This window comes from Hyperoodon ampullatus (genome assembly GCF_949752795.1).
Source record: "Hyperoodon ampullatus genome assembly, chromosome: 3".
Classification (NCBI taxonomy): domain Eukaryota; kingdom Metazoa; phylum Chordata; class Mammalia; order Artiodactyla; family Ziphiidae; genus Hyperoodon; species Hyperoodon ampullatus.
Genome location: NC_136916.1, coordinates 129,034,803 through 129,106,891, shown reverse-complemented (window position 1 = coordinate 129,106,891; position 72,089 = coordinate 129,034,803).

Genomic DNA, 72,089 nt, shown 5'->3' with positions numbered 1-72,089 from the left:
ACTCTAAAGATTGGAGAGATTGATGTCAGAGCATCCCAGCTGACCTTGAGATTTAGAGAAATGACCTGTAGTTCAAAATCTGGGATAATGGATAAGGAAACAGAATACAGGCCTACTAATCACCAAATCATTGAATGAAATGAAATTAAAAAATGTTTCCTACAATGTTAAATCCTTTTTTTATTAAAAAAAAAAACAGTTGTTTAACTGTGGTTCTGAAATTGGGCATGTAGAAGTGGGAAAATCCCATTAGTTTTCTAGTGTTAAAGAAGGATATTAGTGACAAAATCTCCTAATGTCAGGAGGGAACTATACTAGAGGTTACCGTAACCTCATTCTTTTCTGGAAAGTCTGAAACAAGGGTGACACTGGCTGTCTGTTTTATTCACCCATCTGTCAGATAATAATCACTTGTGTGATTTCAGGATTTCTCCAACTCCTTCAGAATATGTTGACATATTAACTTGCTTGGTCTTCTAATTTTCACATTGATTCTTTTTGCTGAAATATTCAGTGCTAGCACACACCTCCCATTCATGCTATTTAATGCACATTTAAAGGACATTTTGACCAAAGAGTCAGAAGGATCAGAAGCCTCTCATGGGAAGAAATGAACACTCGTTAACTATCTATAACTATTAAATGCCAGACAGTTGAGTGAGCACTTTCCATCCTAAGCATTATCCCATTTAATTTCCACCACAAAACTGTAAGGGAGATATTAGACCCTTTTTTTTTTTGGATGAAGAAACTGAGGCTTACCCTGTGGAAGTGATTTACCCAAGGACATGCAGCAGTAAGTAAGAACACCAGGGTTTAAATCCAGGCAGATCTGAGATCCAGCTTCTTTTTTCCACCATGCTGTCTTTCAAGGTTTTGAAATCCATGAAAACTGTCTTTTCTGACCACAGGGCTTCTCACTGCAGTGGCTTCTCTTGTTGCGGAGCACGGGCTCTAGGTGTGCGGGTTTTAGTAGTTGTGGCGCATGGGCTTAGTTGCTCCGCGGCATGTGGGATCTTCCCGGACCAGGGCTCGAACCCATGTCCCCTGCTTTGGCAGGCAGATTCTTTTTTTTTTTTTTTTTTTTAATTAGTTTCTGCTTTATAACAAAGTGAATCAGTCATACATATACATCTGTTCCCACATCCCCTCCCTCATGCATCTCCCTCCCTCCCACCCTCCCCATCCCACCCCTCCAGGCGGTCACAAAGCACCAAGCTGATCTCCCTGTGCTCTGCGGCTGCTTCCCACTATCTATCTACCTTACGTTTGGTAGTGTATATATGTCCATGCCTCTCTTTCCCTTTGTCACAGCTTACCCTTCCCCTTCCCCATATCCTCAAGTCCATTCTCAAGTAGGTCTGTGTCTTTATTCCCGTTTTACCCCTAGGTTCTTCATGACATTTTTTTTTTTTTAAATTCCATATATATATGTTAGCATACGGTATTTGTCTTTCTCTTTCTGACTTACTTCACTCTGTATGACAGACTCTAGGTCTATCCACCTCATTACAAATAGCTCAGTTTCGTTTCTTTTTATGGCTGAGTAATATTCCATTGTATATATGTGCCACATCTTCTTTATCCATTCATCCGATGATGGACACTTAGGTTGTTTCCAGCTCCGGGCTATTGTGAATAGAGCTGCAATGAACATTTTGGTACATGTCTCTTTTTGAATTATGGTTTTCTCAGGGTATATGCCTAGTAGTGGGATTGCTGGGTCATATGGTAGTTCTATTTTTAGTTTTTTAAGGAACCTCCATACTGTTCTCCATAGTGGCTGTACCAATTCACATTCCCACCAGCAGTGCAAGAGTGTTCCCTTTTCTCCACACCCTCTCCAGCATTTATTGTTTCTAGATTTCTTGATGATGGCCATTCTGACTGGTGTGAGATGATATCTCATTGTAGTTTTGATTTGCATTTCTCTAATGATGAATGATGTTGAGCATTCTTTCATGTGTTTGTTGGCAGTCTGTATATCTTCTTTGGAGAAATGCCTATTTAAGTCTTCTGGCAGGCAGATTCTTAACCACTGCGCCACCAGGGAAGCCCATGATTCAGTTTTATGCCATCTCTCTTTCTCCATCATCTGCGTCTCACTGGCCTGCCCGTGGACATTTTTATCCCCAGTGGTTCTGAAGGTAGGAAAATAGGGAATAATGATGATTACCACAGGCCAGGGGTAGACTTACACGTGTGCAGTTGTGTAGCCTGGAAGTTCCTTAGCAACAGAAGGATGTTTTAGGAAAATCTCCTCACCCCAGTGCCAATTCTTTTACACTTGGGGATTCCTTGAAAAGGAAACATCTTTTGATGACAATCACCTCATAATATTTAGTTGTTTCCCCCACTGTGGGGATTATGTTTGCTTGGCTTTAGCTGCAGACAGACCTTCTGTGTATAGTTATAACTATGCGTGTGTCAGTGCTGATTTTATGGTGGGTCATTGACAGATAGAAGCAGGATAACAGAGAATAGAGAATGGGGATGAGGTTACTGCCTTGACTCTCATCTTCCTGTTGTAACCAGATTGTCAGAGTTGTCAAGCATACTGTCTCAACTTCCTGATCCCGTAGCCCCACCAGTCCATGGGAGCTGCTCTTACAATGTTGTCTGACTTGTAAGTCCAGTGGACAGTTCTTACCTCTTGTCTTCCTTTACTTTTTTACATGCTTTTCACATACTCACCACTCACTCCTTCCCAGAGAAAACTCTTTTCTTGGCTTTCCTGTGCTGCCATTGTTCTGTATTTTTGTCCTCTGACTTCCCTGGACACATTGCAGCCACCTTGGGATTCTTTTGAACTATTCAGTCTTTTCATGATGAAGATTCTCAGGACCAAGCTGTCTGTTCTTTGCACTGGACATTTGGACCCTAGGTGATTTCATTTGTTTCTGTGGCTTTAGATCTTTTTGCCACTGATCCCTAAAGTTAACATTTTAGCCCCGACCTCTCTCCAGGTCCAGGTCTAAATGATATTTCCTTTTAGATGTATGATAAACACTTCAACATGAATATGTTCAAAATGGAACTCATGTTCTTCCACCTCAAACTCGCTCTTCCATGATATCTCCAGCTCATCACATGGCTCTACCATTTACCTGGTTGCTCATGTCAGAACCCTAGCTGGCATCCTTCTCCCTCACTACTCACATCCAACTTAGTCATTGGCATCATATCCTACTGAGTCTACATCCTAGATATTTCTGGCATCTCTCTCCACCATCCTATTTTGAGCCACCGCCATCTTTTCCCTTAGCTGCTGCTGAAGCCCCCTACTTGATCTCCAAAAAATCACTCTCTGTAACCTTCTTAATATGCAATCTGATCATGTCACACCTCTCTCTAACATTATCTCCAAGCTTCCATGTGCTCTTATGATAAAAGCCTACATTCTTGATGGGCTTGATTTCTCCTACCTCTTTGACCTCATTTTTTTGCTACGCTCCCCCTTATGCACTATGCCCTCAACTCATGGGCTTTCGTTCGGTTCCTTGTCCTCATCTGGTCCTCAAGCGCTGCCTGGACCACTTTTCTCCCGTTTCCACCTTTCTCTCAGCCTCCAAGCTTGATCAACTTCTATTTATCCTTCTAATCTCAGATTAGACATCGATTTCTTCACTCCTTTCTAGCTGATAGGCTCACACTATTCTATACACTTGCAACACTTTATGCATTTCTCTTATCACACTCTATCATAAACATTTGCTTAATATCTGTGTTCCTGCTAAGATGATAAACTCCAACCTCTATCTGAGCAGAGATGTGTTAATTCTTAACCCCTTGCACAGTATTCAGCACAGAGTAGGCACTTATTATATAGTAACTGAATGAATGAAGGAATGATCTTGGGGGGCCTACAGAGCTATAGTGTCTAGTAAAGTAACCACTAGCCACATGTGGCTATTGAGCAGTTGAAATGTGGCTAGCTTGAATTGAGATGTGCTATAAGTGTAATATACACATTAGATTCCAAAGACTTAGTAAGAAAAAAATGTAGAATACCTCATTAATACATTTTTCTATTTACTGCATGTTTACATGATAATATGTTGGGCATATTGGGTTAAATAAAATGTAGTATTAGAATTAATCTCATCTTTTTTTTTTACCCTTTTAAATGGGCTTCTAGAAAATTTAAATTACATGTGTGGCTTGTGTTATATTTCTGTCTGACAGTGCTGTTACAGAATATCACTTGGAACTGAAATTGAACATCAACGCTTTTAAGCTCCCTTGTATTAAAATGTTAAAACCTCCATTTTAAAACTTTTTGCATTGATCATACTGCAACCTCATTCTTTCCCTTTCCAGTGTGCTTGGTTACCAGGCTTGTGGGGTCATCAATCTCCCTGTCTTGCACCTCCCTGCTCAGTTGCTGATTTCTCTGTGGTCACAAGGGTGCTTGAGAAAGGTCTGTAATTGGCAGTCCCCTTAACAGTGACTGTGGGGAAAATTTGCCCTTGGTGCAGTGATAGTGCCCACTTGTCTAGGGATCTCTGTACTCTTAAGTCTAAAGACTACGTAACTGGTATGTGAGGAAGAAATAAAAGGTGGTGTTTGTCCTTGAAACATTTCTTTCTCTGAGTCTGACTAAAGCCATGTAGGAATGGTTTTGGCATCTGATATAATAAACAACATATCTTTCAACTTGCTTATCTATCGAAGTAAAAGACTTGCTAATTTAGTTTTCTTTGGTAGTAATTTCCAGTTATAGGTACTCATATGTTTCACTTTAACATAACACATTACAGGATAGCAAATATTCTCTTGTGTACATTTTGGTATGGTGTTTAGTAGACAGTGACAACTAGCATAGATTGGAAATCTCTTTCATATAAAGTCCAATTTTATGACTGGCCTTGGATATTAAATTAAATTTAGACATTAAATCATGAAGCCATTAAATCGCTAAATCTTTACATCACATTGATTCCATCTTTGCTGTAAAAATGAGAGAGTTTTTGTTTCCTGAATCTTTCTGTTGCAGCTGGTGCAGGTAGAGTGAAGAATGTCCTAGTGTTGCAGTAGTTGAGGTGGAGAATGCTGCCCAAGTAAAGCCTCAGAGAAGAGGAGAATCCCAGAAGAGATTGTACTTCCAGTTCCCAAAACCCTGGACCCACCATCTTGGTGACCTCACAGGTAAGACTGGTCCACTCTCCTGATGGGGGTCTCAATTTAGAAGAAAAATTACCTGCAGTAGTTGGTGGAGAATCAGTGTCTGGTTTGTTTCTTGATTTTATTTATTCTGAAAGAAAATGGCTCTGATCCGAAATTTCAAAAGATGTCTTTATTGCAACTGAAGCAAACATGATCAGTTTGACTGAGCTCAAGATGAGCAATATATAATTCATAACATCTGAGGCATTTTTTTTTCCTGCAACTTCCTGAGGGTAGAAGACAGTTGCTATTTAAAGATACATTTTTCATTAGCATTCAGACCTTTACCAGAACATGAGTATCAGCATAATAGTTCTGTCATATATCATCTTTCTGTTGTATATCATTGACACATTGAACCGATGTCAAAAGACTTTTCTTAGCGTTAAATACTTCTGTACTGTTTTTTTTTGTTTTTTTTTTAAACTTATACCTACAGTTTATTTGTTGAAAGCTGTTTTTCTAAGTGTAAGTTGTAGCATACTTAGACAAGATTCAGCCTGCCTAAGACTTTGCTCATTAAGGATCCTCCTTAACTGGGTTTGCCAGGCCTTGAGAAACAATAGTGAGAGCAAGGCCCATCCACTCTATGACTCTGTGGATCATCATATCTGGTGGAAGTGCTCTTTAAATCAGGTAATAAAATATTTGTAGAGACTTGCTGTATTAATGTGATCTACAAACAGTCTACTATACACATTTATATATGACAAAATATAAGGTTAAATAGTGTTTTTGAAACAAATTTCCAACTCCTTCTTCACAGAGGTGATAGTCCAAAACCATGGAGTTAAAAATATAATTCCTATTATGTTGTTCAAATCCTTTCCTTTGTGCCCCAATGCTTGTGTCCTGGAGTATGTGCCCTGGCTGTCCACTTCTTGTCACTGTGTCCTCGGCTTTTCTTAAACACTTATGAGGGAGTTCCCTGGCAGTTCATTGGTGAGGACTCTGCGCTTCTACTGCAGGGGGCACGGATTCAATCCCTGGTCAGGGAACTAAGATCCCACAGGCCGCAAGGCTGGAAGGAAAACAAAACAAAACAAAACAAAAACAAAGACACTCATGAATCACTTATTAATCAATTGATTCCTGTAGAAGATTTTACTTCCCTCAAATAGGCTACAGAAAAAACTAACTGCTTTATTTGTTTCAGCACATTGCGACTATTCTCTCTTAGGTCTTTGTTCTCTTTGTGGAAAATAAGAATTTTCTGTGTTGAGGGACTGAGAAAGAAAATTAAAAATCTTCATTGGTAAGAAGAGTCATTTCCTTCCTTGAGTCTGGGCCAGAAATAGATTTGCCCCACTTTGCATACCACTCTGGTAAGTTTTCTAAAGCCCCAGAAAGCCTTCTCCAAACAGCAGCACCTCAAAATCATTGCTTAATTATTTCATGACCCATATTATGTGGGCTTTAAAAATGAACTTTTTGGGGCTTCCATGGTGGTGCAGTGGTTAAGAATGTGCCTGCCAATGCAGGGAACATGGGTTCTAGCCCTGATCTGGAAAGATCCCACATGCCGTGGATCAACTAAGCCCATGCGCCACAACTACTGAGCCTGCGCTTTAGAGCCTGTGAGCCACAACTACTGAGCCCATGGGCCACAACTACTGAAACCCACACACCTAGAGCCCATGATCCACAACAAGAGAAGCCATCACAATGAGAAGCCCCTGCACTGCAATGAAGAGTAGCCCCTGCTTGCTGCAACTAGAGAAAGCCTGCATGTGGCAATGAAGCTGCAACACAGCCAAAAATAAATAAATAAAAAGAAAATGAACTTTTTTTTTCCTGTGAAAACCCAGCATTTTTTTCTGTGTAGTGTATTGACATTTGGTTTATGCCGGTTATTTAAACTTAAAAAAAAAAAGACTCTTTAGAAGTCAAATAGCCTTTATTTATCCATAATTTTTTGGGGGTGAGAGTGCCTCAGGAAACTTCCAGAAGGCTTGATGGAAGTATAGCAATGGTGGAGATGGTCAAGGAGCACATACATTCACAGCACATATAAGAATGTAAAATGGTACAGCCATTATGGAAAACAATATGGAAGTTTCTCAAAAAATTAAAAATACTCCTGACATGTGATCCAGCAATTCCACTCCTGGGTATGTATCCACAGGAAATGAAATCAGTACCTCAAAGAGGTATCTGCACTCTCATGTTCATTGCAGCATTATTCACAATAGCCATGATATGGAAACACCCTAAATGTCCACTGATGGATGAATGGATAAAGAAAAGGTGGTATATACATACAGTGACATAGTATTCAGTCATAAAAAGAAGGAAATCCTGACATTTGCAACAATAGCAATAAGCCTAGAAGTCACTATGCTAGGAGAAATAAGCCAGACACAGAAAGACAAATACTGTATTATCTCATTTCCATGTGGAATCTAAAATAGTTGAGCTCATAGAAGCAGAAAGTAGAATGGTGATTGCCAGGGGTTGGGGTGTGGAGGAAATTTGGAGATGGTGGTCAAAGGCTACAAACTTCCACTTATAAGATGAACAAGTTCTGGGGATCTAATGTATAGCATGGCAATGATAGTTAACAATACAATATTCTATACTTGAAATCTTCTAAGAGAGTATGTCTCAAGTGTTCTCACCACACACAAAAAATGGCAACTATGTGAAGTGATGGATGTGCTAATTAATTTGGCTGTGATAATCATTTCACAATCTACATGTATAGCTAATCATCCCACTGTGTACCTTAAATATACACAATTTTTATTTGTTAATCATACCTCAGTAAAGCTGGGAAGAAACCAGCAGTGACTATGGTGCAGTTTCAGCTGTTTCAAAGTTAGCAGCAGCAGGTGCTGGTAGCAATCGGCATGATGTGTGCAGACAGTGATGTGGGATAAATGATACTTTCTGAGGCCCATGGCATGTGGTGATACCCTTAGGGCACTGCAAAAGGATGTAAAGGTAAGGTTGAGTGGCTTTCTTTGTCTCCTTGAATTTGTTGAAGCCATAAGATAGCCTGTCTGAAATGTCTTGTAGACTGAAAAGTATGAGGGACTGAGGCAAATGGGAAAATTCAGAGGAGTTTGATGGACCTAAATTTAGATGGTAATAAGTAATTACTTTGGACAGGGTTCTTGTATGAGACCAGGTGACAAAGGACACATTGGGAAGTTTGATGGAGAGCTTGGATGGAGAGTCTATTGAGCGATCCTGGAAAATGTTCCACAGTGTTAGTTCTGTTAGTTGAGAAATGGATTTTCTAAATATTCATTGTTTAGGAAGAGATGGTACCAATGGGAAGGATAGAAAGTGGTGAAAGTAAATAAGACATTTTGAGATGGAACTGAGGACAATACCATGGAGGGTCATGACCATTTTCTATAGAATGGTTCTGGAAAGTGTAGAGTTTAGATTCCAGGATGATGGGTCCATTGAATTGACCTCATATAGAGGCTGGTTCTTAGGTACTTGAGTGTTTTTATTTTGTTGTTTGTTTTGAGGTATTCTAATGACCTTCCCTTTTCTTATAATACTTACATGCTCCTTCTTATATGCAATTCAATATTAAGTAATATCAATTATTAGTATATTGGTTATTTCCATTCGTATGTTGAGAATTACTCCTGTGTACATTGTGGGAGAGGGAGTGGTTAGGGTTCATGTAGAAAATATTAGAACTTTCATTTAAATTTATTATATGTATATTATATATGTGAGAAAGAAATTAATATTTAATATGCAGATTGGCATTGGCTCCTTTCCTTAGCATATATGTCACATGTCAGGTGTCACAAACAGATGTGATAAGAGACTCGGGGGCTCCACAGGTCAGTGCTCTAACCCTTGTGTTCATTTGCTCCTGGTTAAGTAGATCTATGGGGTATCATCTAGATGTAAATAAAAACCCTCACAAAATGGGCAAGTGGTTTAAAAAGAGTCTAACCAAAGAATTTTGGCTCAAGATAAACTAGAAATGCCAGGAACTACAGGGAAATCACTGCGCTGACACTCCTTGACCTATTTTAACCCTTTATCAATCACTTCACAAAACAACCACTGTTTAAAAGCATCAAGAAGAGTTTAAAAAGTAAACTACTATGTAATCTCAATTGTTAATGATCTTATTCAAAATGTGTATTATGCCAAGTAAGAGTAGGGAAGAACTACTATGTACTTCCATACTATTACATGCATATATCTATATGAATAAATAGTACATGCATATATGTATATAAATAAATAAAATACATGTCCTGGGAGTGAATACTCAAAATTTTTTCCTGAGGGGATAGATATGTGATTAAAAAGTTTGGAGACTGCTGCTCCTTTTTATTTCTACATAGCATTAATACTACAAGCATGTTTTCAATCCTCTACCACCTGTTTAAAGTTATTAAGATACTTAGATCTACTTAGAACTTGCGGTTCTATTAGAGAAAGTTACACATATGTTATGAAGCCTTGACTATAATGAGGCTAGGGTGATTATTGCTCCTTTGAGCTTCTAGGCACTGGATCAGTTACATTTTACTTTAATAGTTTATACTGTTCAGCTGTGTCTGGTCTTCCCAAGAGGGCTCCTTGCCTATAACAGCCCTCTGTTTTATGCTATCATTAGGAAGACTGCATTTTTTTTCCGTCTAAAAAGCAGCACAGGGCATATAATAGTGGAACACTTAAAATCAGACATGTTGGGCTTCCCTGGTGGCGCAGTGGTTGAGAATCTGCCTGCTAATGCAGGGGACACGGGTTCGAGCCCTGGTCTGGGAGGATCCCACATGCCACGGAGCGACTGGGCCCGTGAGCCACAACTACTGAGCCTGCGCATCCGGAGCCTGTGCTCCATAACAAGAGAGGCCGCGATAGTGAGAGGCCCGCGCACTGCGATGAAGAGTGGCCCCCACTTGCCGCAACTAGAGAAAGCCCTTGCACAGAAACGAAGAGCCAACACAGCCAAAAAAATAAATAAATAAACAAATGTGGGGTTTAAAAAAAAAAAAGAAAAGAATTTAAAATTAATCAATACAATCATAAATAGCAGGTAGGTCAAATAATAAAGCATAATTAAAATTAGAAAAATATTTTTAAAAAATCAGACATGTTTTGAAAATCTGAGATGTATGATAGCCATGATTAAAGTGTTATGTATAATAAAAGTTAGGCAAATAAAAGCTCAAAGTTACTCTGTTGATTGAGACAAAGACTCTTTTTAAGTATTAGTCTGTGTGGAAGGATTGGGTATCTGTGTTGTTTTGTTCAACACCGCATGCACTCAAACTACAGTACAGTAATCCCCCAGCTTTTCAGGGCTTGGGTTCAGTTGGAATATGACTCACACTATGTAAATGAGTCAGTAATCATGTCTGCACTTTAAAAGGTGCTGGATCTGAGATCAAGACAAATTTGGCATGTTTTACGTCCTATGTTCTTAATTATTTGATTAGAGCTGATTACTCTACAGTTCCACTAGGGAATGTAATTGGATAAGCATCTGTATTTTGGTTTTGTGTGTTTGTTTTGGTGCATGTGTTTTTATGTAGATGTTTGTGTGTTTTCAGTTTTCCTCCCAATACTTGTGTAAAAGCAGACACTAAAAAAGAAGATAATTTCCATTCTGCCATGATGGCTTAGTATGGATGTAAGTAGTTTCTACAACTCATATTTCTCCCAGTTCTCAGCTGATTTATTGTAGTCCTTTCAATAGTTTTTTGTTGTTTATTTACTTATTTATTTATTATTATTATTATTTTTTGCGATACGCGGGCCTCTCACTGTTGTGGCCTCTCCCGTTGCGGAGCACAGGCTCCGGACATGCAGGCTCAGTGGCCATGGCTCACGGGCCTAGCTGCTCTACGGCATGTGGGATCTTCCCGGACCGGGGCACAAACCCACGTTCCCTGCATCGGCAGGCGGACTCTCAACCACTGCGCCACCAGGGAAGCCCTGTTGTTTATTTTATAACCCATCTTCCACATCCACTTTAAAAGTCATACTTTGCTTTTAGGATGGCTTAGAAAGAATATTATTTAAAAAAATATTTTCTCCAGAGATTATTTTATGCAGTGAAAGTTTTTTTTGTTAAACAAAATTTGTGTCACTTAATAAATTCTATAATAGAAAAATATAATGAATTATACTAGATAGGTAATAAGCCTGAGGCATATCTTTGAAAGAACTCAGAATCCTTAGTTCAAAGAGAAGTGTCAATTTTAATAAAGACTTTCTACCTTAAAACCAACAGATTGTCTTTTTCATTTTACTTGTTATGAATAATATTACAGACTCACTAAATGGGTTTTCTTTTCTTTGTTACAAATGGAAATTAACCAAATGAACAAATGTCAGTTGTAATAGGTTCAGATTCATCAGACACAGATCACATTTGGGTAAATCAAACAAGCTTTTTAAAATCTAGAGTTTATAGAAAGAGGTCAAAGCAACATTATTGTGACAGACGGAGGTGTAAGTTTCCAGGTCGTCTAAAAAGACCTCCCCAGTAGATACACTGCTGTGGGTGAGGAGTCTGAGTGACCAGTGGCTACATTAAAACCTCTGGAAGTACAGCCTGTTATACCCGTGGCTGGAGCAGTTATGCATGTGTAGTTTAAATGTGAGCTGGGAACGCTCATCTGAGCCAGGTGCATTTCATCCATGCTGGTATTAAAAAATATACAAAATGTCTCCTCCGTGTGGTTCAGTAAAGCACACTTAAGCTTGAACATGATGCTCATTTATCACCGTCAGGCTCCCTAGATCCTCACAACCTGGGCTTCCAGGTTTTCTGAACTGAGAGCGGCAAAACAAGTATGGGGTCAGTTACCCAGGCAACTCCAATCTCAGGCTAGCAGATCTTGAGACAGTTAAGAGGGTTATCCTGCACATATAAATATAAACTACCTATAATCACCCCACCAAGAGAATTCAGCATTTACATTTTGGGGGATGTTTTCCTAGGCATTTCCCAAATAAAATCATACTAGCATACTACTTAATCATTTGCTTTTACCTTAACAAAGTATCAATACTATACATATCAATACCTTTTCATATTAATACATATTGATCTGCAATTACTTAATTATTTTAATGGCTACATAATAGTCTATGATATGGTTTTATATTACCAGTTGCCAATCAGCTATTGATCAGCATTCATGTTTTTATCTTTTTGTTATTATAAAAATGCTACATTGAATCTCCTTGTAGTTATGTTATCAAGTTAATTTTTTTCCCTCTCTCCTGTCAAATTCTCTTACACATTTTGTGGGACGACAACTCATGATGTAATGACACTGCTGGATGTTTCATGAAGGATACTCTGGATAGTCTGCTAAACAAATAAAGGTTAGAAACCGGCCAAGGGTATAGGGTAGTCTTAGACTAAACTAATTAAACCAAGAAAAATGGTGTTCAGAGCAGGAAAGAGTTTTTTTTTCTTTTATGTCAAGTTTGTCAGGTATAATTTATATACAGTAAAATTTACCTTTTTTAGGTGTATGTTTCTATGAATATCGATAAATGCACACAGCCAGGTAACCTCTTTATTTCATTTTTCCCTCATTCTGAATGTGCCCTCATGCCTCTTTGTAGTCATTCCTCTCCCCCAACCCCAGCCCCTGGCAACCACTAATCTATTTTCCTATTATATAGTTTTGCCTTTTCCAAAATGTCTTAGAAGTGGAATCATACAGTATGTAACCTTTTGATGCTGGCTTCTTTTATGTAGCACAATCCATTAGATATTCAAAGGTATCACTGCATAGATCAGTAGTCTGTTCCTTTTTATTTTACTCACCAGTTGATGGATGTTGGGTTTTCCCCAGTTTTTGACAATTATGAATAGCTCTGTTAAAGACATGTACATACAGGTTTTTATATGGACACATGTTTTTATTACTTTTGGGTAAAAACTTAGGAGTAGGATTGCTGGATTGTATGGTAAGGGTATTTTTAACTTTATAAGAAACTGCCAATGTTTTCCACAATGGATGTACCATTCTGCACAACCACAAGCAGCGTAAGAGAGCTCCAGTTCCTCTGCGTCCTCACCAGCACTTAGTATTGTCAGGTTTTTTTTTCTTCCTTTCTTTTTCAATTTTAGATATTCTAGTAGGTGTGTAGTGGTATTTCATGGTGATTTCAATTTACATTTCCCTAATGACTAAAGATGTTGAACATCTTTTCATGTACTTTTTTTGCCCTCCATATATCTTCCTTGATGAAGTGTCTGTTCAAAAATTTCCCCAATTTTAAAAAATTGGATTTTTAAAATTAGTTTTGAGAGTTATTTATAGATTTGAGATATAAGTCCTTTCAAACACCACTTTTTGAAAAGGCTATTAGATACACCTTTGGAGTGGAGTAGTAAGAACTCCAAAAATCTTCTCTTCCATAAAAGCAATAGAAACACTGGCAACAATTGTGAAAATCAACTTTTTTAGAACTATGAAAATTAACCAAAGACTTGCAGCAATCTGAGAGTTATTTATTCAATAAAAATGACCAACTCTCTGTAAGAACAGCAAGCTTTGTGGCATTTTAACTTGCTCTATTCGCATCCCCTTTTCCAAGCTCTATGGTAGCCTTGAAACCCAGCAGCCTTGCAAACATTGTAGTTAGGGAAACTAGCAGCCTCCAGCCACTGAAGAGGAAGATATGTAGCTCCTCTAAAACCCCATTCCCAGGGAATTTTTAGTATTTGATCTGTCTAGCAGGTCCTTGGAAAGGACCACTTCACAGGGCTTGTCTCCATTTGATTTCTCTTAAAGCTCACTTACTGTAAAAGCTTTTTACCTAGGATGTGTGTCAAAAACAAAATAATCAGTGGCAATTGTTTAATGCCCAGCTACCTGAGACAATAATAGCAATTGGGGCAAACAAGAGGCTGGCCAAAAAACTTAATAGTAAAATATGGGGAATGAGAGGTACAGAGGGGGCTTGGGAAAGCTCTGACCTATTCCTGGGTTGTAGAAGGCCATGTGCATGTGCAGGGCTGTGTAGTGCCCAGGAAAGAACTGCGAACATTCTAGTTTCTCACCTCCAGAGGCTCTTCAGGAAGTAAAGGCTGAGACAGATTTTCAAACTGCTAGAGTGTTGAAGTCATACCCCAACACACACGTGCATAGCCTCTCAGCAAATGTTGGGAGATTTACTGGTTCAAGGCATTCAAGGAAATTTCTGTTCTGCCATCAGCTGACCACTAAGTTAAACAAGCAGAGACTTCAGGGACTGCACATGACAAATGATACAGACTTTACAGAATTTATAGTCCAGGAAATTCACTAAACAAATAGATAGCAGTAGCAACAACAGCAATAAATAGCAAAACCAAAATACCCGGGGTGAGTTTGTGTGTGTGTGTGTGTGTGTGTGTGTGTGTGTGTGTGTGTGTGTGTGTAAATCTTATTTTCAGAGTTGCCGCATTATGTTATTTATAATGTCCCATTTTCAACCAAATATTATGAGACACACAAGAAACAGGAAATTATGGCCCATTTATAGGAAAAAGCAGTCGGTAGAAACTGTCCCTGAGGAAGACTTCAACAACACTATATATAAACCAACCAGACCTAAAAGACATAAACAGAACCCTCCACCTCCAAATAGCAGAATATAAATTCTTCTCAAGTGCACAAGGAACATTTCCAGATAAACCATATGTTAGGCCATAAAACATGTCTCAGTATGACCCAGGAGACTTCACTGGTGAATGCTATGAATTTTAAAGAAGAATGAATACAAATTCTTCACAGTCTCTTCCAAAAATATAGAAGGTCACTTCCCAACTCATTCTATGAGGCCACTGTTACCCAGATACCAATATCAGACAAAGCCATCATGAGTAAAGAGAACTAAAGGTCAATATCGCTTATGAATATAGATGTAAAAATCTTCAACAAAATACTAGCAATAGCATACAAAAGGATAATATACCATGATCAAGTGGGGTTTATGCCAGGATTGCAAAGCTGTTCAACATATGAAATTTATTCAAAAGAAACAGTCAACAGAGTGAAAAGGCAACCTGTAGAATGAGAGAAAAATATTTGCAAACCATATATCTGATAAGGAGTTAATTTCCAAAACATATAAGGAATTCCTACAATTCAATAGCAAAAAACCCCCCTCAGATAACCTGATTAAAAATGGGCAAAGAACTAGAGTAGACATTTCTCCAAAGAAGACGTATATATGACTGAGAGACAAATAAAACGTTGCTCAACATCACTAATCATCAAGGAAATGCAAATCAAAACTATCTTTTAGGATGGCTATTATCAAAAAACCCAAAAGATAACAAGTGTTGGCAAGGTTGTAGAGAAATGGAACTCTTGTACACTGTTGGTGGGGATGTAAAATGGTATAGCCTTGGGCCTTCCCTGGTGGCGCAGTGGTTGGGGGTCCGCCTGCCGATGCGGGGGGCGCGGGTTCGTGCCCCGGTCCGGGGGGGTCCCGCGGGCCGCGGAGCGGCTGGGCCCGTGGGCCGTGGCCGCTGGGCCTGCGCGTCCGGAGCCTGTGCTCCGCGGCGGGAGGGGCCGCGACGGTGAGAGGCCCGCGTACCGCAAAAAAAAAAAAAAAAAAAAAAAAAAAAAATGGTATAGCCTTTCTGAAAATTATTATGGGAGTTCCTCAAAAAATTAAAAATAGAATTACCATATGATCCAGCAATACCACTTCTGGGCATATACACCCAAAATAATTGAAATTAGGATCTTGAAGAGAACATATCTCCTTGAACATTCTTTGTGGTCAAGGTGTTGGGAGGGAAAGATAGCAGTGAACTGGATGCTCGGATGAGGCTGTCTAAACCTCTGAAAAACATTGGTCAAAATACCTTAGTATGGAAATCACAAGCTGGGAAGTTACTATGCTCCCATTGGGGCATAAGATTGGCTAGTGAAATCTCTAAACAGAGATAGACTCAGTTTTTGACCTTTGTCATGGGTTAGATAGAAATTGCCTCGATGTCAAATGCCTCTAGAGCCAAAGGGTAGACTGTGTTTCCTGAAATAAGGCCCTGAATATTAGGGTTGTGTCTGATGTTTCAGTATTGGATCCTTCTAAATTTGGAGCACTTTTTGCTGTGTCTAATAGTTTTTATCGACTATTCCATGTACAGGAGAGCTCTGTACTATGGGAGAAACAGATGGAAAAGACTTTATGGTTAGTCTTTAATTTTGTGTCCTATTTGCCCAAGTAGAATAAAAAGACTTTTTGGATAGTGATAACCATGTAGCAGTAATAATGACTAACATTTCTTGGGGTGCTCTGCTTATACTGTCCATGAATTATCCCATGCAATCCTCAGAACAGCCCTATGATGTAGGTAGCATCCTGATTACATTTTATAGATAGGAAAGTGGAGGCATGGAGGGGTTAAGTAATTAGCCCAAGGTCATGTACCTAGTAAGTGCTAGAGCTGGGATGTGATTGGAGACAGGTTGATTCCAAGGGCACATTTTTTTTTTTTTTTTGCGGTACGCAGGCCTCTCACTGTTGTGGCCTCTCCCGTTGCGGAGCACAGGCTCTGGACGCGCAGGCTCAGCGGCCATGGCTCACGGGCCCAGCCGCTCCACGGCATGTGGGATTCTCCCGGACCGGGGCACGAACCCATGTCCCCTGCATCGGCAGGCGGACTCTCAACCACTGCGCCACCAGGGAAGCCCCCAAGGGCACATTTTAAACTATTCCTCTGTATGTGTTTTATGTGACATTCTCTCTATAGTACTGTTTAGTATCCACAACTCACAAAGATTATAATTATTTGATAGCCTACAAAATAAAAATAGAAGTCAACAGTAAATAAGGTCGTAAGGCAGCAACATGGCCTCAAGCCCATAGTAAGGACTCAAACTGTTGAATTTTCTAGGAGGAGTGGGGCTTTAACCAAGTTTAAAAACAAACATGTTCTCGACATCCCTGTGCAAAAGCATCCCTTAGGAGCTCCCGGCCAAAAATGCAGATCTTCTCCCAGAGATTGTAATTCAGATCTGAGAGCAGTAACCTGGGAATCTGCCTTTTAACAGACAACCCATATCATTCTGATGTAAGTAGTTGGTGGCCTAGAATTTGAGAGACAGTGTCTTAAAGACTCCAAGACTTGACTAGTAAAGAGGAAGAAAAAGAGGGCATTCAGGCAGTGATAATGAGGTGGGCCATATAGGTGAGTAGAGGGAATAACAGGCACACCAATTTGTCCCGAGCCGTTGGTTCTGACTTTTGTTGCTATATCACTTATTTATTCAAACGTTTCAAGCACCAGCTCTGTGCTGCTTACTACAAACACCACCCCCCCAAAATACAAAGATGAACAATGGCATAGTCATTTTCCCCAGAGAGCTTCATCTTATAGAGGAGAGGAAGGCATACACGCAAAAAAATAGGAATATAACAGCACAGCAATAGATGTATCTGTTTACTGTGGTGACGCTACAAAAAAGGGGCATGAATAAAGCTAAGATGAACTTTAAAGGATGGATGGGGTTTGAATACAGACAGATATGGGTATAGGGCAGTCCAGGCTAAGGGCACTATGTGAACAAAAACATTGTGGTGGAAAAATGCAGAAAAAATTCTGGAATGACAAATAGTGTGGTTTTGGCACAGAGTATGTGAGAAGCAATAATGAGGAAGATGGCTGGAAGGATGTTTGTAGACTAGATTGTGGAGGGCCTTAAATATCAAGCCAGGAATTTGGACTTGATTTTACCAGCAATGGGAGCCATGGAAAATTTTGGTCAAGGGCCATGAATTAATTCAGTCTGATAGTACTGAATCAACTATATTCGTCTGATTAGAGTAATCTCTGGGGATACTTAGGAAAATATAAGTTCTCAAGCCCCTCTGCTACAGATTCTGATTCAGTAGGTCTTGGGCAAGGCCTAGAAACCTGTATTAAGAAACCCACTCATGTGATTCTTATCATCAGGATTATATGAACAACAGTGAAGTGAGAAAAGCCTGAAAGTAGGGAGAGAAGTTGGGAGCCCATGGCTGTAGTTTAGATGAGAGGTAATGGACAGTTCTAGGATTGGTGGTGCCTGTATTGATTGTACTGGAGCAAATAGATCCAACAGCTGTTATAGAGGTAGAATTAATAAGGTTTAGTGCCTGGATATGAGAGAAGGGAAAGACAATGACTAAAAAGATTCTTTGCCTGAATTTCTGGAAGATGTTGGTGCCATTAACCTCATCAGGGAATCCAGGAATAGGAGAAATAATCTTTAAGCTTGAATCGAGAAATGCCAGTTTTGAGATGCCATTAGTACATTCAAGTGGAGCTTTCTTCATGCCGTTGGAATGTGGGGGTCTGCCTCTCTGGAGAGGGTTTGGGAATGAAGGCAAATATTTGAGAGACATCAGATTAGAGGTAACGACTGAAGACATGCTAATAGACACCAAAGGGATGGGTACCCTCTACGAAGCCTTGGGGAAACCAGAAGGAGAAAAAGAGGAACAATCTGAGAGCAAGGAAGGCTGCAAATGAGTGCAGTGTTAGGAAATCAAGGCAGAGAACATTTTAAGAGCGAGGCAAGGGTCGACAGTGTTAAATGGTGAAGGCAAATGCGTCTGTTTCATGTTGTTGGCCTTGTAATCTAGTTAATTCTTAGAGCTGTGGTAGACATGAAAAATTTTAATATTAATGCAGCTGGATCAGTCTGATTGACAAGTAACTTTACAGAGGCTCCAGAATTGTGAGTAATTCTCCCCCTTATAGTCTGTTGAGACTTAAAATTGTGTATAGATCTTTAATTGTCTGCTTAATTCAAGGTGGTTTATTTGTGTGATATACTTCATTCTTTCAATTGGCCAGTCATCTATATATGTGTAGTTTTGAATGGTTTCTTGAAATAACTCAAATTTATGTAATTTAAAAAGCTTGTCCTATGAATTGCTATGCCATTTTATATCTTCCTGTTGTCATAGCAACTAGTTATATTCACCTACTTTTCACCTGAATCTCTCAGTCTGGTCACTGATAATTACATGCAAATGTGAGCTTTCACATCTTATAGCAAGAGTAGGAAGAATGGGGAACTTATGATTTGTTTTTTTCTCTGATAAGAAGGTTAACATTCAGAAGACTCAAGGCCAGCTTCTGTTTTATAGAAGGTTAGAGAAGAGAAAAACCTTGGTCAGAAGAAACAGGCAGTGGTAGTGGAAGGAAAGGAGATGGGCCAATCCCTGGGGCCTGAGGAGGAAAAGTAAGAGTGTGACAGGGGACCATCCTAGATTGAGGAGTGACATGGGGCTTTAATGTGGCAGGAAGCTGTGGACCCCCAGGCTCACCCACTCTGAGCCCTGAAAATGTTGGTCACTAATTCAGCTTGTGAAAACAACAACCAGCACAAACTTGGAGCTGGAGGCATCCTCTTGTTTTCCTAGAGGTAGGAAGCCTGGTGAAATGAGAGTGACTCTGCCCTTGTTCCCTGCAGGGCTGCAGAAGGGAGAGGAAGGAGGGTTTCTGCATTGGAATACAATTTGTACCATTTCTGAAAGCTGTAGGTACAACTATGATATTGTATTCAGCTACATTCTGAGTTTAATAGGCTCTTGTAGACCAGTCTGACAGGTATAGTACAAGGATTCCAAGCATGGTCTTTGGAACCACATGGATCTGAGCTTAAAATCCTGCAGAACCACTTACTCCTTGTGTGACCTTGGGCAAATTACTTTAACCATTCAATGCCTCAGTTCTCTCATCTGTAAAATGGGCATAGTTACATATTTCTCATAGTATTTTAATGATTTCCTGAAATTATACAAAGCACTAAACATAGTGTCTAGCATACAATCAATGGTTAAGATGGTAATTAATGTGGTAAATGTATTCTAAGTTCTAACAAACAACTGACAGACTTCTGTTGGAAGCTGCATGCACATGCAGTTGGTGAATGGCTAGTCTGAGACATATAGATGTGCTGGACTGGCTTATATTTTTACAACAATTTAAATGGCAGGGACTTCCCTGGGCTCAGTGGTTAAGAATCTGCCTGCCAGTGCAGGGGACATGGGTTTGAGCCCTGGTCCGGGAAGATCCCACATGCTGCGGAGCAACTAAGCCCATGTGCCACAACTACTGAGCCCACGTGCTGCAACTACTGAAGCCTGTGTGCTCTAGGGCCTGCAAGCTGCAACTACTGAGCCTGTGTGCTGCAACTACTGAAGCCTGTGCACCTAGAGCCCGTGCCCTGCAACAAGAGAAGCCACTGCAATGAGAAGCCTGCGCACCGCAACAAAGAGTAGCCCCCACTAGTGCACAGCAAGGGAGACACAATGCAGCCAAAAATATTAAAATTAAAAAAAATAAATGGCATTCTTTATTTATTCAACATGTATTTAGTAGGGACAAGGAAAACCTGACTTTCCGGTAGCAAAAACTGACTTCCTCTTAGCAAAAATTATATAACTTGTTCTTCATGTTCAAAATAAAAGGATTATTATTTGTACTGAACACTACCCAACATTTAAATTTATCTAAAATGTTCTTATTTTATGGTGTTCCATCCTTTATAAGTGGGTAGCATTAGCCATATTCACCAAGGACTGAGGCACCTTACATGGGTTTAGTTACAAAATCTTCATAAAGATAGGTACAGCAAGTCAAATGATTTTTAATTACACATCTTTCTGGGATGTCTGGACAAAAATAATGTGTCCTTTATTTTGTTTCTAATTAATCTGGCCCTGAACAGTTAAAAAGTGAACTGTTAACTCTGATTTTACTCTGTCTGCCCTCAAGATTTAAACAGTTCGTTTAGGTGAAGTTCAATTTCCAGAGGTAACAATGGTTAATCTCTTAGATTTTGAGTCCTTTCTCCCTCCTCGTCTCCTTTTGAGATTGTTTCTGGGTGTTGGGGAGAGGAAAGTGAGGAGTGACCACGTGGTGATGGGGGTGTCTGTGGCTTCTGGTCTCTGGGATGGTGGCCACCATCATCACGCTGGTTACTGTCTGCCCCACATGACCCTTGCTCTTTCCCCTCTGCTGGGTAGAGGGAGTGCTACCCTAGGTCTCCAAGTGTGGAAAACAGACCCTAGGGTGACCTCCAGTAATTTCAGTGTTCATGTCTTTGTGTAATTCCTCCTCTTGATTTGGAGTGAGACCTGGGATTCTAACCAACCAAATGTAGTGAAGGTGATGTGATGTCACGCCCATGGCTATGTTACATTATATGGCAAAGGTGAAGGGATTTTACAGATATAATTAAGGTCAAATCTGCTGATTTTGAGTAAATTGAAAGGATGGTTACCCTGGGCGGTCGGGGTGGGGGCTGATTTAATCAGGTGAAAGCCATTAATAGAAGGACCTCCCTCCTGGAGGTCAAAGACCCCAAGCAGGAGAGACTCTCCTCTGGATCCAATGAAATAAGTATCAAATGGTGAGGATGCCCATGGGCAGAAACTGTGGGTGGTCTCTAGATCTGAGGGTGGCCCCAAGCCAACAGCCAGGAAAAATCAGGGCTCTCTATTTTACGGCCACAATGAGTTGAATTCTGCCAACAGCTTGAGTAAAGTTGGAAGCTGATTCTTTGAGCCTTTCAATGAGAACGCAGCCTGCCAATTCCTTGATTGTAGCCTGGTGAGACCCTGAGCCGAGGACCCAGTTAAGCCACGCCTAGACTCCTGACCACAGAAACTGAGATAAAACATGTGTATTGTTTTAAGCTGCTCAATTTGTGGTAATTAGTTACACAGCAGCAGAAAACTAATACACCTGGGAAGATCGACCCTCCCACCAGCAGTTCCGTGGCTATAAAGTCAGTTCTGACTCCCGTTCCGCGGGGATTTGACTTTCTGCTCTGCAGCCCTTGCTTCAGCTCCATTTTGCCTCCCACCATGATGCCCCTTCTGACAGGTTCCTTGGCCATCCTTCAGCTGCTTCTGGGTCTCATCTGTGCCACAGGAGAACCAGGTAAAGTTGCTCAGAAATGCTAAATTTAACACTTTTCTTTGTCTGACCAAACCACCCTGACAGATTGATGCGGCAACTCCTCGGGTTGGTGTGAGACCCACGCAAGGACGGTCTTTTTCAGAAGTCCGAAACAGAAAATGGGGTCAGATTTTCTTCTGCTTTCAGTGTTATCCTTACTCATTCGATGCACAGATATCAGGGCACACACTTCCGGTTGTCTTGCTCCCTCTTTTCTTCCACAGTCTCCTTGGGGAGGTCACGGTAAAACCTCCTTCCTCCCCCCTGCCACCCCCCAGCCACCCCCCAGCCACCCCCCAGCCACCCCCCAGTAGCACATTCTTTCTTTCTTTTTTTTTTTTTTTGTGGCACGCGGGCCTCTCACTGCTGCGGCCTCTCCCGTTGCGGAGCACAGGCTCCAGACGCGCAAGCTCAGCGGCCATGGCTCACGGGCCCAGCCGCTCCGCGGCATGTGGGATCTTCCCGGACTGGTGCACGAACTTGCGTCCCCTGCATCGGCAGGCGGACTCTCAACCACTGTGCCACCAGGGAAGCCCGCACATTCTTTCTTTGATAGAACATGCCTTCATTATTACAGAAAGTTGTATCTTCTACTCTATGGGAGAATTCTGTGAGTTTGGCAATTCCAGCCTGAACTGGCAACTCCAGGCTTGGTTGCTGATATGTTAAAGGAGGAGATAAAAATATAAACTCCCTCGTTCATTCATTTGTTCATTCAGCCACTAAATATTTGTTGAATGTGTGATATTTGTTGAGAGTCTACTACTGGGCTCTGTTCATAGGGGATGCAGCCCTAAACAAAACAGAGAAAAACCCCTGTTCCCCTGGAGATTATAGTCACTCGATGAATGCCTGATGTTCAAGGTTATTTCTTGCTGCATAATCGTATTTTGCATGTTAGATGCTGGAAATTACTTCATTCTTTCTCTTTGCATCTTTCAGTGAAAAAATCCTTCTCTATACCCCCTCCCCCCAGCCAGATGTCGATGAATGTGATGGTTTCATACTCAAAAAGGCAGAAGAAAAAGCACATGAAAGGCTTTCAAAATATTACCATCACTGAAAACATTTAGAAGTGTTTATTTCCTCTGAATTTAGTGTTAGCAAGTGTTTTTTAAAAGTATTTTTTAAAATTATTTTTCACCTTCCAGGTTTCTTTTGTGACTTTTAAAATAAGACAATTAAAATGTTTAAAATTTGGATAGTAAAGCCAGAGATGTTTTTCCAGCAACTGCGCTACGCCATTTAGTGTTTCCTCAGTTTCAGGTGATTGAGAGCATGAACCCAAAATAACCATCAGGTGGCAGGAATCAGGACGGCTGGGGCTTGTGGTTGTACTGTGAATCTTGTACATATGCTGCAAAAATACTCAATAGGGGTCAGTTGGTACTGATGAGGAGTGTTGTTTTTTAAATTAATTTTATTAAAAAATTTCATTTAAGGTCACTGTTTTGGCAGGAATGAGGCCCATTTCCATTTCATTAATTATGTAAGGAATTTCATGTGGAAACTTGAGATAATTGATACAATATTTTCAATTTATTCCAGTGGTATTTTAGTACCTGTATGGATTGAATGTTTGTATCCCCGCCAAATTTGTATGTTGAAACCCTAATTGACGATGTGATAGTATTGGGAGATGGGGCATTTGGGAGGTAATTAGGTCATAAGTGTGGATCCCCTATCATGGCGTTAGTGTCTTTATAAGAAGAGACATTTATAAGAAGAGACATTAGAGGACTTGCTTCCTGTCTCTTCCCTCCCACCATGTGAGGACACAGCAGGAAGGCAGTCATCTGCAAACCGGGAAGAGAGCTCTCATCAGAACCTGACTACCCTGGCACCCTGATCTCAGACTTCCCAGCCTCTAGGACTAAAAGAAATAAATTTTTGTTGTTTTTAAGCTCCTAGTCTGCAGAAGTTTGTTCTAGCAGCCCGAACTGACTAAGGCATACTGCTACAAGATTGGTGCCTGACTGAGCCATCCTTGAATTTTCCTCTCTAAGTGGGCACGTGTGTGTGGGGTTAGGGGGCCAGAATAAAAGCATGTGACTGAGCTCTGGGTAGAGGTATTCCATTATTCCATTTCTTCTAGTCAGTGCTTAAACTAGCACATGGTGTCAGCATATAGTTATGGTTTTGTTTCTATCGTCTACTGGATACTGTGATATTTTAAGCAAAGTAGCATTTATAACTAGTCTAGTACAACAGCTTATAAGGTTAGGATATACTTAATGAGAGAAAGAAATGCCAAAAGGAAAAATTGATGAAGACTCTAGGAAACACGATCTCTTTTCTTTATACCACACGATGTGTGCTGAGTACCTTTTTCAGGTAAAAACATTAGTATGGCAGATTCAGGCAAGAGGGGAATGAAGGTAAAATGGCAACATGCAACCTAGGGCCATTCAGAAAATTTGGTACACTCTAAGTTAGTTACATTGTCTGCCATTGGTGGAAAGTTCCAATTTTCATATTCCTCATGGGCAGAGCAACTGTGAACAGAAGGTGACCAGGAAGGCTTACGTGATATGCCAATGTGTATTTCTTTCTGGAGTAATATGGCAGAAAAAAGAGAGATCTAGTTGGTTTTCTAAATATACTACATCAATATCCCACGACTTGGATTCTTTTAAATAGAAATAAACATCTAGTGCACAGATGAAATGGGGGAAAGAAACAACTCAATAAATGAAGCATAGGCAAGAGATTTTGGTCTTTGAAGGAAATCAGCTTTTACATTTTCAATTGTAACCCAGTATTTAAAATCTGCAATTACCAGTGATTAGTCTCCTCCTAATTTGAATCTTTCCTACTCTCATTGTTAACCAAGTACAAGAGTTGTTAGAAGTGCAAATGGTGGTAAGTACTAGAAATAGGTAATAACATGATACCTCAGAGTTACATAATATAAAGATCCTTTGAGTTATTCAGTGCTTTGGGAACTTTGTTGTTTTTATTATACATTGTTTAGAGGTATGTTAGAATCCTGATTGGGTGGTGGAAACATTGGGGACCCAGTGAAGAGGAGGTGGGTCCTGGGTCGTGATAGATAAACTGATAGTGAGACAATGAGAGCAAAGATGGCTCCTACCAATAGACAGAACTGTTTCCTTACTCCTGGTAGTAGAGAGGGCTTTGTTATTGATGTACCTCAGGTGGAGAGCAGACACTATTTCCAGTACAGCCTGTGGTTCTCTAGAAGGGGAGGCATTACATGCCAGGTTTTCATGGAGGAGAGCCAGCAACGAAAGAAAGAAGGAATGGCCCTTTGAGGAGGAGCTGAGAGAGATTTTTCTGGCTATTTTTCAAGCTTTGGCATAGACAGCAGAGTCCTGGCAAAGCTGGGAGAAAGAACACGGAAGCAAATCTTGCTGCTGGGTCTCGCGAGAATGTTAGAGAAAAGGAAAAACAGGCGGTCAAGGACGAAGATAATGGCTTTTGCAGGTTGAGGTCACTTGAATTTTCAAGGTCAAGAAGCAGTGTATCCTCTTAATGTATGATCCATGGATGTATCTGGGAATTATTTTGGCTGTTTAAGTGCTCATAACTTTCTAACTCCTTAGCCTGTTTTATCATTATTTTTTGACGTGGCATTTATCACCACCACATTATATATTTGTTTTCTCTTAATTTCTTTCTCCTTGCATTATAAGGGCAGGGACTTTTTTGGCTTCATTTATTTATGTGTGTCGAATGGTATCAGATGCATAGTAAATATTGAAATAAGTGTATTTATATATGATTGTGGTTAATGCTGGTTCAGGAAGTCCAATACATTGGCAGGGGTCTTAGCAAGAACTGGCGGAGGGGCAGAAAAATGTGTTAGTGGGTGTGGCCGTTTAAAAAGATGCCCACAAACTATTTGATACTCCTCCTTTCAAAATGTGGAGCCGTATTCCCCTCCCCTTGAGTGTGGGCTGTACTTAGTGATTCTGACACACCGACTGTGGCAGAACCGATGAGTGTAACTTCTGAGTCTGGGCCATGAAAGACACAGTGGCTTTTCCTTGATTCTCTCTCTGACTGGTACACTCACTCTCTGTTTACTCACGCTGGGGGAAGCCACCTGCCGTGTCCTGAGGATACATGAGGGCCCAGGTGGCAAGGAACCGTTGCTCTGGCCTATGGCCAACGAAGAGCTGAGGCTCATGCTAACAGCCGCATTCCTGAGCTTAGCGGCGGGTCCTCCAGTTCCAGGCAAGCCGTCAGCTGCCTGCAGCCCCTGCCGGTACCTTGTCTGCAACTTCATGAAAGACCTTGAGTCAGAACCACCCAGTTAAGGCACTTCCTAATTCCTGACCCTCAAAACTGAGATCATAAATGTTTGCTGTTTTAAGCACCTAAGTTTGGAGGTAATTTGTTCTGCAGCAGCAGATAACTGCTATAGGGAGGAATCTGCCACCCAGAAATAGTTCATGTAACTGTTACCTGGGCGATTAAAGAAAAAAATGCATGAATGGAAAAGCACACACCTACTCCTGCATATTTTTATTTCTTTTTTCCTTTTGATCTCTTTTTTTTTTGAGAAGAGCATATTTTTATAACATTCTGCAATGCCTCCTATCCTGCAAGTTATCAATGGCTAATAAGTGGTGATGACAAATTTTATATATTTATGATAAAATTCTCAGATAGGACAGAAGGCAGTTTCTACATCAAGATGTCCTTCCCTTCTTCCCTTTTTCCATTCAGTTCCATTGTGTAGATTAAGATTTGTCATATCTGGGGAATGAAGAAACATGGCTGTATGCGTGTGTGTGTGTGTGTGTGTGTATGTGTGTGTGTGTGTGTGTGAGAGAGAGAGAGAGAGAGAGAGAGAGAACAACCTCTAACAACCACATTGTAGCTTTTCAGACTCACATCACATACATACAGCTTGAAAACATGTACAAAAACTGATTTAAACTGCTTCACAATCAATTAGTATTTTTTCTTGAAAATTTGCTGAAAACATGGTTCTTACCTAAAGGGGATTTAATTAACTCCTGGCCAGGAAGTTTTGCTGCAGAAATATGTTTTCTTTTAACTAACAAATATGACTTATTTCATAATGTGAATGCAGAGTATTGAATGATAGTAGACATTGTTATGGATTTGGAAAAGGATTTCTCTGAGATTTTGGAAGGAAAAATGTATAGTCCCTTTTTGAGAGCTTGTTACCCCACGATCTCCTTCTCAGCATTCAGAAATGGAAAGCACGGAAGTCCTCTATCTTAAACCTGGGCGGTGATGTTGGCCTTGGGGTCAGAGTCATCTGGGTCTCACCATTTACAAGTTATGTGACCTTGGGCAAGTGATTTAACTTTGCTGATACTTAGCTATCTCCTCTGTGGTGCCTCTCCCATTCATTCACTCGAACAAGTCAATGGACAATAACAGTGATGATATATGTACTATATTTGAAGCCAAGTCACATGGAGATGAGTTGTTAGTTGGTACTTAAAATGACCTTCAAATCGGAAAAATGATTCTACTCCCCTCAACCCCCCACTCCCAGCCACCCATGAGGTAATCTATAGGAGCAAAAGAGCATAGTTTCAATTATACACACATGATATGAAGAAAGGCTAAGTGGGCTGAATACAGTCTTGGGGTTAGAGTTGGCTGTTACTTGAATGTGTCAGCAGAGCTGTGGTATAAAAGGGCACAGCAGTGCTCCTTCCATCACTCTTGACATGTTTTAGTGTGTGAACCCAATTTAGGTTTAGTCATATAATTTCAAATCTCAAAGAAATCTCCAGGTGGAGTGTCAGTAAATATTTTTGTGATGAAAAATATATGAAGCTTCCCCTCCCTCCCTGTTTTTAGTACTAACATGTAAAATGTTCAGGCTTTTTGTGAAATACCTTATATTTTTTAAGAAAAAGGTTTCTATCATGTCCTGTTGGCTTTTGTGCAAATTATTTTTGTTGACTCTCACCTATTTTCTGTCTCTGTTGCCTCCCGACTTTGCCCACTTCTCTAAACTGCTGGTGTTCTTCTCACAGCTTATCCATTTCATCAACTTGTATAAAAACTCTTCAGACCGGGAGATCTCCCCCAATGTAAATAATAAATATTTATGAAATAAAAAAAAAAGTAAAAAATGGGTAAATATGAGTGATCAAGAAAAGGTGTGTGTGTGTATATATACACCAGTATGGTATGGCTCAGCAAAGCCTAGATGGTGACTTAATTCCATCTTGACAAGCTTGGCAAATCCTGATTTCCAGACAAAGATATTCTGTGCTTGAGACTTCCTTATTAGTGAAGAGATGAGGATTTTCCTCTCATCTGTAGGCTCAGCCCTCTGACCAGATAGCAGTGTGATATGGACTTAAGAGTGATGAAGTTTCCTTAGCCCTCAGCGTCTCTGGACCAGAGCAGTGTGAAAAATATAAAAAATGGCACCACCTAACACTTATCACTTAACTATGTGCTGGACAACACTGTTTTTCACATGTAGTGTCATGTAGCTTGACACTCCTGATCTCTCTACCCTCTGCCTCTTGACCATCTTAAGAGTGAGGTGGTATTTGTAGCTCCTATTGGCATGGTGGTCATTACCCTGTGCTTCATCATTTCACCTCACCAACCCCAGTGACCCCACTTTCTACTAGTTAGCATCCTTGAACCTCTCTTTCCTTTGAATTTCTGTCACTATTCACTCTGGAACATTTCCATCACCTATTTTTTTTTAATTGAAGTATAGTTGATTTACAATGTTGTGTTAGTTTCAGGTATACAACACAGTGGTTCAGTTATACATATATATGTATCTATTCTTTTTCAGATTCTTTTTCCTTATAGGTTATTACAAAATATTGAGTATAGTTCGCTGTGCTATACTCAACAAGTAGGTCCTCTTTGGTTATCTATTTTATATATGGGAGTGTGTATATGTTAGTCCCAAACTCCTAATTTATATGTCATCTATTTTTTTCTTCTGCTTCCCTCCCAAATAACTCAGTGCTATTGAAAAAGTCATTTAACTTTGATAACTCTCTCTCATACAGAGGCAGTCATTGATTCAATGTGCTTTGTGCTAGGCACTGAAGAGAGAGTGGTGAAGAAACAGAAAAATCCCTGCCCTTGCTTCCATTCTGGTGGGGGGGGGGGAATGGGTAATAAATAAGACCATAAAGTACAATATATAGCCCAACAGAGAGAATAAGTACCAAGGAGCACTTATACGTAGTACTGAAAGCAGGAAGCAGGAATAAGAGGTAGAGATGGGTGGAGAAGTTGCAGTTTTAGATGTGCAGGAAGATCTTACTGAGAAAATGGCTTCTGAATAAAGAGTTGGAGGAAGTGGAGAGCAGATTGTTGCTATAACCTTAGTTAGGCCTCCATGAATGAGCAGCAATTATTTTATCCATCTCATTTTAACTCAGTGTCACATACTACAGAACTTTTCCAAATCCCTCTCTTTAAGCTCCTGCCAAGTCCTTAGCTTTATGAGATCAAGATGCTTCCACCTTTAGCTGGTAGGACTGAGAACACGGAATTTATTCTGCTGATAGTTATTGAAAGCCAGTCAAACAGAATGATCAAATAATCCTGATCTCCTGGAGCTTATATTTTAGTTTATGGAGCTTATATTCTATAATGGAGCTTCTATACTAGCATCATTACGCCATCCCTACCTTCTTTCTTTTTTCTTGAAAATGTCCCCATCTTTCTATCTTCTCCTCTTACCCTGCCAGATTTATTGTGGTGTAGTTGACAAAATAAAATTGTAAGATATTTAAAGTGTACCATATGATGATTTGATATACATTTATATTGTGAAAGTATTCCCATCCATCTAGTTAATTAACCCATCTATAACCTTACATATTTTTTCTTATTGCTATTTAAAAGAAGTAACATACCATCCATCTGTGCTATCGATATCAACTTCTTGTGCCTTCCTCTGAAACTTAGTGCCGCCATCAATAAATGCCCTTTTGTTAGTCAAATCTTTACTTTCCTGCTTCACTAGTTACTCACTTCCCTACTGCTTAACAAATGTGTTGAGGACTTCTCACTCCTAAAACACCTTCTCTTGATTCTCCTTCCAATTATAAGTACTTCTCACTTTTCTTTCATTGACAAGCATCTTGAAAGCCCTAACTGCATTGTTTCTATCTCTTTACTATGATGTTACCATCATTTCAAATGGAAAATCAAAACACATGGTGTATTATGAGACAGAATAAATTGAAATTGGGAGTATTCCAGAAAATCTAGAACAGGTTACCCTGATTCCTACCTATGAACTGAACTCACCCACAATTTTACTGAAAATGCTCTCTTAATAGTCCCCAGTATCGTTCTAGCATCAAATCCAAAATAATTTTATCTCATTGCCCTTGAACTCTTTCTGAAAATTTACGATTGTTGATATTTTTGATTATCCTTTCCCTTAGTATGTGACAGTTAACACTCTCTTCCTCCTCTTGTGGCTTCTTCATCTTTCACTAACTTCCTTTCCTCTTATTCCACAAGAGTGCACATTCTTTAATGCTCCTATCCATGGAGCTCTACTTTCAATGCTTTATGAAGAAATCTAATGTCTTTAACTAGTTGTTTGACAGCCACATTTGCAACTACGGCTCCCAGATTTGTATCCAATGCCCTGACTTTCTATGAACTCAGGCCAACATTTCTTTTTCTTTTTTAAAAAAAATATTTATTTATTTTTGGCTGCGCTGGGGCTTCGTTGCTGTGTGCGGGCTTTCTCTAGTTGTGGCAAGTGGGGGCTACTCTTTGTTGTGGTGCACGGGCTTCTCACTGCGGGGGCTTTTCTTGTTGAGGAGCACGGGCTAGGTGTGCAGGCTTCAGTAGTTGTGGATTGCAGGCTTCAGTAGTTGTGGCTCGTGGGCTCTAGAGCACAGGCTCAGTAGTTGTGGTGCACAGGCTTAGTTGCTCTGTGACATGTGGAATCTTCCCAGACCAGGGCTCGAACCTATGTCCCCTGAATTGGCAGGTGGATTCTTAACCACTGTGCCACCAAGGAAGCCCCAGGCCAACATTTCTAATTGTGGATTATTCCCACAATTTAAGTATCTCCAACTTAACACACCTGAGGTTAAATCACTCTCTGTTGTGCCAGCCATAAAATCAGTTTATCTTTATTTCTGTCAATGATGCCTCCATTTGTTCAGTCATCCAGGCTTGAGTACTCAGTGGCATTTTTGATGCCATTCTTTTTCTATCTCTCCACAACCTATCCGTTGCCCTGGCCATCTTATCACCCTCCCTTGTGTTCTTTATTATTTGTTTTCTTCACAATTTATAAATATCATATTTATTTGCTTGTCTACTTATTTATTCCCTTGCTGGAAAGTAAATTTTGTGAGATCAGGGACAATACCTACCTAACTCAATGTTGTATCTCCAGCTTCTAGCACAATGCCTGGTTTGTAGTATTTCTTAATAAAAATCTGCTGAATGAATGAATGAATGAGTGGAAGTTTGTTGATTATTTTCCAGGATATTTCCAATTTTTCCATTCTTTTGAGTTGCCATTCCCACCCTTTAGTTCAGCCCTTGTCACTGATTGTTGAGATTATTGCAATAGCATCCTACGTGGTCCATCCTCATTCCTTCCCCTGAGCTGTCCCTGCTATGGGACAGAATTCCTCTCCTTTTAATAAAAGACATTCTTGTAGGAAAAAAATTAGTTCAGCTCCTGTAGATGATCATTAAAGGTCTTCTATACTTAGTGCCAACTTTTCCATTCACTGTCCCCATTAGTCCCCATTCATACAAGTCAAGAGCTACATGGCACAAGACCAATTATATAACTTTTGGTTACCTTTGATCAAGAGTTGTTATTCCTGGGAAAGGGACTTTGACAAATATAGTCCAAAGGCTAATATGATCATTATCAACTCTGTAGTTATGAGAAATTATTAATATAAGTTAGAACTACACCTTTATATTTCAGACTCTTCTCTAGAATCTATTTTACCAACAATGGGAAGGGGAAGTACAGGAGGAATAGAATTAAGACAATACTTTAGGAATATGTTGTGGTTATGGAGGGAGGAGCTATAAACAAAACTGCAAAACTGCCAGAAAAGTACGTGAGCATATATTATTTCCCTAAGTAGCAAGGAAGAAGGGAATCTGTGTGTTTGAGAAGGTTGGTTGCAACAAGGAGATTCTGGAATAATTAATGTAATTTAATCACTTAGATGATTCTTTTCCTTTCTAAAATTGCAATTGCAAAATCCCATTTAATTTTATTTATGGTAAAGTCACCTAAATCTGGATGGAATTAATGATTTGGCACATTGCTGATCAAACAGAGATGGTCCCACAGTAGTCACAGAGAAACACTGCTGAATGAATAGATAACTCTCCTATCTAGGCGCAGTGTTTGGCATAGCAAGTGAAGAAAGATAATGTAACTGGTGAATGAGTAACTTGGAATTCTAGGAGGGGCAGATTATAAAAGGTCAAGGGCACAGTAATATGGAGACTTTATAAATGATACTTAGAGACTGAGTATTTATTTATTTATTTATTTATTTAGAAGATGTTGGGGGTAGGAGTTTATTAATTAATTAATTTATTTTTGCTGTGTTGGGTCTTCGTTTCTGTGTGAGGGCTTTCTCTAGTTGTGGCAAGCGGGGGCCACTCTTCATCGCAGTGCGCGGGCCTCTCACTATCGTGGCCTCTCTTGTTGAGGAGCACAGGCTCCAGACGTGCAGGCTCAGTAGTTGTGGCTCACGGGCCTAGTTGCTCTGCGGCATGTGGGATCCTCCCAGACCAGGGCTCGAACCCGTGTCCCCTGCATTAGCAGGCAGATTCTCAACTGCTGCGCCACCAGGGAAGCCCCACTGAGTATTTACTGAGTGACGTAAATGTGGGGAAACTGACTGGGTAGCAAGACTTTGGAAGACTACAGTGCTGGTTGGAATTCTGATCTGTCATTTACTTTCTCTATGGCCTTGGATTTTTATTCCTCAGTTTTCTCATCTGCAACATGGGGAATATTTGTTCTTGCAGGATTGTTATAAGCTTGGGATGATAAGTAAAACACCCAACTTGGCACCTGGTACTTTGCATGTCAACTTTTACCTGGTCGAGAAGTGGTAACTATTGTCATAGTATTTACCTAAGGAGTCTAGAGAACATCTCCCTGGAAATACTCAAGATGAAAATAAATAATTGGTGATATGGATAGTTTAGATTTCCTCACTTCCCTGGTGATAGACCAGGTGATCTTTTATGGTGCATCACAACTATGAAGTAGCATTTTATGTGAAATACACAAGCCAGTTTACAAATAATACTGTGTAATTATTGTTTTGGTGACTTTCATCTAAAATTTGGAGATGTGGAACTAAATCGTGGGTAAAAATGTTGCTTGCCAATTGCACACATAACTGAGTGCAACAGTGTTGTCAGGATGGAAAGGGCCAGGATAATATTTCTGTTCTCTCAGAAAAGCAGTGAGATGTGGATGAGAGGTGGCTGCCCAGATAACATCCTATGGGATAACTTTGTAGAAGACTCTGATATTAACGACTGATTATCTTTATCTCTTGCGCCCTTGTAACAGATCCCTGGAAGTATTTGCTTTCCCTTCATTCCAAAGAGTGATTGCTGAGTAAAGCTAAGGAATCGTGTGATATGCATTTTCAACTCTTTGAGAGACATTTTGAAATATCTTTATAGAGTGTTTATTTCTAAAGAATCTAATGTGCTTTAATGGCTAATAAATCACGTTCACCTGAAAGGATGTTCAAAACCATCATCCCCTCTCCAAAGGTTCAAAATTTGCTTTACTTTTGTCTCTATCAACCACTTTTCACTAAAAGGTTAATGGTATTTCATTGATTTCCCAGTAAAGTTACTCTCTACAGACTGTGTGAATACCAATATAATTTTATATGTATTATAGCAGAAATGTATCAAGACTAATAGATTTTTCTTTAACTGAAACATATTTTAAACCACAAAACATTTTAAAGATTCATGTACTCTGGAAAATATTTAATACTCTGCAAGGAAACATGAATTTTCATAGCATTCAGGATATATGGTAGGGTGTCTACGTTATTTGTTTTCTTAAATATATTTTTTTCTCCCAATACATGTTCTGTCCTCTGTACTATCACTTGAAGTTTGGAAAATATGTCTTGCTTTAGGAAATTGTGATTAAAAAAATCTGAATTCACAAGCTAGGTACATTTCTTTACCAAAGAATTCACCATGACTTGTATGATGTGATTTTGAGCGTCACAAGTCCTTGATTCAGGCCCTCCTTCTACTACTTATTAGTTGCATTAACTAAAGAAAATCATCTAGTTTATGTGTGTTTCAGTTTTCTAATCCATACAGTAGGGATAATGATATATTTGCTTATTTAACTTACACAGCCAGCATGAGGATCACATTAGAAATGCTTTGTAAAATTTAAGTATAATTAAATTAATGGTGTCATTTATTATTATTTGTATTAATTAACCCACCCCCCAGCCTGAGATATAATTGACATTTAACATTAAGTTCAAGATGTACAGTGTGATGATTTGATGTATGTGTATACTGCAGAATGATTACCATGTTAAAATTAGTTAACACATCAACTCAGATAATCACCATTTTTTTGGGGGTATGGGGAGAACAGTTTAGATCTACTCTCTTAGCACCATTCAAGTACATCATATCATATTGTTAACTGTAGTTACCATGCTCTAAATTAGATCCTCAGACTTATTCATCTTATAGCTGGAAGTTTGTATCCTTTGACTAATATATCTCCATTTCCTCCACAGCAAAGCCCCTGGCAACCACCATTCTATACTCTGTTCATATGAGTTTGGCTTTTTTAGATTCCACATAAAAGTGATCATACAGTATTTGTTTTTCTCTTTCTGGCTAATTCCTTTAGCATAATGCCCTCATATTCCTTCCATGTTGTTTAAAATGACAGGACTTCCTTCTTTTTAAAGGGTGACTAGTTATCTATATACCTATCACATTTTCTTTATCCATTCATCTGTTGATGGACACTTAGGATGCTTCCATGTTTTGGCTATTGTAAATAATGCTTCAATGAACATGGGAGTGCAGATATCTCTTCAAGACAGCTGGATCATATGGTAGTTCTATTTTAAATTTTTTTGGGGAACCTCCGTACTGTTTTCCATAGTGCCTACAGCAATTTACATTCCCACCAACAGTGCCCAAAGTTCCCTTATCTCTACACTATCACCAGCACTTGTTACCTCTTGCTTTTTGGATGATAGCCATTCTAACAAGTGTGAATTGATATCTCGTTTTGGTTTTGATTTGCATTTCCTTGATGATTAGTTATGTTGAGCACCTTTTCATGTACCTGTTGACCATTTGAACGTCCTCTGGAAAAATCTCTGTTCAGTTCCTCTGTCCATTTAAAAATCAGATTTAGTTTTCTGCTATTGAGTTATATGAGTTCCTTATGTATTTTGGAAATTAACCTCTCATCTGTTATGTGCTTTGCAAATATTTCTCCTACTCCACAGATTGACTTTTCATTCTGTTGATTGTTTCCTGTGCTGTGCAGAAGTTTGATGTAACCCTACTGGTTTGTTTGTGCTTTTATTGTTTGTGCTTTCCATGTCATATCCAAAAAATGATTGCCGAGAGCAAAGCCAAGGAAATTTTCACTATGTTATTTTCCAGGAGTTTTAAGGTTTCAGGTCTTATGTTTAAGTCTTTAACCCATTTGTAGTTAATTTTTGTATATTGTGTAAGATAGGAGTCCAGTTTTATTCTTTTGCATGTGATTATCCAGTTTTCCCAATACCATTTATTGAAGAGACTATCTTTTCCCTTTAAATGTTCTTGGCTCCTTTGTCAAATATTAGTTAACTGTCTATACATGATCTTATTTCTGGGCTCTTGACTTGATTCCATTTGTCTATGTGTCTATTTTTATGCTAGTACCATGGTGTTTTGATTAATCTAGGTTTTAATATAGTTTGAAATCAGGAGTGTGATGCTTCTAGCTCTGTTCTTTCTCAAGATTGTATTGTCTATTTGGGGTCTTTTGTGTTCTTTATGAATTTTAGAATTAGTTTTTATTTCTGTGAAAAATGTCATTGGAATTTTGATAGGGATTGCACTGAATCTATAGATTCAGTGCTTTGGGTAGTATGGACATTTTAACAATTTTAATTCTCTAATCCATGAACACGGGATATCTTTCCATTATTTGTGTCTTCTTTGATTTCTTTCATTAATGTGTTATAGTTTTCAGTGTACAGATCTTTCAGCACCTTAGTTACATTTATTCCTAAATACTTTTTTAGATACTTTGGTAGTGTATAGAACATAACTGATTTTTCTATGTTGACTTTATATCCTGCAAATTTACTGAATTTGTTTATTAGTTTTAACAGTTTTCTTGGTGAGGCCTTTACGATTTTCTACATATAATTGTCTCTTGAATAATGTGGGGATTAGGGGCACCAACCTCCTGTGTGGTTGAAAATACACATATAACTTTACAGTTGGTCCTTCGAATCTGTTTCTGCATCCTTGGATTCAACCAACCATAGATTGTGTAATACTGTTGTACATATTTATTGAAAAAAATCCATATATAAGTGGACCCATGTAATTGAAACCCATGTTCAAGTGTCAAGTGTGTAAGATCATATTATCTGTGTATGGAGACCATTTTACTTCTTCCTTTCCAATTTGTATGCCTTTTTATTTCTTTACTTTCCTAATGTTCTGACTAGGATTTCCATGCTATGTTGAATAGGAGTGGTAGGGATGGGCACCTTTGTCTTGTTCCTTATCTTAAAGGAAAAATTTTCAACCATTTACCATTGAGTATGACGTTAGCTGTGGGCTTGTCATACCTTTATAATGTTGAGATATGTTCCTTCTATACCCAAGTTGTTGAGAATTTTTATCATAAAAGCATGTTAAATTTTGTCAAGTTTATTTTCTGAGATGATCATATGATTTTTATGTTTTATTCTATTAATGTGGTGTATCACATTTACTGATTTGTGTACATTGAACTATCCTTGCATCCCTGGGATAAATCCCATTCGATCATGTATAATACTTTTAATGTGCTGTTGAATCGAATTTAATGTGCTGTAGTATTTGGTGGAGAATTTTTGCATCTATATTCATCAGGGATATTGTCCTGTAGTTTTCATTTTTTTCTTTTTGTTTTTTTTTAAATTGCAGTAGTAAGCCTTAGAGCATTCTTCCTAAGCTGGCTTTTCTGTAATTTGTAAGTTTTAATTTTTTATACAAGTTTTAAAGATTGCTTTCCATTTACAGTTATTACAAAATATTGGCTATATTCCCTGTATTGTACAAGCCTATCTTACACCCAATAATTTGTACCTACCACTCCCCCACCCCTATACTGCCTCTATACTTCCCTCACTGGTAAACACTAGTTTGTTCTCTACATCTGTGAATCTGCTTCTTTTTTAAAATTTTTTATAGTGTCCTTGTCTGGCTTTGGTATCAGGGTAATGCTGGCCTCTTAAATGAGTTCAGGAGTATTCCTTTCTTTTCTATATTTTGGACGAGAGTTAGAAGGATTGACATTAATTCTTCCTTAAATATTTGGTAGAACTCACCAGTGAAAACATCTGGTCCTGGGCTTTCCCTTGTTGGGAGCTTTTTGATTAATGATTCAAACTCCTTATTCATTGCTGGTATGTTCATAACTTCTGTTTCTTCATGATTCAGCCTTGGTAGGTTGTTGGTTTCAAGGAACTAAACCATTTTTTTCTAGGTTATTCAATTTATTGGCTTATAATTGTCCCTAGTACTTTTTAATGATTCTTTGTTTTTCTGTGATATCAGTTGTAATGTCTCATCTTTCATTAGTGATTTTATTTGAGTCCTCTTTTTCTTAATCTTGCTAAAGTTTGTTTTGTTTCACTTAAAAAAAAAAAACCCGGCTCTTAGTTTTATTGATCTTCTCTATTTTTTTTCTGCTCTCTTTTTACTTTATTTTATTTTTTTACAACTTTATTGGAGTATAATTGCTTTACAATGTTGTGTTAGTTTCTGCTGTATAATAAAGTGAATCAGCTATATGTATACATATATCCCCTCCCTCTTGATCCTCCCTCCCACCCTCCCTATCTGACCCCTCTAGGTGGTCACAAAGCACTGAGCTGATCTCGCTGTGCTATGCAGCTGCTTCCCACTAGTTATCTATTTTATACTTGGCAGTGTATATATATCCATGCCAATCTCTCACTTCATCCCAGCTTACCCTTCCCCCTACCCATGTCCTCAAGTCCTTTCTCTACGTCTGTGTCTTTATTCCTGTCCTGCCCCTAGATTCTTCACAACCATTTTTTTCAGATTGCATATATATGGGTGAGCATATGGTATTTGTTTTTCTCTTTCTGACTTACTTCACACTGTATGAGAGACTCTAAGTCCATCCACCTCACTACAAATAACTCAGTTTCATGTCTTTTTATGGCTGAGTAATATTCCATTGTATATATGTGCCACATCTTCTTTACCATTCATCTGTCAATGGACACTTAGGTTGCTTCCATGTCCTGGCTATTGTAAATAGTGCTGCAATGATCATTGTGGTACATGTCTCTCTTTGAATTATGGTTTTCTCAGGGTATATGCCCAGTAGTGGGATTGCTGGGTCATATGGTAGTTCTATTTTTAGGTTTTCAAGGAACCTCCATACTGTTCTCCATACTGTTGTATCAATTTACATTCCCACCAACAGTGCAAGAGGGGTTCCCTTTTCTCCACACCCTCTCCAGCATTTATTGTTTGTAGTTATTTTGATGATGGCCATTCTGACCAGTGTGAGGTGATATCTCATTATAGTTTTGATTTGTATTTCTCTAATGATTAGTGATGTTGAGCATCGTTTCATGTGCTTATTGGCAATCTGTATATCTTCTTTGGAGAAATGTCTATTTAGGTCTTCTCATTTTTGGATTGGGTTGTTTTTTTATTTTAGCTATTTCTGAGATACACATTTTAACATAATAACTAGAATTATGACTTATAACATTATACCAGAACATATAAGATTTTTAGAAATTTCATGTCATGTCTGAAACATTTATATTAACATATTTCTATACAAATAACCCAAAGAAATTTTAATATTAGTTTTTTTTTGTTTGTTTGTTTGTTTTATACTGCAGCTTCTTATTACTCATCAGTTTTATGCACATCAGTGAACACATGTGAATCCCAATCACCCAGTTCAGCACACCACCATCCCCACCCCACCACAGTTTTCCCCCCTTGGTGTCCATACGTTTGTTCTCTACATCTGTGTCTCAACTTCTGCCCTGCAAACCAATTCATCTGTACCATATTTCTAGGTTCCACATACATGTGTTAATATACAATATTTGTTTTTCTCTTTCTGACTTACTTCACTCTGTATGACAGTCTCTAGGTCCATCCACGTCTCAACAAATGACTCAATTTCGTTCCTTTTTATGGCTGAGTAATATTCCATTGTATATATGTACCGCATCTTCTTTATCCATTCATCTGTCGATGGGCATTTAGGTTGCTTCCATGACCTGGCTATTGTAAATACTGCTGCAATGAACATTGGGGTGCATGTGTTTTTTTGAATTATGGTGTTCTCTGGGTATATGCCCAGTAGTGGGGTTGCTGGATCATATGGTAATTCTATTTTTAGTTTAAGGAACCTCCATACTGTTCTCCATAGTGGCTGTATCAGTTTACATTCCCACAAACAGTGCAAGAGGGTTCCCTTTTCTCCATACCCTCTCCAGCATTTGTTGCTTGTAGATTTTCTGATGTCTATTCTAACTGGTCTGAGATGATACGTCATTGTAGTTTTGATTTGCATTTCTCTAATAATTAGTGATGTTGAGCAGCTTTTCTTGTGCTTCTTGGCCATCTGTATGTCTTCTTTGGAGAAATGTCTATTTAGGTCTTCTGCCCATTTTTGGATTGGGTTGTTTCTTTAATGTTGAGCTGCATGAGCCATTTATATATTTTGGAGATTAATCCTTTGTCCGTTGATTTGTTTGGAAACATTTTCTCCCATTCTGAGGGTTGTCTTTTCCTCTTGTTTATAGTTTCCTATACTGTGCAAAAGCTTTTAAGTTTCATTAGGTCCCATTTGTTTATTCTTGTTTTTATTTCCATTACTCTAGGAGGTGGATCAAAAAAGATCTTGCTGTGATTTATGTCAAAGAGTGTTCTTCCTATGTTTTCCTCTAAGAGTTTTATAGTGCCTGGTCTTACATTTAGACCTCGAATCCATTTTGAGTGTATTTTTGTGTATGGTGTTAGGGAGTGTTCTAATTTCATTCTTTTACATGTAGCTGTCCAGTTTTCTGAGCACCACTTATTAAAAAGGCTGTCTTTTCTCCATTGTATATCTTTGCCTCCTTTGTCATAGATTAGTTGACCATAGGTGCCCGAGTTTATCTCTGGGCTTCCTATCTTGTTCCATTGAGCTATGTTTCTGTTTTTGTGCCAGTACCATATTGTCTTGATTACTGTAGCTTTGTAGTATAGTCTGAAGTCAGGGAGTCTGATTCCTCTGGCTCCTTTTTTTTTCCCCTCAAGACTGCTTTGGCTCTTCGGGGTCTTTTGTGTCTCCATACAAATTTTAAGATTTTTTGTTCCAGTTCTGTAAAAAATGCCATTCATAATTTGATAGGGATTGCATTGAATCTGAAGATTGCTTTGGCTAGTATAGTCATTTTCACAATATTGATTTTCCAATCCAAGAACATGGTATAGCTCTCCATCTGTTGGTATAATCTTTAATTTCTTTCATCAGTGTCCTAGTTTTCTGCATACAGGTCTTTTGTCTCCCTAGGTAGGTTTATTACTAGGTATTTTATTCTTTTTGTTGCAGTGGTACATGGGAGTGTTTCCATAATTTCTCTTTCAGATATTTCATCATTAGTGTATAGGAATGCAAGAGATTTCTGTGCATTAATTTTGTATCCTGCAACTTTAGCAAATTCATTGATTAGCTCTAGTAGTTTTCTGGTGGCGTTTTAGGATTCTCTATGTATAGTATCATGTCATCTGCAAACAGTGACAGTTTTACTTCTTCTTTTCCAATTTGTATTCCTTTTATTTCTTTGTCTTCCCTGAATGCCATGGCTAGGACTCCCAAAACTATGTTGAATAACAGTGGTGAGAGTGGACATCCTTGTCTCATTCCTTATCTTAGAGGAAATGCTTTCAGTTTTTCACCATTGAGAATGATGTTTGCTGTGGGTTTGTCATATATGACCTTTATTATGTTGAGGTAGGTTCCCTCAATGCCCACTTTCTGGAGAGTTTTTATCAGAAATGGGTGTTGCATTTTGTCAAAAGCTTTTTCTGCATCTATTGAGATGATCATGTGGTTTTTATTATTCAATTTGTTAATATGGTGTATCTCATTGATTGATTTGTGTATATTGAAGAATGCTTGCAACCCTGGGATAAATCCCACTTGATCGTGGTGTATGATCCTACTTGATTGTGGTGTATGATCCTTTTAATGTGTTGTTGGATTCTGTTTGCTAGTATTTTATTGAGGATTTTTGCATCTATATTCATCAGTGATATTGGTCTGTAGTTTTCTTTTTTTGTAGTATCTTTGTCTGGTTTTGGTATTAAGGTGATGGTGGCCTCGTAGAATGAGTTTGGGAGTGTTCCTTCCTCTGCAATTTTTTGGAAGAGTTTGAGAAGGATAGGTGTTAGCTCTTCTCTAAATGTTTGATAGAATTCACCTGTGAAGCCATCTGGCCCTGGACTTTTGTTTTTTGGAAGATATTTAATCACACTTTCAGTTTCATTACTTGTGATTGGTCTCTTCATATTTTCTGTTTCTTCCTGGTTCAGTCTTGGAAGTTTATACCCTTCTACGAATTTGTCCATTTCTTCCAGGTTGTCCATTTTATTGGCATAGGTTGTTTGTAGTAGTCTCTTAGGATGCTTTGTATTTCTGCAGTGTCTGCTGTAACTTCTCCTTTTTCATTTCTAATTTTATTGATTTGAATCCTCTCCCTCTTTTTCTTGATGAGTCTGGCTAATGGTTTATCAATTTTGTGTATCTTCTCAAAGAACCAGCTTTTAGTTTTATTGATCTTTGCTATTGTTTTCTTTGTTTCTATTTCATTTATTTCTGCTCTTATCTTTATGATTTCTTTCCTTCTGCTAACTTTGGGTTTTGTTTGTTTTTCTTTCTCTAGTTCCTTTAGGTGTAAGGTTAGATTGTTTACTTGAGATTTCTCTTGTTTCTTGAGGTAGGCTTGTATAGCTATAAACTTCTCTCTTAGAACTGCTTTTGCTGCATCCCATCAGTTTTGGATTGTGTTTTTATTGTCATTTGTCTCTAGGTATTTTTTGATTTCCTCTTTGACTTCCTCAGTGATCTCTTGGTTATTTAGTAACGTATTGTTTAGCCTCCATGTGTTTGTGTTTTTTACGTTTTTTTCTCTGTAATTCATTTCTAATCTCATAGCGTTGTGGTCAGAAAAGATGCTTGATATGATTTCAATTTTCTTAAATTTACTGAGGCTTGATTTGTGGCCCAAGATGTGATCTATCCTGGAGAATGTTCTGTGCGCACTTGAGAAGAAAGTGTAGTCTGCTGTTATTGGATGGAATGTCCTATAAATATCAATTAAATCTATCTGGTCTATTGTGTCATTTAAAGCTTCTGTTTCCTTATTTATTTTCATTTTGGATGATCTGTCTATTGGTGTAAGTGAGGTGTTAAAGTCCCCCACTATTATTATGTTACTGTCGATTTCCTCTTTTATAGCTGTTAGCAGTTGCCTTATGTATTGTGGTGCTCTTATGTTGGGTGCATATATATTTATAATTGTTATATCTTCTTCTTGGATTGATCCCTTGATCATTATGTAGTGTCCTTCCTTGTCTCTTGTAACATTCTTTATTTTAAAGTCTAATTTATCTGATATGAGTATAGCTACTGCAGCTTTCTTTGGATATCCATTTGCATGGAATATGTTTTTCCATCCCCTCACTTTCAGTCTGTATGTGTACCTAAGTCTGAAGTGGGTCTCTTGTAGACAGCATATATATGGGTCTTGTTTTTGTATCCATTCAGGAAGCCTGTGTCTTTTGGTTGGAGCATTTAATCCATTCACGTTTAAGGTAATTATCGATATATATGTTCCTATGACCATGTTCTTAATTGTTTTGGGTTTGTTTTTGTAGGTCCTTTTCTTCTCTGTGTTTCCTGCTTAGAGGAGTTCCTTTATCATTTGTTGTAGAGCTGGTTTGGTGGTGCTGAATTCTCTTAGCTTTTGCTTGTCTGTAAAGCTTTTGATTTCTCCATCAAATCTGAATGAGATCCTTGCCAGGTAGAGTAATCTTGGTTGTAGGTTCTTCCCTTTCATCACTTTAAGTATATAATGCCACTCCCTTCTGGCTTGTAGAGTTTTTACTGAGAAATCAGTTGTTAACCTTATGGGAGTTCCCTTGTATGTTATTTTTCATTTTTCCCTTGCTGCTTTCAATAATTTTTCTTTGTCTTTAATTTTTGCCAATTTGATTACTATGTGTTTCGGTGTGTTTCTCCTTGGGTTTATCCTGTATGGGACTCACTGCGCTTCCTGGACTAGGTGGTTATTTCCTTTCCCATGTTAGGGAAGTTTTTGACTATAATCTCTTCAAATATTTTCTCTGGTCCTTTCTCTCTCTCTTCTCCTTCAGCAACCCCTATAATGCGAATGTTGTTGCGTTTAATGTTGTCCCTGAGGTCCCTTAGGCTGTCTTCATTTCTTTTCATTCTTTTATCTTTACTCTGTTCCACAGCAGTGAATTCCACCATTCTGTCTTCCAGGTCACTTATCTGTTCTTCTGCCTCAGTTATTCTGCTATTGATTCCTTCTAGAGAATTTTAAATTTCATCTATTGTCTTGTTCATCATTGTTTGTTTGCTCTCTAGTTCTTCTAGGTCCATGTTAAACGTTTCTTGTATTTTCTCCATTCTATTTCTGAGATGTTTGATCATCTTTACTATCATTACTGTGAATTCTTTTTCAGGTAGACTGTCTATTTCCTCTTCATTTGTTTGGTCTGGTGGCTTTTTACCTTGCTCCTTCATCTGCTGCATACTTCTCTGTCTTCTCATTTTGTTTAACTTACTGTGTTTGGGGTCCCCTTTTTGCAGACTGCAGGTTCATAGTTCTTTTTATTTCTGATGTCTGCCCACAGTGGGTGACGTTTGTTCAGTGACTTGTGTAGGCTTCCTCATGAGGAGGACTGGTGCCTGTGTTCTGGTGGGTGGGGCTGGATCTTGTCTTTCTGGTGAGCATGGCCATGTCCAGTGGTGTGTTTTGGGGTGTCTGTGAACTTAGTATGACTTTAGGCAGCCTGTTTGCTAATGGGTGGGTTTGTGTTCCTATCTTGCTAGTTATTTGGCATGGGGCGTCAAGCACTGGAGCTTGCTGGTCGTTGGATGGAGCTGGGTCTTAGCCTTGAGATGGAAATCCCTGGGAGAGCTCTTGCTGTTTAATATTACATGGCGCCGGGAGGTGCCTGGTGGTCCATGATCCTGGACTCGGCTCTCCCCTTGGAGGCTCAGGGCCAACACCTGGCTGGAGCACCAAGATCCTGCCAGCCACACAGCTTGGAAGAAAAGGAAGAGAAAACCAATGAAAATGAACAGACAGAACCCCTAAGCAAATGGTAAAAGGAAAACTAAAGAGACAAAGTTACAGAAAGAAACATACACACACTCACAAAAAGAAAGAAAAAAAAAACTGATGTAACCCCAAGACAAATGGTAAAAGCAAAACTAAACAGACAAAATCACATGAAGATCATACACACAGACTCTCACAAAAAGAGAAAAATAAGGGAACAGAGCAACCAAACCAATAAACCAACCCACAAATAAAAACAGTCACTAAAATCTAAACTATGATAAACATGAAACCAAAAACATATCAGAGAAAGCAAACACCGCTCCACAGTTGCCCCCAATGTCCACCACCTCAATTTTCGGAACACTCATTGTCCATTCAGGTATTCCACACATGCAGGGTTTACCAAGCCCATTGCGGGGATTTAGTCCGCTGCTCCTGAGGCTGCATGGAGAGATTTCCCTTTCTCTTCTTTGTTCACACAGCTACTCTGGTTCAGCTTCGGTTTTGGCCCCACCTCTGCATGTAGGCCGCCCTCAGGCATCTGTTTCCTGCCCAGACAGGAGAGGGTTAAAGCAGTGGCTGATTAAGGCTCTCTTGCTCACTCAGGCTGTGGAGAGGGAGAGGTGTGGTGGTCACAATTGAAATGCAGTGTGTGCCTGTGGAGGCAGAGGCTGGCATGACATTGCAACAGCCTGAGGCATGCTGTGTGTTCTCCTGGGGAATTTGGCCCTGGATGATGGGATCCTGGTAGTGGTGAGCTGCACAGGCTCCTGCGAGGGTGTGGGTGGTGACCCGTGCTTGCACACAGGATCCTTGCTGACAACAGGAGCAGCGGTAGTGGTCCGTGCCCACCTCTGGGGTGTTAGATGATAGCCGTGGCTTGCAACTGTCTCTGGAGCTCGCTTAGGCAATGCTCTGTCTTCTGTGGGAAGACAGCAGGAATCCCCTCTCCTTGTGCACCCCGAGACAATGGTCTTTTGCCTCTCCGGCAAGTCCAGACTTTTTCCTAGACTCCCTCCCAGCTAACTGTGGTGCACTAGCCCCCTTCAGGCTGTATTTATGCAGCCAACCCCAGTCCTCTCCCTGGGGTCTGACATCTGAAGCCTGAACCTCAGCTCCCAGCCCCCACCCTCCCTGGCAGGTGAGCAGACAAGCGTGTCAGGCTGGTGAGTGCTGGTTGACACCAGTCCTCTGTGCAGGGATCTCTCTGCTTTGCCCTCTGCACTCTTGTTGCTGTGCTCTCCTCTGTGGCTCTGAAGCTCCCCCCCAACCCATGTCCCTGCCAGTGAGGGGGCTTCCTAGTGTGTGGAAACTGTTCCTCCTTCACAGCTCCCTCCCAGAGGTGCAGGTTCTGTCCCAATTCTTTTGCCTCTTTTTTTTTTCTTTTTTCTTTTGCCCTACCCAGGTACGTGGGGATTTTCTTGCCTTTCTGGAAGTCTGTGGTCTTTTGCCACCATTCAGTAGGTGTTCTGTATGAATTGTTCCACATGTAGATGTATTTGTGGGGAGGAAGGTGATTTCCGTGTCTTACTCCTCTGCCATCTTGAAGGTGTTTCCTCTATTTTATTTATTTATGTCTAATCTTTGTTATTTCCTTCCTTCTGTTAACTTTGGGCTTTGTTCTTTTTCTAGTAATTGAAGTGTGAAATTAAATTGCTCATTTAAGATCTTTCTTTTTTCTTAATTTAGGTGTTTATTCCTATAACATTCCCTCAGACCTGTTTCTGGGGCATCCCATAAATTTTAGTATCTTGTATTTTCATTTTGTTTGTCTGATACTTTCTAATTTCCCTTTTTAATTTCTTCTTTGACTTAATAGTTGTTCAGGATTGTGTTTAATTTTTACATTCTTGTGAGTTTTCCAGTTTTCCTCTTGTTATTGATTTCTAGTTTGATAACATTGTGGTCTGAAATCGAAGATTTCAGTCTTCTTAAATTTGCTAAGACTTGTTTTTAATCTAACATATAATCTATTCTGGAGAATGTTCCATGTGAAGTGGAGAAAAAAGTTTATTTGCTGCTGCTGAATGGAATGTTCTGTATATATTAGTTTCATGTGGTCTATAGTGTTATTTATGTCCACTCATTGATTTTCTGTCTGGATGATCTGCTGATTGTTGGAAGTCAGATATTAAAATTCCTATTATTATTATATTGGTGTCATTTTCCCTTTCAAACCAGTTATTATTTGCTTAATCTATTTAGATGCTCCAATATTGAGTGAATATATATTTACAATTGTTATATGCTCATGATAAATTGACCTCTTTATTATAAAATAATGACATTCTTTTTCTCTTGTACGGTTTCTGATTTAGAGTGTATTTTGTCTGATATAAGTATAGCTATCCCCATTCTCTTTTGGTTTCCACTTGCATGAAATATCTTTTTCCATCCCCTCAAAGGTGAAATGATTGTCCTTAAAACTGAAGTGAGTCTTCTATAGGCAACATTAGTTAGGTCTTGTTTTTTTAATTCATCCATCCACTCTATGCCTTTAAATTGGAGAATTTAATCCAGTTATATTTAAAGTAATTATTGATAGGTAAGGATGTACTAATGCCATCTTATTAGTTGTTTTCTGACTGTAGTTTCCTTGTTTATTCTTCTCTTGCTATCTTCCTTTGTGAACTGATAATTTTCTATAGTGGTGTGTTTTGATTTCCTTATTTTTTGTGTACCTACTGTAGCTGTTTGCTGTGTGGTTACATCTAAAATATCTTTAGATATAGTAGTCTATTTTACACTGATAACTACTTAACTTCAAATGCATACAAAAACTCTACACTTTACTTCCCCCGACATATTATATTTTGATGTCGTGCTTTACCTTTTTAAATTCTGCATTAACATATTACTATGTAGCATAGTTATTTTTAATACTTTTGTTCTTTAACCTATATACTAGGGTCAAGTGGTTAACATACCACCATATCACTTTTGTAATCTGAATTTGACTGTATATATATATATATTTTACTGTTGCTTTTTTATATTTTCTTGTTACTAATTAGTACCCTTTCATTTCAGCTTGAAGAAATCCTTTCAGCATTTCTTATAAGGTAGATCTAGTGGTGATTAACTCCCTCAGCTTTTGTCTGTTTGGAAGTCTTTATCTCTCCTTAATTTCCAAAGGACAGCTTTGCTGGGTAAAATATTCTCAGTAACAGGTTTTTTTTTTTTTTTCTTTCAGCACTTTGAATATATCATCCCACTCTCTCCTGGCCTATAAGTTTCTACTGAGAAATCCACCAATAACCTTATTGTGGTTCTCTTGTATGTGGGGATTTTTTTCCCTTTTGCTGCTTTTAAAATTCTTTTTTGTATTAAATTTTAGACAGATTTATTATAATGTGTCTTGGAGAAAACTGGGTTGAAATTTTGTCCTATTAGCTTTTGAATTTGGAAGCTCACTTCAGATTTGGGAAGTTCTTAGCCATTATTTGTTTAAATAATCTTTCTGCCCCTTCTTCTCTTCTTCCTCTAGGACTTCAGTAACATGTAGATTGTTTCTTTTAATGGTATCCTGTAGTTCACATAGTCTATCTTCACTCTTTTTCATTCTTTTTTCCTTGTTCTTCTCTGACTGAATAATTTCAAAGGATCTGGCTTTGACTCCACAGATTCTTTCTTCTGCTTGATCTAGGTTGAGATATTGACCTTCTCTATTGCATTTTTCATTTAATTCATTGTGTTCTTTAGCTCCAGAATTTCTATTTGGTTCTTTTTTATGACTTCTGTCTCTTTGTTAAACTTTTCATTTTGTTTATGTATTTTCCTGATTTTTTTTGAAATTGTCTTTCTGTGTTTCCTTCTAGCCTACTGAGCTTCCTTAAAACAACTATTCCAATTCTTTACTGGGTAAATTGAGGGTATTGGAAAATTATTATGTTACTTTGGTGTTGTTTTCTTGGTTTTTCACGTTCTTAGATTCTTGTTTTGCTGGCTTCACATTTGAAGAAGCAGTAACCTCCTCAAGTCTTTAATGACTATCTTCAAAAGAGAAATACCTTCCATTAGCCCTGTTAGGGATTCTGAAGCTTTCTCAGACTTTTTCTATGAATATGCCTGCTAGCAATTTTTTCTCTCTTGTGACAGAATTCTTAAGTTTGTATGCCTTATCTTGATCCTGTAAAACCAGGCTGGGTGCTGACAGCTTCCCTTTTGCTTTCCCTAAGGTGGTGCTATATGCTCAAGTTCGCGTGGTTTCTCCCATGTCTGCAAGGTTGGGCTGCTTTCTGTGGATGCTCACTAGCTGTCTGCAAAAGCTTTCTCTTCCCACCCTTGGAGGACTGCACAGATTGCTGGTCTTGGGTTTGGGGGTTCTGTGGGTTTGGCGCATGGAGTGTTGGTGGTTTCATGGGCTAGATGCTGGAATTTGCAAGTGAGGTATCCCCAGTGATTTGTTGGCAGGCTTCCTGATGGAGTCTGTGAAGCACCTGGTAGGATCCACCTACCTTTGATAATTCTGTTCTGAGCCTTGGCTGCTGTTCTCCCATCCACTCTCTGCCCTAGTCCTGCAGTTCATGACTCAGTATTCTGGATGGGGTGAGAAAGAAGTTGGTCTCTGTAACAGTGTCCCACACAGCTGGGGAAGCTGGGGTGCTCACTCATGCATTCTCACTTTCCCTCATGTGAGAAATATGGGACAAGAAGGACTCTTTTGGCACTAAGCTGTGCTGTTTTGGGGGAGAGGTGTTGCAGGTAAAGTGAAGCTGTTCCTCTTATCCTCTTCAGTACTTCCAATCTCAGATTTTTTGCTCCGGTGGTGTGTTTGAACTTCTCTGCTGAACTCTTGGCTTTCCCCAAAGGCTCCCTTGTCCATGGGAGATTTTCTAAATTGGTGTTCTTCCGGGGCAAGATAGTAGAAAACTCTTATTTTGTCATGATGATGACATCATCACTCCATAATTTAAATGCAACTTCTGGCTTGCTTTATATTAAAAAATGAGGAACATTATAATGTTATTAGTTAACAAAGCCATTTTTATTTCCATTTAAAGTGACATGGGGCCTTGACTCTAAACTCTAATTCAGTTTTTGTTTCCATTAATAGTAAGTGATATGAAGTTACATGAAATGAAAAAGTCTTGCATTTATTTGAATCAGATTTAGTTTTGCAAAATTGCATAGGGACTAAGGATATTCCTTTTGAGATTCAAAATTATTAAAATATCTCTGATGGATGGAAGTAGCCCCAACCTAAGGTCAGCTGTAAGAAGGTACCAGCTCTTCAGGAAAAACTCATTATAATGTAAAGACAGTTGTGGACTAGTGACTTGGGATCTCTACTAGGTCCTTGAGGGTTAAGGAGGAGGAATGATATGAAACTAAGACTATGAGGATGTTTTCTTATCAGTTCACCTTACTGTCAGCATGCCTTGAGAAAACTGGCTGTACATATTTGCAATGAAAAATTTTAATGCTCATGGAAGGAATGACCTCCTTCTGCAACCTGAGGAAACTTGCTACCTTGGCAGAATCTTGGCCAGCAGGAGGTGGTAATGACAAGGATAAGAATCTTAACCCCAGTTGCAAAGCTTCAGCTTTCTAGGTTTTGTCAAGTGAAGACTCTAGAAAAATTGTCATTAGCAGGGAGAAGGGGAGGAATATTTTCTGATTACCCAAATTTTGACTGTCTCTAATTTTTTGAGTGGTAGGAGCAGCATCTGACAATATGTTCTAGACCTATAGATATCCAGTGCTTTTCTGGACATCACTTCACCCTGAAGACCAAACTTCAGTGTGTATATGAGTCATCTGAGGATCTTGTTAAAATGTAGGTTCTAATTAACCAGATATGGGGTGAATCCTGAGATTCTGCTTTTCTCACAAGTTCCCAGGTAATGTTAATACTGCTGGCCTAAGGACCACATTTTGTGTAGCAGAGAGTGGTAGAAATATTTATGACCCCCAAGAAGATGCTATGCCCTAATCCCCAGGAGTATATTTCCTTACATGGCAAAAGAGACTTTGCAGATGTAATTAAGTTTACTAATCCATTGACCTTAAAATAGGAAGATTATCCTAGATTATCTGAGTGGGTCTAGTACAATTATGTGAGCTCTTAAAAGCAGAGAGCAGAGGAGAAGATGTCAGAGAGATTCCACAGGTGAGAAGGACTTGGAATATAATTGCTGGCTTGAAGATGAAAGGACCACGTGGAAAATATGAGAAGGAACTGAATTCTGCCAACATCCTGAATGTGTTTGTGAGTATTCTTTTCCAAAATATCCACTAAGGCATGGAGCCCTGCCAACTCCTTTAGTCAGAGTCCAGTTGAGCTATTCTGTGCCCAGAATTAATGAGATACAGAAACTATGAGGTAATAAATAGGTATTAGTTTAATTGCTTCATTTGAGGTAATTTGTTATGACAGCAACAGAAAACTAATGCACGAGGTAATCTAGAGCACCTAGAATCTAGGGGAGCATGAAATCCTCTTGCATTAACAGGGTGAATCTGAGTTCCAGATCTAGGAAAGATGTGAGAACAATCACAGTTGGTCTTTGCATTGACTGACCCCTAGGTTTCTCTGAGTTATTAAGGAAGGCAGGAACCTGACAGACCAAAGATCCTCTCACAATAGAGAGATAGGGCCTTGGAGTCATATTAAAATAGAATACTTAGAGAAATAGGAGGTTCTCCAAGCTGGCAAAATGGGACTTAAAGGTCATAAATTCTCTATATATTACAAATAACATCTATGTACTGGGAGACAATTCTCTGTGGGCCTCTTGTATTTCTGCACTCTTGCAAGCAAAAGCACTGACAGCTTTTCCTGCTGACAATCCTTTCAAGGATGTTTGTATAGTGAAAAGCCTTGGTAAATGGAGCTAGTGATGTCTTCCTCTGGAGTAGGGGCAGGTTTATTTACTGTCCAGTATAATAAAGATAATGTTTCCCTCTAGGGCAAAGGTAGGGCAGATTTGCTTGCTGTCCATTATAAAAGATTGGGTTTGCTTTAGCTTAGTATTCCTTGGCTTGATGAAAACCAACTCTGTGCATAGCATTTATGTGAGATGCTCAACATTACTGCGTTGGGACTTGGGGAGCAAGGAGAACCAAAGTAAATGTGAAGCTCATGCTTGCTGTGCTGTGAGTAATCATGTCCTTTGTCTCTGACCTAGAAGTCTCTTCTGTCATTGGCCATGAAGCAGTGACAGGCTAATATGTTTGCCTGCAGATAGGTTATAACCTCAGACCTTCACAGTTCTTAAGTACGTATGAGTAAATTTTTGTGTGTTTAGGCTTGTGTATGTGTGTGTGCATGCATGCAGATTCCAAATTTCATTTTTTTTATCTGTCAACAATTAAGTTGAAGAAGATTTACATATTGTGGGTTGTCTGAAGTTTCTCAGTACCATGAATTCAATAGGTTTTTGGCTCTTAAGCCATGCAGCGTGTACTGAATCTATTGCCATTAAAGAAATATTACATTCAATTAGCAAGAATCCAACAGTTTTACTGAAATAACCACCTATTTTTAAAAGTTATAATAACTTTTTTGATATTTATTTTATCACCATGGTTAGCATTGTTAAGTACCGTTATCTTTCCCAAATATTATATTATTTGGACTTTTTTGTTTTCTTGTATCCTTCCCATTAGTGTTTTTTTGTTGTTGTTGTTATTGTCGTTGTTGGAAATATCTTTGCTTCATTTAAATAATAATGATAGTAATGATAATGAGCTAGGGTTTTGATTAAAAAGTTTTCTTTTTTCTTTATTTTTAAAAAAATCTTTATTGGAGTATAATTGCTTTACAATGTTGTGTTAGTTTCTGCTGTATAACAAAGTGAATCAGCTATATGTATACATATATCCCCATATGTCCTCCCTCCTGAATCTCCCTCCCACCCTCCTTATACCATCCCTCTAGGTGGTCACAGAGCATCAAGCTGATCTCCCTGTGCTATGCAGCTGCTTCCCACTAGCTAGCTATTTACATTTGGCAGTGTATATATGTCAATGCTACTCTCTTACTTCGTCTCAGCTTACCTTTTCCCCTCCCCATGTCCTCAAGTCCATTCTCTAAGTCTGCGTCTTTATTGCTGTCCTGCCCCTAGCTTCATTAGAACCTTTTTTTTTTTTTACATTCCATATATATGTGGTAGCATACGGTATTTGTTTTTCTCTTTCTGACTTACTTCACTCTGTATGACAGTCTCTAAGTCCAACCACCTCACTATAAATAACTAAATTTTGTTTCCTTTTATGGCTGAGTAAGATTCCATTATATATATATGTGCCACATCTTTATCCATTCATCTGTCGATGGACACGTAGGTTGATTCCATGTCCTGGCTATTGTAAATAGTGTTGCAATGAACATTGTGGTACATGACTCTTTTTGAATTATGGTTTTCTCAGGGTATATGCCCAGTCGTGGGATTGCTGGGTCATATGGCAGTTCTATTTTTAGGTTTTTAAGGAACCTCCATACTTTTCTCCATAGTGGCTGTATCAGTTTACATTCCCACCAACAGTGCAAGAGTGTTCCCTTTTCTCCACACCCTCTCCAGCATTTATTGTTTGTAGATTTTTTGATGATGGCCATTCTGACTGGCGTGAGGTGATACCTCATTGTAGTTTTGATTTGCATTTCTCTAATGATTAGTGATGTTGAGCATCCTTTCATGTGTTTGTTGGCAATCTGTATATCTTCTTTGGAGAAATGTCTATTTAGGTCTACTGCCCATTTTTGGATTGGGTTTTTTGTTTTTTTTTTGATATTGAGCTGCATGTGCTGCCTGTATATTTTGGAGATTAATCCTTTGTCAGTTGCTTCATTTACAAATATTTTCTCCCATTCTGAGGGTTGTCTTTTCATCTTGTTTATGGTTTCCTTTGCTGTGCAAAAGCTTTTAAGTTTCATTAGGTCCCACTTGTTTATTTTGTTTTTATTTCCATTTCTCTAGGAGGTGGGTCAAAAAGGATCTTGCTGTGATTTATGTCATAGAGTGTTCTGCCTATGTTTTCCTCTAAGAGTTTGATAATGTCTGGCCTTACATTTAGGTCTTTAATCCATTTTGAGGTTATTTTTGTGAATGGTGTTAGGGAGTGTTCTAATTTCATTCTGTTAACAGGTAGCTGTCCAGTTTTCCCAGCACCACTTATTGAAGAGGCTGTTTTTTCTCCATTGTATATTCTTGCCTCCTTTGTCAAAGATAAGATGACCATATGTGCGTGGGTTTATCTCTGGACTTTCTATCCTGTTCCATTGATGTATATTTCTGTTTTTGTGCCAGTACCATACTGTCTTGATCACTGTAGCTTTGTAGTATAGTCTGAAGTCAGGGAGACTGATTCTTCCAGCTCTGTTTCTCATTCTCAAGATGGCTTTGGCTATTCCGGTCCTTTGTGTTTCCATACAAATTGTGCAATTTTTTGTTCTAGTTCTGTGAAAAATGCCATTGGTAGTTTGATAGGGATTGCATTGAATCTGTACATTGCTTCGGGTAGTATAGTCATTTTCACAATGTTGATTCTTCCAATCCAAGAACATGGTGTATCTCTCCATTGTTTTATCATCTTTGATTTCTTTCATCAGTGTCTTATAGTTGTCTGCATACAGGTCTTTTGTGTCCTTAGGTAGGTTTATTCCTAGGTATTTTATTCTTTTTGTTGCAGTGGTAAATGGGAGTGTTTCCTTAATTTCTCTTTCAGATTTTTCGTTGTTAGTGTATTGGAAAGCAAGAGATTTCTGTGCATTAATTTTGTATCCTGCTACTTTAGCAAATTCATTGATTAGCTCTAGTAGTTTTCTGGTAGCTTCTTTAGGTTTCTCTATGTATAGTATCATGTAAAACTGCAAACAGTGACAGTTTTACTTCTTTTCTGATTTGGATTCCTTTTACTTCCTTTTCTACTCTGATTGTCATGGCTAAAACTTCCAAAACTATGTTGAATAATAATGTTGAGAGTGGACACCCTTGTTTTGTTCCTGATCTTAGAGGGAATGGTTTCAGTTTTCCACCATTGAGAACGATGTTGGCTGTGGGTTTGTCATATATGGCCTTTTTAATGTTGAGGTAGGTTCCCTCTAAGTCTACTTTCTGGAGAAATTTTTGTGATAAATGGGTGTTGAATTTTGTCAAAAGCTTTTTCTGCATCCTTTGAGATTACCATATGATAATCCTTTTAATCCTTCAATTTGTTAATATGGTGTATCACATTGATTCCTTTACATATACTGAAGAATCCTTGCATTCCTGGAATAAACCCCACTTGATTATGATGTATGATCCTTTTAATGTACTGTTGGTTTCTGTTTGCTAGTATTTTGTGGATTTTTGCACCAGTGTTCATAAGTGATATTGACCTGTAGTTTTCTTTTTTTGTGACATCTTTGTCTGGTTTTGGTATCAGGGTGATGGTGGCCTCATAGAATGAGTTTGGGAGTGTTCCTCCTTCTGCTGTATTTTGGAAGAGTTGGAGAAGGATAGGTGTTTTCTCTTTGGTAAATATTTGATAGAATTCACCTGTGAAGCCATCTGGTCCTGGGCTTCTGTTTGTTGGAAGATTTTTAATCACAGTTTCAATATCAGTGCTTGTGTTTGGTTTGTTCAGATTTTCTATTTCTTCATGGTTCAGTCTTGGAAGCTTGTACTTTTCTTAGAATTTGTCCATTTCTTCCAGGTTGTCCATTTTATTGGCAAAGAGTTGCTTGTAGTAATCTCTCATGATCTTTTGTATTTCTGCCATGTCGGTTGTTACTTTTTCATTTCTAATTCTGTTGATTTGAGTCTTCTCCCTTTTTTTCTTGATGAATCTGGCTAATGGTTTATCAATTTTTGTTTATCTTCTCAAAGAACCAGCTGTTAGTTTTATTGATCTTTGCTATTGTTTATTTCATTTCTGTTTCATTTATTTCTGATCTGATATTTATGATTTCTTTCCTTTTACTGACTCTGGGTTTTCTTTGTTCTTCTTTCTCTAGTTGCTTTAGATGTAAGGTTAGGTTGTTTGAGATTTTTCTTGTTTCTTGAGGTAGGATTTTATTGCTATAAACCTCCCTCTAGAACTGCTTTTGCTGCTTCCCATAGGTTTTGGGTTGTTGTATTCTCATTGTCATTTGTTTCTAGGTATTTTTTTGATTTCCTCTTTGATTTCTTCAGTGATCTCTTGGTTATTTAGTAGCATATTGTTTAGTCTCCATGTGTTTGTATTTTTTAGTATTTTTTTGCTGTAATTAATATCTAGTCTCATAGTGTTGTGGTCGGAAAAGATACTTGATACGATCTCCATTTTGTTAAATTTACCAAGGCTTGATTTGTGACCCAAGATATGGTCTATCCTGGAGAATGTTCCATGAGCACTTGAGAAGAAAGTGTATTCTGTTGTTTTTGGTTGGAATGTCCTATAAATATCAGATAAGTCCATCTTCTTTAATGTGTCATTTTAAGCTTGTGTTTCCTTATTTATTTTCATTTTGGATGATCTGTCCATTGGTGAAAGTGGGGTGCTGAAGTCCCCTACTATGATTGTGTTACTGTCGATTTCCCCTTTTATGGCTGTTAGTATTTGCCTTATGTATTGAGGTGCTTCTGTGTTGGGTGTATAAATATTTACAATTGTTATACCTTCTTCTTGGATTGATCCCTTGATCTTTATGTAGTGTCCTTTTTTGTTTCTTGTAGTAGTCTCTCTTTTAAAGTCTATTTTGTTTGATATGAGTAATGATGATCCAGCTTTCTTTTGATTTCCATTTGCATTGAATATCTTTTTCCATCCCCTCACTTTCAGTCTGTATGTGTCCCTAGGTTTGAAGTGTGTCTCTTGTAGACAGCACATATATAGGTCTTATTTTTGGATCCATTCAGCCAGTCTATGTCTTTTAATTGGAGCATTTAATCCATTTACATTTAAGGTAATTATCCATATGTATGTTCTTACTACCATGTTCTTAATTGTTTTAGGTTAGTTTTTGTAGGTCTTTTCCTTCTCTTGTGTTTCCTGCCTACAGAAGTTCCTTTAGCATTTGTTGTAAAGCTGATTTGGTGGCCCTGAATTCTCTTAATTTTTGCTTGTCTGTAAAGATTTTAATTTCTCTGAAATCTGAATGAGATCCTTGCTGGGTAGGGTAATCTTGGTTTTAGGTTTTTCCCTTTCATCACTTTAATTATGTCCTGCCACTCCCTTCTGGCTTGCAGAGTTTCAGCTGAAAAATTAGCTGTTAACCTTATGGGGATTCCCTGGTATGTTACTTGTTGCTTTTCCATTGCTGCTTTTAATATTTTTTCTTTGTATTTAACTTTTGATAGTTTGATTAATATGTGTCTTGGCATGTTTCTCCTTGGATTTATCCTGAATGGAACTCTCTGCATTTCCTGGACTTGACTGACTATTTCCTTTTCACATGTTAGGGAAGTTTTCAACCATAATCTCTTCAAATATTTTCTCAGTCCCTTTCTTTTTCTCTTCTTTTTCTGGGACCCCTATAATTCGAATGTTGGTGTGTTTAATATTGTCCCAGAGGTCTCTGAGTCTGTCCTCAGTTCTTTTCATTCTTTTTTCTTTATTCTGCGCTATGGTAGTTATTTCCACTATTTTATCTTCCAGGTCACCTATCCGTTCTTCTGCCTCAGTCATTCTGCTATTGATTCCTTCTAGAGAATTTTTAATTTCATTTATTGTGTTGTTCATCATTGTTTGTTTGCTCTTTAGTTCTTCTAGGTCCTTGTTAAATGTTTCTTGTATTTTCTTCATTCTGTTTCCAAAATTTTGGATCATTTTTACTATCATTACTCCGAATTCTTCTTCAGAAAGACTGCCTATTTCCTCTTCATTTGTTTGCTCTGGTGGGTTTTTACCTTGCTCCTTCATCTGCTTCATATTTCTCTGTCTTCTCATTTTGCTTAACTTACTGTGTTTAGGGTTTCCATTTTGCTGGCTTCAGGTTTGTAGTTCCCATTGTTTTTGGTATCTGCCCCAAATGGGTGAAGATGTTTCAGTGGCTTGTGTAGGCTTCCTGGTGGGTCAGACTGGTGCCTGTGTTCTGGTGGGTGGGCCTGGATCTTGTCTTTCTGGTGGGCAGGGCCACGTCCAGTAGTGTGTTTTGGGGTGTCTGTGAACTTAGTATGATTTTAGGCAGGATCTCTGCTAATGGGTGGAGTTGTGTTCCTCTTTTGCTAGTTGTTGGCATGGGGCATCCAGCACTGGAGCTTGCTGGCCGTTGAGTAGAGCTGGGTTGAGACACAGATCTCTGGGAGAGCTCTTGCAGATTGATATTACATGGGGCTGGGAGGTCTCTGGTGGACCAATGTCCTGAACTCGGCTCTCCCACCTCAGAGGCTCAGGCCTGATACCTGGCTGGAGCACCAAGACTCTGTCAGCCACACAGGTCAGAAAAAGGGAGAAACAAAGAAAGAAAAAATTTATTAAAATAATAATAAAAAGAAGAAGAAAGCAACAAATTCAAGAAACAAATCCACCAATGATAACAAGCACTAAACACTAAACTAAGAAAAACATAAAAATCAGAAACAAATCAGTTGCAGACAGCAAATCCCAAGTCTACAGTTGCTCCCAACATCCACTGCCTCAATTTTGGGATGTTTCATTGTCTATTCAGGTATTCCACAGATGCAGGGTACATCACGTTGATTATGGAGATTTAATCCACTGCTCCTGAGGCTGCTGGCAGAACGTTCCCTTTCTCTTCTTTGTTCACACACCTCCTCGGGTTCAGCTTTGGTTTTGTCCCCACCTCTGGGAGTAGGCCACCCTCAGGCATCTGTTACCCACCCAGACAAGAGGGGGTTAAAACAGCAGCTGATTAGGGGACTCTGGCTAACTCAGGCTTGGGGGAGGGAGGGGTACAGTAGTCATAATTGGAATGCAGGGTGAGCGTTTGGTGGCAGAGGATAGCATGATGTTGCAACTGCCTGAGGCATGCCATGTGTTCTTCCGGGGAAGTTGTCTCTGGATGACAGAACCCTGGCAGTGAAGGGCTGCACAAGCCCCTGGGGGCGTGTGGTATTGACCTGTGCTTGCACATAGGATTCTTGGTGGCTGCAGCAGCATTAGCATTTCATACTCTTCTCTGGGGTCTGAGCTTATAGCTGCATCTTGTGCCCGTCTCTGGAGCTCCCTTAGGTGGTGCTCTGAATCCCCTCTCCTCGCGCACCCAGAAACTATTTTCTCTTGCTTCTTCGGCAGGTCCAGACTTTTTCCCGGACTCCCTCCTGGCTAGGTGTGGCACACTAGCCCTCTTCAGGCTGTGTTCATGTAGCCAAGCCCAGTCCTCTCCCTAGAATCTGACCTCTGAAGCCTGAGCCTCATTTCCAGCCTTCACCTCCCATAACAGGTGTGCAGACAAGCCTGTCAGGCTGGTGAGTGCTGGTCCACACTGGTCCTCTGTGAGGAAATGTCTCCACTTTGCTCTCTGCACCCCTGTTGCTGTGCTCTCCTTTGTGGCTCCAAAGCTTCCCCCCGCCACCCCCATCTCTGCCAGTGAAGGGGCTTCCTAGTGTGTGGAAACTTTTCCGCCTTCACACTCCGTCCAAGAGGTGCAGGTCCCATCCCTATTCTTTTGTCTCTGTTTTTTTCTTTTTTCTTTTGCCCTACCCAGGTATGTGGGCAGTTTCTTGCCTTTTGGGAATTCTGAGGTCTTCTGCCAGCGTTCAGTAGGTGTTCTGTAGGAGTTGTTCTGCATGTAAATGTGTTTTTGATGTATTTGTGGGGAGGAAGGTGATCTCCACATCTTACTCCTCTGCCATCTTGAAGGTCCCCCTAAAAAGTTTTCTTAAATAATACATTCTAAATTTTGGAACTTGAGATAAGCCTTTATAAACATTGTAAGAGGTAATTATTATTCTTCACATTTTTTAGGAAGAATTAAATTTGCAGGAGGGTCTCAGTATAATACTATGTCACTGGGAAAAATAAGAAAATTTAGCAGATATTTATTCTTTTTTGGTAGACTGGGAAAATCTCTGAACTGTAAGAGCCCTGTTTTCATCTTTTTCATCTATCAAGGAGGAATATAAGTATAACCTGAAGAACATCCAATGAGTTTCTTTTTTCAAAAATGTGTACTTGTGGGTGTGGAAAGTTTTAGCTATTCATAGTCTAGCATGTTTGCTATCAGATGCTACTTGATGTTTTTCCTTGTCAAAGCTGTCTTTTCTTGACTATGCCTATTAAAAATTCATTATGTTTTCCAAGACAGATGAAATATTTGCATGCAGAATTGTTCCAGTTTTTTGAAAAGACTATAAATGATTATATGTGTATTTTTGTTTTTAACCACCACTATTTCTCCATCTGTTCTTTGTAGGTTTCTGCCAAGAGGAAAAACATGACAAAGAATCTAGACCTAGTGCTACCATGTTTCTGAAATTTTGTGTTTGTTTATAGAGGAAAAGCAATTACATGTAATTGTATAATAAGGCATTGCTCATTTTTACTGAGTGGAAGATGATTGCTGCTAGACCTGGCTGAAATTAGGGTGGAGATGGTGAGGGAGATGATGGAGAAATATCGTTCCATCCAAAAAAAGCTGTCCTCATTGTATAGGCTGGGCTGACCTGATAAATCAGCTTTTTAATTTAAAATTTTCACAGTTAAAAAATAATTCTTTTACTAAGTAGTTTTTGAGCACCTTCTATATACAAAGCACTGTCAGCTAAGCAATATAATTATTTTCTTTTAAGAACCTAGCAAGTCTTACCAACTTCTGTCTTTATTCAGCAAAGGAAAAGAAAAGCCCAACCTTTCTTTGCTGCAATGGTACAGATAGGTTTTCAGTATATTGAATCCAAACCTTGAATAAGATAATTTTTCTTTTCCAGCAGATCATTGTCTAGATGCAGTTTGTTTTGGCTGTTATATAATATCTTCCTGGAGAGGTATTCATTCACTATTTCTAGGTTATTAAAGATCAATTTAGGAGATTAATAAAAGGTCCCTGGAATGACCTGATAGTGGAAAAATCATTTCTAAAAAGAAGGGTAGTTCTTGTTGCAATAAAATGTTAGAACCATTAACCTTATTTTCAATGTTCTGTCTCCCCTTTTGATTTTCATTGGGCTAGTAAAGTGCTGTGATTAGAGACTGGACGTATTTTCAGCTGGTAATGTGATATCATTTTAATATTATGAATCCTGCCTCTCTTTTTCTTTGTTGTGATGTTGATGCTTGATTTGTTTTTTCCAAACTATTTCATAACATTTGAAATATAAATTTGACACACATTTCTGAAAATATAGCAGTGATTTTGCTGTCAGTTTGATATCCACTGCAGCCTGACAGGGGTGCTTTTATTCTGTGAATTATTAGGGTTATGTAATATTCCTAGAAATGATGTTTTATAAAGTCATGAAAAAGAGCCTTATACAATTGGAGGAATGGGGTTTTGTGCCTTTGTTGGTCTCTGGTGTCTCTTATTGGCCCAAAATAATGGAAACCAGGGTGTCTTATTTGTATTGTCATTTCCACACAAAATGTAATTTGTAAATACCAGTAAAAGGAGCATTTTTTTTTCATACGGGAGAGAATGTTCTCTCTTTATGGTAGTTTGTAGAAGGATAGTAGATTACAAGTTCAAAGCACTTTTTTTATTGAAATAATGGAATAAGATGGGAGTTGAAAACGTTAATGTTCCCCCCGTAAAAGGGAAAGTAATATTTCCTTTCCAAGTGTTACTCCATGAGTAGTTTTTCACATACCCTATCCCCCCAGGATATTTTCTATATTTTCTTAGTTTGAGAGAAACAGTTTCTTTGATTAAAGTGGAAAATATCCTAGGCAGCCTTCCAAATGCTGTGCAAATTCTCATCTCAGCACTGGCTCCTGTGTTTTCTTTTCCTGTAATGCAATCCAACATTTCACCACACCAGACAGAATGCTCAGCTCAAGCAACAGGTCTTCGGGACCTCCTATAGCTTATTTGACTTAGTCCACATTGAAACACCCCTTCCCCTTGTGTTAACTCTTATCTACCTTGAAAGAAGCTATTCACTTGGCTCTTTCTCTTGTTCTTTCATGTTTATGCATTTTGATTTTCTGACTGCTGTGTAAACTCTTTGGGAGCAGGAACCATGTTTTATAAGTCCTCTGTAACCCTGTGATGCTGGGAACAGAGTAGCTACTCAGGAAATTATCTTTCTTGATTGGGAGTGACATCTGGAACCCCAGTATGAGCAGTGGTATTGGGTCCATATGCTTTTGGCTTCTGTCTTAGCTTGGCTGCTGCAATGAAAATACTATAGATTGGGTGGCTTATAAACAATAGAAATTTATTTCTATCAGTTTTGGAGGCTGGGACGTCCAAAATTTTATATCTGGTGAGGACCTGCTTCCTGGTTCATAGATTCATCTTTTTGCTGTGTCCTCGCATGGTAGAAGGGGCAAGGATCTCTTTAAAGTTTCTTTTATAAGGGCACTAATCCCATTAATGAGGGCTCTCCCCTCATGACCTATTCACCTCTGAAAGGCCCCACTTCCAAATACAATCACATTGGGGATTAGGTACCAACATGAATTTAGGGGGATAAAAACATTCAAGTCTATGGCAACTTCCTTTCTGAAAAGGAACTATATGAAAACGTATAGTTTTCATAACTATATGTTATGAAATAGTTTGGAAAGGCCCAGTGCCTGTATGCAGAAGGAGGTTAAAATGTGTTAATTCCATAAATGAATGAGGGAATGAATGGGATGTAATTGGTCTTTGTTGAATTAGGTGAAATAATCTCCTAAAGAAAGCCTTAGAAATGGTATAAGACCTGACTGAAATGGACTAAGCCTTGCAGATGGGCATGTCAAGTGTGATGACAACCAGTAGTATAGGGCACTGGAAACTGGGAAAAACAGTGAGATGGCAACAAGTTTCTGCTTAAAGGGAGAAGATAACTTGCTTGGACCCATTTCCTATGGGAAATACAAGCTCTGATTAAGAATCTAACTTTCCTAGTACTATACCTGAAGCCTGACCATTAAAACATTTTTTATTATGTTTTAATAGTCTGACCTTTTTGTGTAAAAACAAGGCTTTATAAGTATTGTTGGAGAAAGTGACTGGAGAGAAAAACTAAACAAATAAACCTAAAGCTGCTGATTCAGCAGCAGGTGCTTCCACTAGCGCTGTTTTAATCAGTTGTTTTTTGAGGGGGGAGAACAGCTCTCTTAGAAACACGGACTCAAGGAGCACTTCTGCGTGAGCTTTCAGAACGTGTTCCTTGCCAGGTGAGTTGTGTTGCCCTCTTGGAGCACATTTTTTCTGTAAAGTTCTTTTACCATCAAAATCTGTCAACATCGGAGGTTTCTTGACTCCACAACTAGGGTAGGGAGCACAGTGTTGGTGATGTACCTTTACATTGGTGCTCTTTGAGGTGGTGTCTCTGTAAAAGTTTCCTAATATTCTTTTATTTCTGCAGCGTTTTGCTTGTCATCTCCTTACCACTGACTTAGTAGGGATGGGATTTTCTAGTAAACCTGGATGTGTTTTGCTTGTGAAAAATACATTTAAGAGAATATCGCTGAGGTACTGTGGCATCACAAGTTCTGGAATTAGGACATGGACTTCTTTAGAGGGTCATTATTTTGCCTACTACATAAGCTGTTTGAATTCATCCTGAAGGCAAGGAGAAGCTATTGACATATTTATCCAAAGAATATGGTGGTGCTTTAGAGAGTTATGCATCAGAGGGGTCACTTTGTTGGAAGTGTAGATATTTGAGGCAAGGTGAAAAAGGATACTGCAATTTTCCATGCAAGAAATATGGGATCCTGAAACATGGCAGGTAGCAATGTGGCTGGAAGGGGAGAGCACAGACTTAGTTAGAAAATGGGTGTAGGGACTGATTGAGGTATTTAGATATGAGTCATCCTGGATGACTCTGAATCTCCAGCCATAGGGAGCCTAGGTAGATGACAATTCCATTAGCCAAGATAGACAATAAAGAAGGAAGTGCCAGCTTATCTTGGGAAACAAAAGACTTGATTTCAGTTTTGGTTGTGTTCAGTTTGAGCTGAGAGGTATGGTACCCAGTTGAAAAAGATCTGGAGCCCAGGAGAGAGGACTGCATTTGGATTCATCAGACAACAACTGCATGGAAATGGAAGAGGTGGCTTAAGGATAGAATATAAAATGAGAAGACTTGAGGCTACTTCTATGAATAATTTCAAGGTCTATATTAATGACTGGTTTTACAAAGCTCTTGATATACTTTTACAAGTGCTATTGGACATAAACTCATGCGTGCTCCATATTTTGTTCAAACTCATGATAAATAAGAGTTGAGGTCCTTTAAGATGTTGCTAAACCTTTATATATCTGAATTGCCTCTTGTGTCCTCCCACTGATTGAATGAATACCTATCCACACTCAAGCATAAATTTAGTTTGGAGTTACATTGGAATTCTTTGTGTTAAAATATAAACCCCAAATTATCAAAATCACTTATTTGTCTTTGGTTTATTGATGCCTTTTATAATATAACTTACAAGAGGAATATTTGGTGTTTCTCTGTTTGAGATTTGTTTTTCAAAGTTACAATAATTACCCCTGTTACAATCAGGTTAAATATAGATACTTCCTAGGGCAGTATTTGAAATGTGTGTGTTGTCAATGCTGAACACTCAAAGTGTCTTTTCTTTACCTTAAATCAGTGGATAGGGTTTTTATCACAAAGTTTTATACCAGTTCCACACAACTTTATGATCCTGTTAGTGTCAGAAAGAAGCTGTGAGAGACAGTCCGAAAGTTCCTCAGGAATGAGCACCTTTCCCAGGATTTATTTTCTCAGTTGATAACATCATCGCTCTGTCTTTTTTTTTGACTGTAGACCTTCATGGTCATCTTTGGCCTAACTTTCCTTCCCTTTGTTCAACAGGCCACATGATTTGTTAGTTCCCCTTTTGAATTGACTTATTGTTTTCTACTCTTATTTTTCCCAAACTCTTGAAATAGGCTGGATGCAGGGAGAATTACTAAAAGCTTATCTCCAGCTCATTTATTTTAAACATTGTCACTAAGCAAGTTTTCTGAAACAACTGATCATATTCTGTATAAACCCTTCGGTAGCTCTACTTTGCCTGTAAAATAAAGCCCCAAGCCTCTGACATCCGAGGCCCAGTTTGCCCTCCTCCAGACACTTCCCACTGGGGACCTCCCACTCGGTGCTTTGTCACTTTTCTCCTGCTGTTCTGATTGGAAGAGCCTTTCTTCCTCTGACTTCCTGGCCTCCACATTGGCTTGGTGAATGCTGACCTATTTTCAAAAGTCCAGTTCAAAGGGCATCTCCTTTGTGTGACTTTGACTCTTACCTACGGCTGCTCTAAGTGCTCTCACCGTATTAACCCTTTCTACTTTAATTCTTTAGGTGTCCACATCCCAACTCCTCACCCCTCCTCACTGCTCTCGCCTCTGTATCCTTAGCATATAATTAGTATTTAATAATAATTTGAGTGGATTGAATGGTTTGATGGAAAATCTGTTGAGAATCTAGTTTCAGCCCCTCCCCTGATTGACTATGCATCTCTGGGCCTCTTTTCTTTGCCTATAAAATGGGAGGAAATTCAAGTACATGTATATCAGATCAATTCATGATATCCTGAGATCTCTACTGTAAGTGTTCAATTTACATCATGAGGTTTTAAGATGAAGAATGTGCAGGTTACTTGAGTTTCAGAAGCAGGCATTCTTATTTTCTTTCAAGAATGCCTGGTAAAACAATTCCACAGGACTCTCTATTTTAACCTTATCCAGTTTTCTGGGTTTCTCAGGAGACTTGCTCTTTCATGTACACAAAGGCTATTGACCAAGGTTAACGAGCAAGTGGGGCTGCAAGTAACCCTTGTTAGTAAAACCTGGGTTCAGTTCAGGAACATGAAAATCTAACCTGTCCCAGGCTTTGGGAATCTGTGGTTGTCCAGCCTTATTATTTTTTTTAATCTTCGATTCTCAAATCCCCTTTAGTTCCTAAAGGCACTGGACTTCTGATTGAGTTATGAGAATGTACTCAGACAGCTGCACAATAATCCTGCTTTTATCTTCCCAAGGTTTGAGGAATTGTGCTTAGGTTTTATGAAAAGTCCAGGAGGTATATACCACCTCATGGAAAGATATAATTAGAAGTGGTGTATTAGTTTGCTAGGGCTGTCATAACCAAATACCACAAGCTCAGTGGCTTAAGGAACATGAATTTATTGTCTCACAGTTCTGGAGGCCTGAAGTCTGAGATCAAGGTGTCAGTGGTGTTCGTTCCTTCTGAGTGCTATGCTTCTCTCCAAGATTCTAGTGGTTTACTGGCAATCTTTGGAGTTCCTTGGCCTGTAGAAGCATCATCCCCATCTCTGCCTTCATCTTCACATGCATTCTCCTTGTGTGTATATCTGTCTTGATGTCCAAATTTCCCCTTTTTATGATACACCAGTCATATTGGATTAGGGCCTGCCATAATAACCTTACTGTAACATGATTACTTCTGGAAAGACCCTATTTCCAAATTAGATCACATTTTGAAGTACTGGGAGTTAGGACTTCAACATATTGGTTTTTTGGGACCTAATTCCACCCATAACAAGGGGTATGTTCTGGTATACGTGCTGGTTGCAGCTCTGGAGTCAGTCCTGGAGGTCCCTGGCTGAGCTTGTGTCAGGGTTTAGCCCTTTGGTGCTGGACTGTGGTGGTGTCTGGGGGGCTGGAGGGGTGGCTGGGGACATGTGTGAGGCAGAGGCTATTTACCAATTGGTAGGGAAGTATTTTAAAACCTTTTCTAGCCAATTACCATCCTTGGGTTGAGAGATCGACTAACTCTGCAATATATTTTAGGGGTGCTGGAAAGACCATTACTTCTTAAAATTCCCATTTGTTGGTTGATACCTGAATTTATATTTTAAGTCACTCATCACAGTAACTTAAAATGTCTGAGCACTGCTAAAATGTGAATTCTTCAGTTATGTTTTAATCTGATGCCCCAACTATCAAGTCTCTGCTCATTTGTTTGGAAGTCTAGTGCTTGTTTTCATTCCTCGGTTTGCATTTATGTTGTATAAACCAAAATGGCTGGTAGCTTGACTGATTACTGTGTAGTTTTCTTGAGTTTAAATTAGAGAAGTTGTTCCTTACTAAGTGTACATTTTGTGCCATGTGCTGTTCTTCCTCATGGCAACTCTAGGAGGAAGGTGTTTTACTGTCTCCTAAGAGATGAGACAAGAGAGGCACAGAGCAGTTAAGCAACTTGTCCAAAGCCACAAGTAGTAAGTCTTCTGGAGTCTGTGCTGCTAACCAGTGTACCATTGTGCCTCTGTGTAAATAACCTGTGTTAATAATAAGCAAGAGAGACTATTTTTGTTTTTCTTGAGTCGGCCTTGTGATATATTTTAAAATGATTGTGGCATAATCTATTTTAGATTTGTTTGGTAGTATTGAAGAGCATAACAGAATATATGCAGAAATAAAGAAAAAAATTCCCCTCTCTTCCCTTTCTCCAGCAGAGGTCACAATGTTTGGCTCCAGGCATAGCCTTGTGGATTAGGGAAAGGTGTCTGTGATCTGAGGGATTCCCCTGGCCTCAGCTTTTGATAATATCTGAAAATTTAACCCTGGACATTCATTGTATTTATGGAAACTGTCAGGTAAAAAGTTATTGATTAATTTATCTACCCTGGAATAGTCAAATTTGAGTGCCTCCCCCTGTTGTGAGCATTTTAATTGAATCTGAGATGACTTTCTGAGGATGACTTTCTGTGGTAAGTTGTGATAGTGGCCATGTTTTATTGCTGCTGTGGAACTTGGCTGATGGTGGCTAAGGAATCCAGGAATAGAAACTACATATTAATTACTCAATTTGTTGATCCTACAAATATTTATTGATACCTCCTCTGGGCTCCACATTGTGCTGTCTGCTGGGATAGAGCCAGCCCCTACTGTGGATAAAATGACATGCTGAAAGGAGTATGTAGGGCTCTGAAAATAAACTCATTACCTTGGGAGTTTTGCCTCAGGCTAGCTTGGTCTTCTCCAGTACAATACTTATCACCAGTGGATAAAGTTCAAGACAAGACTTTTCCAGAGAGAGATGATGGGTGGTGATCTGTAGAATCCTGTAGTTTTGCTGCCCTTTTTTTTATCTGACTTTTAGTTCTGATACAACCCATGAGACCAGAAGGGAAAGAGGCAAGGGAAGATGAGGACTCCCACCAACATCAACAGGTCTGGAAAAGACCTGGTTCATCAGTGGTTAGTTTGCAACTTTGGCTACAATAAAGTTTTGGAATTAACTGTGATTAGAGTTTTCTGTGTTCTCATGTATTATGTCTCCTGTTAACACAGGATGTGACACACAGTAAGCATTAATTAAATGTTAACTGATTTACAATTGAGTTAAATATCATTTCTCTTGTAGGTGTAGATAATTGCTTTTGCTTTCAAGCATACCTGAGTTTTTCAATTCCATAGATTATGAAACTTGAAGACCTACAATAATTAAAGAAGTAAAAAAAAAAAAGACACACACACACACAAGTGAAGGGAAAGGCACATCCCTTATTTTAACACTCATAGAATGGGTGGGATAAAGATAGGGCTACAGAGGGGTAAGAACTTACTGGTCTAAGGCTTTCATACTAGATTCTTCAAGAAGACTGCTTAATTTCAGCATGGGAATGCAATAGTGTTAAACTTTTGTTCTTTTCTGCTAGTACCTTTATGAATTAACTACTCAAAATTTCTAACCATAGTTAACTGTCCCAGTTTTCTCATTTAAAATACTTCAAATAGGAGAACCATGAAGGCACACTCTGTTTGAACACTTGGAAACAGTAGATGTCAAACCTGGATGATGAATTTGGCTTCTTATGCACTGCTGAGTTGATGATGAATGGGAACTGCTGATAAATCCATACAAATGAGAACTTTCTGGAAGGTGTGACAGTGATGAAAGACAACTTTTTGTTGTTTTTGTTGTTGCCTGGTGATTCCAAGTTAGCCTGTTTTACTACACTCTTGTCTCTGCTTGGTGTATACACATCTCTGTGCTGCTAATGGTTGATTTCTTTTTGGGAATGCTGGTTTCCAAAAGAATGTTTTAAGTAGGAATTTGGGGGTTAAGGAAATAGTAACTCAGAGCTAGCCTTAATATTTTTGATTCACTTGCTGCTTACCCTTATATGATGCTTTCAAAATAGTCCTTCAAACATACATTTTTAATGAGTTAGGTGACCAAACCAATTTAAAGAAAAACCTGTATCTGCTGTGCTGACTGTAGAATAGTCATTACTCTGTCTAGCAGTTAACTCCATCAATAATGTTCATTAGTAGAATTTTTATATTATTGGTTTTTACTTTTACCAGGCATCTCTAGTTTTCTTGCTTTATGAATATTTAAAATACAATTGTAGAAAATGCCTTATTTCTCTTTCTTGAGAGAACTGGGTTTCCCTTCCTTGAATCTCTCCTATTTCTAGGGTATTTTACAGTGCTAATCTGCCTCTTAGGGGTCTCTTATTACCAACCCTTAAGCTCATTAATAATTCATGCTCCAGCCGTGTGAATTGGGAGCTTTAATTAGCTATTACTATTTTCCAGAAAAGACAGTTTCATTTATGAGTTTTATTTCATGGAACAAACGACTTAAGGAATATGGGCATTTAAAAATAACTTTATCTGAACTGTGTTTCAGGCTCCAAATTTATTCTCCATTGTATTTCCATTTTATTTTAGGTTTGAAAGCTTATTTATAAAATATTATTTTTGTAGATTAGCATATTTTTTCCATTTAAATGCTTACAGTATTTGGCGAATGCTTTTGCTTAGCCTTTTCCCGATATCCCATTTTGATTGCCCTATCAAATCTCAAGTGGTTAGCTTTATGTATTTTTTTTATGGACTGTAAATTTGTGAGATGTATAAAGAGCCACTTATGTTTCTGTCTAATATTTCATGAGCTTTTGTACTTAGTCTAAACACAATTAAAGTAGCCTTTAAAGGTTTGAAATGATTACTTTCTGTTGTCATATTTTGACATTAGTCAACTCTAAGGGTATTGGACCTTCAATCAGGCAGAACTTGGTCCCAAGACCAATACAGTCCATGCATCTCTGAGGAAACACAGTTAGGGTCACTCTGAGAGGCCTCTGTACACGCTGATCTTTTGATCAGAAGGTATGGCTGTCCAATTATTCTGAAAGCGCTCATAAAATTAAAAAAAAATTAAATTACCTTGAATTCAATTTAAATGCTTCAGAATTCACAGGAAATAGGAAGAGCAAGGATGTTGCAAAATCTAATACCACAATTTGCCAGATCTTTGGACTTTGAGCCATTAGGTCTGACCAATATTCCTCTGAGCTCATCTTTTTAAAGAGATGGTGAGATGATTTTATAAGGTAAAAGTGCTGCAATTAAGTGTAGTACAAAAGAAAACCTTTGGAACTGGAGAAATTTAGAAAACTGTGTAAATTTGAGTTTAATTTACTTGGATGAGTTTAATTTACTTGGATGAATTAACTCTTTATTTCATCTGAATAAGTGTCCCTAGATATACTTGAGAAAACCCAAGAACCCATTCAACAGATATATTTTTATTTGCCTCTAGAATGACAGTATGTAAGTCAGTCTGGGAAAATATTCCAACTAAGGCAATTTCTTAGACATTTGAGATTTACACATATTTACTTTATTGTGAACTATTATATTCAGCTGAAGACATCTTGGAAAGATTGTCCCAACTTCTTTTGCTGTTTACAGCTACTTTATCACATAATCTCTCTTCTACTTTTAATTTCACAATATGCAGAATTCTGTACATTGTCAGTCCTCAGCTTCTTTTGCTACTATTTTAATTGTTTACAATGAAAACTTTTACTGTTAGGCAAGTAGTTTTATTTATTGACTGATTAATCATCTAATTTCAAGTTAGGTGTGACTCCGTGTGTCTGGTTTACCACTAGGACATTGTATGTGGATTAAATGATTACAGAAAGGACTGTGCTAAACAATGATTTACTGAGTACCCATGAATGCATTGACCATACCAGGGAAAGATATATTCCTTTATCTGGCTTCATTTCTGTTTCTGCTATAAATAACCTTTAAGTCTTTGGGGATCTTGGTTTGGTTTTTGGTTACTCGCTAATTGGCATTTGAATTATAATTTCACAAATTATAAACAGAGGACTAGGTCTCAAGGTATAAAGCCAGTTTTTTCCTTATGCAAATATTATTTCTGTGAAAAAGGTGACATTATTTTTCACACCGATTTTAGTTTCTTGGATTAAGTGAAACTGGAAGAAGGTCTGTTTCCTCATTATGCTATAATACCCCCTGTTCAAAAATCACGGTCATATTACATTTTACATTCCTTTTGCTGCTTCACCTTGGTAAGGTTTCTGTGAAAAGATTTCAAGAGCTGACTGTATTTCAGAGCATGTTTTAAATGGAAGTATGGATCCTCCAAGGAATTTGTGTTATCTTGGAGGTACTTTAGAAGAGGGGAAAGAAGCAAAGATAAGTGAGGAGAAAGCAGGTAAAAGGACTTTCACATTTAGGTGTGCATAGATTGATGGAGGTTTACTTTATGGGGGACTCTAAATGGTAACCATCAAACTGTCATTTTGTATCTTCACCTTCTATTTTAGTCAGAATTCTTTTGGTTGCAAGTGACCGAAAACCCAACCCAAACTGGCTTGGCTTGTTTAAAAGATGGAGTTTATTGGTACCTATGAGTGAGATGTGATGGAGTCTCAAGTGTGCCTTGATCCATGGCTCAACCCACACTACCAAGAACTGAGTTTCTGTTATCCGATGTTGGCTTTATTTGAGGACTTCGCATAGTTATGTGGTGCCTGTCAGCAATCCAGAGATTTAGATCCAGGGCGAGAAAACAAGGATCCTTGTCTCAGTGTTGCCAGGAAATATCCTGAGAGTCACAAGGACTAGACCGGATTAGGTTACCCTCCTACCCTACGCCAGTCATTGTGGCCAGGGAAGGTCTGACTCTGACCGAAGGAGCTTTACCCCCAGAACTGCAGAGGCGGCCTGTCCAGATCACGTTATTTGACAGGAGGAGGAGCTGACCTCCAAACAAATATTGAGGCAGTTGCCAGAAGGTGAGAAGGAGTTTGGGGAGGTAAAGGGCAATGTCCACTACACACACCATACAGACCTCCCTTCGACTGGACTTACTAAGTAGGCATTATGTTATGTTTTTATCCCAGGACTCCATAAAAGTCCAAAACCTGAATACCATCTGAAGTTTACTCATTCAGTAGGAGGAGAATTTATCCATTATTTACTTTCAGGCTCCCAAAGAGCAAGGATTAATCCTAGTTACAACTTTTAACCTTTAATTATTGAATACCAAGTAAGAAAGGGAATATTTCCCAAATCCAAATATTTGATATTAAACATGCATATAACACTTGAAGATGCTTGGAAGTTCATCTAAAAC